This window comes from Nesoenas mayeri (genome assembly GCF_963082525.1).
Source record: "Nesoenas mayeri genome assembly, chromosome: 6".
NCBI classification, from domain to species: domain Eukaryota; kingdom Metazoa; phylum Chordata; class Aves; order Columbiformes; family Columbidae; genus Nesoenas; species Nesoenas mayeri.
The window spans coordinates 18048847-18120384 of NC_137545.1; the positions used below are offsets into that span (position 1 = coordinate 18048847).

Below are 71538 nucleotides of genomic sequence, written 5' to 3' on the forward strand. Positions count from 1 at the left end.
CTAAAAGTAAAGCAGCTTGTCTGTAAATGACCTGTAGAGTGGAGCAAGTTCGAAATTCTTTCTATTCATCCAGATAGATGCATTCTAAGAAAAGCAAAAAGTATGTAGTCTTCTGGAAATTTAATTTGGTTTGTTTCTATTGTAAACATACAGACTGAGATTTCTTTAAATCATGGTGTCATTTTGATCCTTGAAGAGATTTATGAGTAACACAGGTAGATATTAATTGTTAACACATGGACTCCCAAAATACGTTTTGCAGAGGCTTCATGTCACACATGACAGACTGATCACTTATGTTTAACTGACTTCTGAGCTGAGTTGCTACTCGCTTTATCTGAGTTAGGAATTGGTAATTAGTAACTGTATGTAGAACCCCACCCCCAGCATTTAAACTGCTCCTTTACGTCATGTTTCTTGTCCATTTTTGGACAGTTAATCCATTTGATTATTGACCCAGTTAATAGTCAGTAGACTCAGCTGACCACTGACTTTGCTGTGAAAAGTAATACAGACATTCTTACAGTCAGGAGCAACAGGAGGGAGATCTAAGAAGCTGCCAGGAGCACTTCTGATAGTGTCAAAGATAGCTAACCTGTTAACTGACCATGAGAAACTTCTATTTCTTGATGGTGATCAGCAGATGAATAGAAATGAAAGTGATTTAACTCACCTGTCTTTGCCTAGAAATAATTGCAATTAGTTACAGCTACTAGCTCTAAGTTACTGTTCTTCAGCTAGTCTGTCTCTGTTGCTGTTTAATTCACTATCTGGGAAATTTTAATCCTGTACATCCAGGACTGAGATTCTGGTCATCTGTCTCTACATCCACATGTTACAAGGTCTCAGTCTGACATCTAGGGTCCCAATCCCTGTCTTCAACCATGATACTCCTACTGATCCTTAACTTCAGCTTTAGAACATAGTAGCTTGATTTTTAAGTAGACGGTATGTTCTAGCTGGAGGCAGAACAGCCTTTGTAGTACAGCTCCAAGTACTGTGATGGATGCAGCCTAGATCTAGAGTGAATAGCCTGTCTTTATTTAAGAACAGATAAAAAGCAACAGTAAAGCACAACGTACCTCTCTTAAACAGGCAATGAATACGGCATCTTCATGAGCCATATCAAAGCCTCCAAGGTACGTTGAATAGTATACCTAACATTCTGTCTCTCATTCTTTAAAAGTGCATTTCATTTCAGCTGGTGCTGTTTAGAAAACAGTTGCTCTGAAGTGCAGGCAGATCTGAAAACTTTAAACAGGAAGCGTCGCCCCTGCTGCTGCTGCGGCTGCAGATCTCTTGACTTCTACCCAGAGTGAACCCATGCACTCTGCAAAAAGCAAGAACAAACGACTCGCTGCTTAATCCACAGGCAGGAGCCTGCTGTCGGCAGATCAGGTTGCAGTCCTGCCTTTGTAGCTTTACACCACACCCCTTCAATGTGAATTAGTAGGGGAGGATCATATTCAGCATTGATTCAGGAATTCCATCTGTCTTCGAGAACTGTTGCTAGGAGTTTGGTGAGTACTTTGAAACAGACTTTCAGTCTTAAGAGAGATTTTTTTTTTTTTTTCTTGAGCTGGCAGAAAGGAGTATCTGCTGTCATGTTTTCTCCAGAATGTGGTAGATGCAGTAGTCTGATGTTTAGATTCAAAGTCCAGCCATGAGTGCTGCAGAAAGGGAGCCTTTTTTTCTTTGTAAATTTGAAACAGTAAGACAATGAATATACTTCTATGATTACTAATGCAACTAATCTTTGATTGTCAGAAACTCAGACTAAGGTATTTTGAAGTCCACTACAGTTATTTGAAATAAAGCCATCCTAAAGGTATGTTTATTTTGTTCAATAGCTGGAGTTGAAAAAAAAACTCTTGTTTTTTAAAATAATTTCTCCACTGCAGTAGCTCTAAGAGAGGCTTGACTCAGACAGAGTGGTCTGCCAGGCTGTTTCAAATCCTTCTAAGGCATGTAGTGTTTGCAGCAATTAGTATTTTGAGAAGTACAAGAACATTTTAGGATAATTAAATTAAGCTGATGCTTCTATAAGCCAGTTTCACTCACAATGCATATTGAAATTCTCAAGAAACTAAAAAAACTTGAACAATGAGGAGGTTATTGAATGAGGCTTGCAGTGGTGCCAATGTAACAAACACCACCCCTCTTCTTCCCCCCAAAGAACCCAGAATACAGAATATTATTGTTGATTTTTGTAATGTTTTACTTGGGAGAACTGACATAAGCTTCAATTTTAGTAACTGCTTAATGAAAAACAGTGATACTAGCCTGTATTTTAAACAAAACAACAAAACCCAACCAAACAACAACAACAAAAAAACCCAAACAAACAAAAAAAACCAACTGCTAGCTAAAATGTAAATAGTTATGTTTTAGAAAATGGAAATACAATTTACATGAGGAAAAGGTACATAACAATGGGAAAAGTGGAGCAGGGAAAGCTCAATAACAGTTTGGATGGGGAGAGTATGTGAAAGGTCAGTGTGACTCAGTACTCTAGAAATTAGTCATCAAAGTACTTCGTGGAAAACATGTAAAGATATAAACCTTCCTTCCTGACTGTCTCATGGACAGATGCAAAGACAGGAAGTCCAGCTACCAGGATAGATACGAGCAGCAAAGGCATGCTGTAGCAATTGCTAGGCACCTACTTGGGAAAAATTGTCAGCTTTGTAATCTGCTCATTCTTTAATTCCACTAGGAGAGAGTTTGTGATTGTCTATGAAGGCAACGAGTATCTGTATCCACAGTAAATTAATCTGGATTATTGATTAAATTCAATTTAAGAATTGTAATCAAGTTTACTTTGTGTGGAATGCACACAGAACAATAATGAGGAGGTAAAGATGATTTAAACACATTTGGTTCTGGCCTTTTCTCCTGTCAAATATATCCCACATGAAAGGGTTCATTAAAAAGTAGTCATGTGGAGAATTGCTTGATAAATCCATTTAAAAAAAAATTTACAACTTTTATCTTGGAGAATCTCCAAGTGTGCTTTAAATTGTATATCCTTACATTGTGCATTGCATAGTTTGTAATCTGGAGATTTAATGCATTTCAGATGTCCATTGTAGTTATATGACCTTTAAAGTGTATTTAGCCTTTTAGTGCACTATCCACTTTCACTAATATTGCTAATGAAAACTCAATTGTAACTCATCTAGCTAATATTCTAAATGCAGAATAATGGTAAAATAAATCGTTACAATCTTCTTTACTTGGGACAGATAGAACACTTAATGGCATTGGATTGATCCTTAATCTCATCGGAAAGTTAATTTTGGAAGTCTAATGGTAAAAACTTATAAGTTTCTGTTAATTATTTTAGGGTTTAGTGTCAGATGTAAAGGGCAGTGAGGGAGAGTGTACAAAAAGGAGGCGGAGTTTCTGTCAGAGGAAATTTTAAGAGGTTAGGGGAAAAGCGGTCCAAGATACAGTATGTCTAGGAAACAAAGCAAAGGTGTAAAGGAGCAAGCTTCCTATTAGTGTCTCAGAGAACATACCCAGAGCATTTAGTGAGTTTTAAATCTCACCTCTAGCTAGACCAGACCCACAGAGAAACAGAGTTACTGGATTCCAGGTCTGTCTTCAAGGACTGTTTCTGTTTCTCTGGTAAACATTGCCAAGTGAAGTGCATGAACAGGAGCAGATACTGACACTCAGGCTGTCTGTTCTCCAGTAAACAGGCACTGATTTCCTTCATGCTGTTCTTTTGACTCTGTGGACCTTGAATTACTTTTCAGGAAGAGAACACAGGTTGCTTTCACAGTTACCTCAAAGCGATTAGGATTGTTTCTAGAATAGGAATATTAAGTCTCCTCTGGAAAAAAAGAGACGCTGATACCATCTTCCACATTCTGGGAAGCTGCTTTAGCGCCTACATTTACTTTAAAAAGGTGATTCTGGCAATAGCTCTTTTCTGCATTTTAAAATAAAGTGATAGCTGCTTGAAGTGCTTTTGATGATTTTGTTGGTGTGCATGTTGGTGTGCAACATGATTTTGTTGGTGTCCCTTCAGTATGTTCTGAGGATGTCTGCCAGATAAAGTCAGAGATGTTTACAGCAACACAAAAATAAATTGGAAAAAAAAAAAAGAAGAACATCAATGAAGTTTAGGAAGTTTACATGACTCTCATATACCATGATTTTGGGATAAACTGTCTAAAACCTGTCTAATTCCAGTACTTACTATTCTTCTTTGTTAGGGCTACATTCCGAACAGTCATATTTTCTCTATTAATAAGTAGGAGAAGCTGACAGTTCCTAAAGAAACCAAACTAGATACATCTATTGGTGAAGACTGAAGATGGGGTCTTCATATCTAAAGCTTTTCTTCACATTGGAACCAGGGAGAACTGTCTTAAAAATTATCTACTTCTGTGTGTTTCTCTTATGAAACCAGTTTTACTTTACAAAAGGGACAGACTGCCCCTGGGGACAGAATGAAGCAAAAACATATGGGGAATTGTGTAATTCCTTTCCTCTCATCGTTGTTTCATGGCAAGATAGGCTTATTTTTAGTCCTTTCAAATTTCTCTCATAGCTCCTTTGTTCAGTTTCCTTCATTTTATTTCCTGTTGCTATTAATACAGCTGTTCATTTTCCATCTTTAGTATTGTTGCCAACTTCTCCGACATATGCTGTTCATAACTGAGTATACCTCTGAAGTTAACCAGTTAATTAAATTTACTGTCTAGTGAAAAAAATAAGACTAGGCATTTGAACATGTTGATCCAGGTTATGATCTGGGTACAAGAAGGTTCAGCCTTCTTCCAGAAAACAAAAAAAATCCAAAATAACTGATTTTAAAACAATTATATTGAAAATAGCAATTGCAGCAAGTGAATTAGAAATACACGTATAATATGGAGGAAATACTTGGCCTGTACAGTTTTTATGAACTTCACAGAAAGGTCTGCGGGAATATATTAGCTTTTATGTAAACATATTCTATTTTTGCTGAGAAGCAATATATTTCCTCTCTATTTGTACAATATCCGATGTAATGAGGTTTTGGAGAATTATTTATGCTTTCATCAGTCAGAGAAAAGGTAGTGTAGAAAGATGAGACTGAAGTTTTCTGTGCTCCAAGACTCATCTGATGAATACTTTAGGTTAGGGGTGTCAGACTCATTTTCACCAGGGGCCACATCAGCCTCACAGTTGCATTCAAAGGGCCAAATGTAATATTAGGACTGTATAAATGTAGGAGTAGTTATGTTACAAAATTGCCAAATGTACAAAATGTACAAAACTAGTCCTACAAAATGTAGGAGTATTTACATTTATACAGTTTTAAGGGAAGTTTTAATGTGTAAAATAGCATAGGAATGTAAAACTGGAATTCTAGTTAGAAACATGAATAAGGACACTACTTCTATTTATTTGAAAAAATACCTGAAACTGAACAATTGTAGCCCATCTGTGTTTTCTCAGTTTACATAATCTTTCAGAATTTGTAATATGTTTGTTCCTATTCCAAGAGTAGTCATTACATCTCTAATAGAAAGAAGTAATTTCTAAATTTGTTCATAGAAGTAAAAAATAATCTTTGAGGAAAATTTGTATTAAAATATTGATTGATAGCACAGTATTCTCAGTGTTTTTCACTACAATATATACTGAAGCCTTCTAAAGTGAATTGTCAATTTAAAAAAATATCCAAGTAATCAGTGCTACTCAAAGTCTGGTCTGTAATTTCATTAAGAATTATTTTTAAGAACGTATTTATTTTTTTACTACAGATGCTGCAAGTTAGGAAAACACTGAGTATGCAGGAGGGAAAAATTTGTAAGTTGTCAAGAGAGAAAAGAAAATTTTGGCTCTGATTTGGTGTTGAAGATATAACTGCGCATTCTGGCTCTGGCACAGTTCTGAGTAGCTGTAGGAAATTGCTTAATTTCTCTTTTTGCAGATTTCACCTCTCTGAGACATAGTTTATTGTGTTTTCTTAGACACCCTAGCTATGATTTACTTCTAACTTCATAGATAAAGATATATCACTCAGAGAAAAGTTTAATCTGTTAAAAATGGCTTCTGTTAATGTCACCTATCACTTCATAATCACCTCTTTAGCCTTCCTACCACAGTGTTGTATCCCAAGCACCATGCCAGGTCATCTCATCTACTCCGGGAACCCTCCTGCCCCACGTTTTGAGTGTTACAGACATGATACCTTCACAGGCATGTACACAAGAACACTGAAGACAAAACAGTGTCCGAAGGCTGGTCCTCAGATCTTTAATTTCTATTAAGTTAACATCAAGTAAATTAGCCAAAGTTTAGTATTGTACTTGTCAGAGAATATAGGGAATCTATCTCCTGGTAGCTAAAGGAGATATTGAGCCTATTGTCTGATTAGAATTCAGAGATCCTTAGGAACTTTTAGTTAGTTGGATAATACTTTTTTCTAAAATGTTAAAGCAGAGGTTTTCCTGAGGTACTCTCATATATGCATGAATATCCTCATCTTTGGCAACCTGAACATGACAGCTGCCATGGAATAAAACTATTTTCTTTGTGTGAATAACTAGAGTTGCACTGATCTTATATGAAAGATAATAGTTCTGCACTTAAGTGAGGTATTTATTATTAAAGGGATTTACAAGATACAAAATACTTCTTAAAGCATTGAAGCCCCTGTTGCAAAAAGTTCACTGTCTCCTGTGAAATGCAACTTACACAAAAGTCCAGGAATTTGGTAAATATAAATTGATGAAATATTTGTTAAAAATAGAATCCTATGTTTGTGGTAACACATCTAGGGTCTGCAGACAGAGTAAAACTTATTTGGAAGGAATGGACATGCCTGCCAACTATATGTAGTGTAAAACTGATCAGGGCGTGAGAAGTACATTGTGTTACATTTTATATCATTATATATTCTGGGACATGATGTCAATTGTGACTTAAACTAAAAATAATAGTCTTGACTCTAATCTGTACTGGAGCTGGGATAGAAGACTTGGAATCAGCTGAGCACAACTATAAATCTTGTCTTGTTTTTCATTGTGCTTACAATATAATTATACTAATATAACTCACATTATTTCCAAAGCTCCCAGTTTGTATATCTGCTCTTATGTTTATGCACTACCCTGCAAATGACTTTTGCAGAGCACCAGAGTTTCATTGAAGTTTATATTCTCATTTATATGTTTTACAGAAAAGATGAAAGGAAGAAAGAAGGGATGCTCCTTACCTCTAATGTTTATCTTGCTGTTCATCTGTATCACTGGACATGCAACTACTGACTTAGAAGGTGGCGAAGAAGAGGATGTTCTGGGTAAGAGGTTACAAAAATTGCACGTAGAACTATCTCAAACACAAACTACTAAGTTAAAATGAACTATAGATGTAATTCTGTACTTGAGAATTTTTCTGGGGAACTTTTAAAAGTGGAAATAAGCTAACAATGTGCTGGTCTCTGGCAGGGAGATACTCAGAATTTTGCATTAAGCTCTAGCAAAATTGCCATCTATAAAGGCTTCTGTTTCCCATACTTTTTGGAACTTCTAATTCTAATAAAACGCTATGTTAGATATCAGGATTATTCCTTTAAAACTCTGCTTTAGGACCCATGGAAAAGTTTCGTGTTTAGGGAAATGAACATACAGCTGGTAAACTCAGATTCTATCTCACTACGCCAGTGGAAAAGAAACATGATGAGTAACATAGCAGACTGATGTTACTCTGTCCTGTACACAGCTCCCTTGAGTCACAGTTAATTTGCAAAGTTTGGTCTAAAGATGATGCAATTACTGCCCTAGTTGTTTTTCTGGGCCTTGAAGAAACTCTTTACATAGCCCCAAGTGATTTGATATTGCTACATAAATAAAAACTCGTCAGTTAGAAAGAGATTTTTGTTAAGAAAAATAACGTCAGAAGTGTGACTGCTAGAACTGGGTAGGTTCTTGAATTCTTACCTAAGATCACTGTTCACTTTCACTCCATTGGAGTTAAGTAAGTGGATCAAACTTCTATACTGGATATCATTATGAAAGAGATTTATTTTCCTCCCAAACAATTTTCAGAAAGCAGATGAGGGAAAACTACACTTTTGGGCCACACTAAAATATTCTTCTTTTCTTTGAGAAAATTATTTAAAATTGTGATATCTTTCTTAAGCTGCAGAGAAATGCAATGGATACTTCTCCCATTTGGCAGGTCTGATTTTGAAGCCTAACTGGGAATGCAGCTAAGGGGAACCTTTTTTTTTTTATGTGTTGGCACTCTACTCAGTCTGCCCATGTCTAGTCCAATTTCCATCCAAATTATTTCTCTCTGTCAGTCTTGCAACAGTGTTCCTTGAGACAAAAATATTAATTGTGTGCACTCATGGATATACTACAAATGAACTAGTGCTTTAGGACTGGACTGTGTCACAATCAGTCACTACAATTTAAGACATGTACCATTCTGCATTGTGCATATGCTTTGCATGGTTGTGTAGTCAAGACTTTTTCATACAGAATAAATTTGTTTCTCTTTAACCCTGAAGTACATAAATGCCCTTCTTATTTGAGGGCACGGTCACATTTATCTTTGCTCTACCCTGCAAGTCCTAGTTTCATAAAAACCTAGAAGCCTAATCTTGCAGTTCACAAAGGCCAAATTGTCTTGCTTGTTAAAATAACATACTTCATCACCAGAACAAGAAATCTGCTGGCTTATTTTTTTTTCTCTATTTACTTATATTATTTATAAAAGACAATAAAGAAATAATCACAAGGAAATTAAATAATCTTTTTATTGGGCATTATTTTATCACTGATTGTTTTACAACCTGTCATTTAAGATTATACAGCCAGTAACTGATTTAGTATAAGGAACAGTTCTGAACTTCTGGACTTGTATTCCAAAGTTAAAAAAAAAAAAAAATCAAATGTGATGCTTAAAAATTAAACTAGGACTCTGTTTTTGTGACTACTGAAAACTCAGTTGCAGTATTTACTAAAAATATATTTGCAGTATTCTATTTCTATAATTATTATTGTTGCTATTTAAAATTATATTTGTGGTTTCGTGAGAGTGAAATTCTGGTGTCAGTGAATTTAACTGCCATTTCACTGATAGCATTTGTTTTCTGAGTTATGTGGTTATAAAATATTGAAATATTTTACCCTAGAATTCAATAAATTTCAGGTATTAAAGGGTAAAATAAGTTGTGTGCATCCATTATGACATCACAAGTACTTTTGGATCTAAGAAGGTTTTTTGTCTGTTAGTATTTAAATTACAATAATAATTCAGGTTACAAGTCAAGTCCAACAGGATAAAAAAGGATTCTCAATTTGTTCTCTTCTGACATTTTCCCACCAATAAATAAGGGTAATAACAAAAATTAAAGAGAGAAAAATATTATATGTGTTGTTCAGTAATAACTTATGTGATTTGGAGCACTTTAGTTGGTGTTCCAAAGTCTGAAGAACATGACTCACAAGTTGAATGTGCTTTCTATTCATATGTGAAAGTTTATCAAGAATAAATGTGACTGCTTAAAGAAAGGGTAGGAAACACATGAGTAGGAAGAGCACTGAACAGTGTGCTGGTGGGAAGCTGTCAAACTGACAAAGATGGAGAGAGAAGGAACAGCTATTCCTTAGTGACAAGGTGCTTAGTATTGATATCACTTATCAAAGAGAGACATTTACAAGAAAGCCTGGAAAGATGACGGAATTTCTTTATAAAAAGGATAACCACAAAACTTGTATCAGGTTCAGACCTATAACCTAAGTAAACAAAACCAGAAATTATTTTACATGAAAAGTCAGAAATTTTTCTGATCCAATTTTATTTATATAGTTCTGTTGTGAAAAACAGCTGTGCAATAATATTGTTGTCTGCCTTATTTATTGTGTCATAGGTATAATACACACATCGGTTCAGTGTCTAATTAAAAGGATGTATTTTTAAGCCCTGCCGATGTGTTCTTCAGAGTCTGAAAGTCAAGTTAGAGTCTTATTATGCCAAATTGTCAGGGGAAAAGGTATTCTTTTTTTACTTGTATTCATGCAAGAGGATTAGAAACATTATTCACCGCTTCTGGTTTTGTAATATATTGCTTACTAGTAAAGTAGTGACAGTGCTTTGTGTTGATGAGAGCTCTCACAGGGATGTTGCTGCGTGCTACCTGATATGATAGTAGCTGTTCATAGGCTAAACAGCCATGTCTCGAGTTGCAAAAATTGTCATGTGGATGAATATAAATGCAAGAATGGCTGTGCTGTTTAGGAATAGCCTTGGCTGGCATCCTGTTTCTGACAGTTGCTGAAAGTAGGAAGACTGAAGGAAAAAGGAAGGAGGTAGTGACGTAAGATATCTGCACAGAACTCATACTTATTGTGAGCCATTTCATCAGCATTACTTTGCACTTACCACAGACTATAAAGCAGAAAGACTGTAAAGACAGAGCTGCAAAAACTTGGTGCCTTCTATTATGAAAACATATGTAGCTGACATAATGAAGTAATTAAGTTAAAAATTTGAGGGAGGGCAGAGAAGGAGAGGAGGCTTGGCTTTGCTTTAATTTGTTTTTAGTATGTTAAGTAATCACTTTTGTGTGATGGTGAGCATCAGCTGTAACCATTACTTAATGTATTTCTAGCAAAACAAACTCAATTTTCTTGTTCTAGGGTAGTACAGTCCTATAATTCTATAGATTTTATAAGTTTATTTGGACCAGAAGCCTGAATAAGTAATAAATATCCAACAGAGCCAGCTCCAATCTGGAGAATTAAACTAATTTTCTTTTTAAAATTACAAATGCAGCATGCTGTACTTAGGAGGAGCGTCAATGCATTTATAAATACAACATGGAAAATAATTGTTGGAACACCTGTATAGGAACGTTATATTTGCTGGAAAGTAAGTGGAAGTTACAGAGCATTAAAAAAAAAAAAAAATGCATTGTTCTTGTAAAAAAAAAAAAAAAAAAAGGCAAGTAATTATGTGATATATTGAAAGAAAACAAAGCAAACAAACAAAAAACCCCATCACCAAACAACAATAACAAAACCAACACCAAAAAATAATGGATAATTATTCTTCTCTCTTTAGCACCAGTAATGCCTCAGGTAGACAGTTGTGTTCAGCTCTGGGCATCACACTTTAACAGTAATCCAGACTAATAGGAAAAGATCCAATGGAGAGTTGTAAGAGGGTTAGAAAGCAGGACCAACAAAAAGATTGGAAGAACAGAGTTTAGCATAGAGGTAATTAAGATGAGACAAAAGACTTCCAAAAGAAAGACTAAATGGTTTTAAATTTTCTATCTATGCACTGAAGGAAGTACAAAATTATTTAATATGTAACAAGGATTATTTAGGCTGTATATTGTATATTGCAAAAAAAGGCCTGTCTTGCAAGAAGCGTAGTGAAATCCTGGAAATGCCTGGTTCAGGTTGCTAGGAATTTTACTTCATTAAAATTCTTTCCAGTTTTGGCTTCCTGCATTTCCATTGAAAAGCATTCACTGACCTTCCTGGCAGACATATTCCCTAAATGTCACATCCTCTGATCTTCACACAGGACCTAAAATCTAGTAGCAGCAAACTGTTCCAGTGTTTAAGAGCAGAGGAGGAGGCCTTATACTAAGAAATAGTTTTCTCAAGGTATATTCCACATATGAAGCGAGTATAGGCAGATTTGTATCTGTGCAGATTGCTGGCCAAACACTCATGTTTGCCTTCTCATCTGAGAAGGAAAGCTAATTTAATATCATCTGTGTGAGTTAAGTGTTCCCAGGTGTAAGATAATGGGGAAGAATTCTTTCACTGTTACCAGACACAAGAATGATTCAATTCCCATGAATCCCTGTGAGACTCCTTTCTTCAGAATCACTTGGTTCTTGTTCAGAGTTAGAGGGTTTAGCCCTGGGGGTTTTACAGGGTACAGATTTTAGTCGAAGTATGGTAACTTGCTGGCACTCCTAAGAAGATAAATGTCTGATTGCCAAAAAGTGTGACACAGTCATTATATTTGCAGCAGATGTCTATACATCTGTCAAGGTTCGGTGTCACTGTGACTGCAGAAGAATGCCCTTAGGAGGTAAGCAAAACAATGATTTAGTTTGTGGGTTTGAGTGGAAATAGGCTAAGAATTGAGACTATAAAGTTCATAAGAGAAACTCTACTAAAGCCATTTGTTCCTCATCTTTGTGTAGTTTTGCAACTATGGTTGCAGACTATTTCTGTGTGGATAGCCCACAACACTGGTGTGGCATAATGTAGCAAGCAAAATGAGCTGACATAACCCCATGTCTGAAATTCCGGTAGTTAGGAAACCTAGTAAGTTCTCATAACCTCTTCTAGACTGAACTAGGTCACTGACTCAGGTCATGTAGGACATCTCATTTCTTGTGTGCCAAGAAAATAACATGTTCATAAAGCAGCGGCCAGGCCTCACCCCAGCTGCATTTGCGTTGGATCAGTTTCAGTGGAGCTCTGAATGTTTGATTTTACCATTTCAGGGGTTAGTCCAAAAGTTACTGAATACTTTGATGTTTCAAAGGCATTTTTTCCCTATTACTAAGTGGGGGAATTCCAAAGTTTCATTTTGCAATGCAATATCCTCTTAGCTTTTCAAGTTGAGCCTTTTTAATTCCCTTCCAAAGGATTCCCAAAACTGTTAGAGAACCTCAGACCTTTGAGGTCCGACTTGGAATCACTTGTGACTTCTAAATCCTAATTCTTCATAAACAGAGGAAGACCCAGATAAGGAAACTGGCAAGAAACAAAATTCAGAAATGTGTTTGTCAAGCTAAGCAATATAGGAAATTGCCTGAATCTAACATATTTTTAAAATGTTTCCTTTAATTCATCCACATTTCCTATTAGACAGTTTTCAATAATTTTAAATCTATTTTCCTAACTTTAAAATCTGTAAGTCTAATTTCACTAATGAGGAAACAGTCACAGACTATTTTAGGGACTGAATATTTAATGAGGATTTTGAAATTAGTCATCTCAATCTGTATTTTAACACCAAGTTGTCCATTTTTGGCATATCTACTTATGTGCTACAATTTTTGTATTGATGATAATTATGTAATAAAGGTTATTAGTTTTTCAAGAATTTAAATTCTATAAGATTTTATTGCTGAAAAGTGTTTCTTTCCTGTAGGTTTAATAGTTATAAATGGCTCAAATAGAAAAAAAATAGTAAGCTTTCATTGACCTCAGTATTTATGAGGATTTATCTCAGCTGTGCATTTCATTTAAAGATTATATAATATAATAAAGCTAAATTTATATGTTAAAGTTAGATATCCACAATTTCCGTTTTACCATGTCATACATCCTGATTTTTTTGGGTTCCTTTAATCAAAACTGGAAACTTAATTTAGTTATTGGTAGGAAGCCATGCAATGATCACGTAGACTCTTGTCCTCATGTTGGTTTTTTTGGGAGGGGAGTGGTTTTTTGTTTGAGTTTGTTTGGGGTTTTGGTTGGTTTGGTTTGGTTTTTTCTCCTCTCTTTCCTGGGCCACTGCAGAGAGTACTGATAGATACTTTTGCATATATGTGTTAAGAGACATCAGTGTTCTGAATAGCTGAGAATGAATTAAAAAATTCAGGTCTGTTCTTCTGGCTGCTATTGCAAGCATACAAGCTTAGTAAAGCTTTCAGAATCCTCTAGGGTAAAATATTTCCTTGGAAAAGCAAAACAGGAAAAGATATTAAACCATATATTGATAAGGGTACAGTATCACAAACCAGATCATGAGTCAGAATTTCCTTATAGACACTGACAGTGTGAAACTTTGATAATACTCTCCTTTACAATATATTTGACCTTTTTAAAAAACATTCCTTGACCTAATAATGTATGTTGAAAGACATAAAAATGACACGATTTGAAAATATGCAGTTTCTTTTCACCTTAAGTTTCTAATTTTGTACTTCTTAGCTCTTGAAAGCTCTAATGCAAGAACAGTGAGATTAAAGAAAATAAGACAGAATGACGACCTTTCAGTTGTACTGGATGGGTTTATGTACCAGTAAAGTGTAATCTGTTAGGGGAATGCTGCCCTCTGCAGGGCTGTTTTGCTTAGTTCATCCCATGCAGTTCACTATACGTCTTTATGAGCTGTGGTCACTATTAGAAATGTATGGAAGAGAGCACCAAGAACCCTCATTCTGCTTTTTTTTATGCAAGGGTAGTCACTCTGTCTTTGGGAGCTGCTAGGATTTTCTCAATGTATTTGTTGTTCCGAATTATTCACTAGCTTCTGTGACTAACACACTATCTATAGCAATTTAGAGATTTATGATGAGGGGTTAAAGTTTATAATATGAACTGTTTTGGTTGAAAATTGAAACCACACACTTGGTTTGATAGAGTGGAATTTGTGCTCCAATACAGATAATGGTTTCTTTTCACATCTGTGTTTAGCGTGTTCAGAGTTCTATGGCCAGATATTATGTCGTGCCTCTCTAGCAGAAAGTACAAGCAATCTCATTTGAAGTTATGCTGTGCAATAAAGCAAACTAACTTAACAACAGTTATTCTGCTTCTCTTTATTACAGGTGCTGCTTTTCCACCACTGAAACTAGGACATTCAGTCTGTGCTATGAAAGCAGATGAAGGTCCATGCAAAGCAATCCACATGCGCTATTACTTCAATATTCAAAGCCGTGAGTGTGAAATATTTGAATATGGTGGATGCCATGGCAATGAAAACAACTTTCTAACACTGGAAGAATGTGAGAAGACGTGTGTGGTAACAGGCCAGTACCCATTCTCTCATCTTCCTATCAGTTTTTCTTTTACATCTGTTATTTCTTATTCACAAACCATGTGAATTTTGGAAGTAGAGGCCCTCTTCAGTTCCTATTAATACAGTAGTGTGATGCCTTTAATTATGTTCCCAAGTATTAAATGATGTTGTAGTCATCTGAATTATTTTACATTGTGCAAGCAAACACTCAAGATTCAGAAAGGTGTGACTTTTTTTAGTGGACCTCTGGAACAGAGAAACCAATGCAAGAAAGCTCATTTTTCTAGCCAGAGCCCTGTTTGGAATGAGTTCTTAAAGTGAGATTGATTTTGAGGCTGGGCTAAACTGATGGGCAGTACAGATATTCCTGATTGCTTTCAGAGTATCCAGCCCAACTTTGATCCTGGATTTCTCTTCCATTTGAGAAGTGGATACAAGTTGTCCAAAATATTGGATATCCGCTATGATTAAACATAATTAAAACTATAGTAGTAAATAATTATAATTAAATATCTCAGTTATGGCTGTGTGTGATAAAAGATCTGTTTTGTTGAAACTTCATCAATTACTCGTTAGAAAGAGGAAAATGAGATCCAAAATAGGATAGGCAGCAGAATACACGGAAGGTGCCTTGTGAATGCTGTTTTTGCTATTAAAAATGATCCTTATAATTGACTAAGGCATTCAGCCTTGTGAAAGTAACTCTTCCTCACAGGAGTGTATGATTCTTTAAACTGGAAGCTAATGCCAGTGAAGCTAGAAATTTCACAAGTTCGTATTTTTAGAGACTGAAGGAATTCAAGCCTTACAGGCAACTACCTCTGGATACCTAGTGTGGATCTTTCTTTCATGCAAAGTGGATGGAATCTGTCTGGCTGTGTAAAGAGGAAGTGATAAGGAGGAAGGCACTGAGGGGAAACAATAGAAATGGAAGGAAAAATCCAGAATAAAAAACTCTTCAAAGGTGTGTAATGACCCCCACGTAGTATACCAACTATGTTAGGTTTTCCCAAGTGAATTCACATATTGGCTGTTCATTTATTTGGACTTTGAGGTAAGGTAGAAGGATTCATTCTCAATAGAAGGGCAACGAAAATGATTAAGGGAGTGGAGCATCTCCCTTATGAGGAAATGCTGAGGGAGCTGGGTCTCTTTAGCTTGGAGAAGAGGAGAGTGTCATGAGGATGGAGCCAGGCTCTTCTCGGTGACAACCAGTGGTAGGACAAGGGGTAATGGGTTCAAATTGGAACACAAGAGGTGCCACTTACGTTTGAGAAGAAACTTCTTCTCAGTGAGGGTATCAGAACACTGGAACAGGCTGCCCAGAGGGGTTGTGGAGTCTCCTACTCTGGAGACATTCAAAATCCGCCTGGACGCCTTCATGTGTTACCTCATCTGGGTGTTCCTTCTCCAGCAGGGGGATTGGACTAAATGATCTTTCAGGGTCCCTTCCAGTCCCTAACAGTCTGTGATTCTGTGAAGATACTTTTCAGCAATGTGCACCTTGCCCAGCAGCAAAATATGTCATTGTTACTGAGCTCAAGGCAGTGATGCTGGGCAATCCTCCAGTAAAGAATAGTTTATATGTTTTTCTGAGGATGGGCAACACAGTCCGATGAAAATTGGTTTTCTCTCCTGCCTATTAGAGATGTGCCCTGGTAACACTTTACTGCTATGCAGATCTTGGTAGCTGTTACTTTGTTTGCCCTATTTTCGTAATTTATTCTAGCCCTGAGCCTTTCTGTAAAACTGGAAATCTGCTAGCGTGCTATAGGCACTGACCTGGTTTGCAGGATATAGATTTGCACCTTGTAGGATTAGCTTAGGTCGCTTTGAAGCATATCAAGTTAGTATATGTTACCAAAAATACTTCCAGACATTTCAGATGAGAAAACTGATTTCAGAAGCTTGGTTTTGGGTTTTGTGACCCAAACAGTCTACGTATGTAAGACAACCTGATATATAGCATCATGTGTTGTCTGTAATAAATATAAATGTCTCTGTTACCCATCTCCTATCCCTTCCATAATTCACATCTACATAGTATTTAGATTAGGACTTAAATCTGTTATGTGATCTGTTTGACAACTTATCTGTATTTCCTGATAAAAATTACTATGAATTGTGTCACTAAATTTATTCTAGACACCAAAGTATCTGTCTCCCATCCCATTATCAGGGTAATGGCTAGAGCTGGTGTTCACATTATCCTAAGTAATACTTTAATAATGTTTTTTAATTACAATGCTTGTAATCCTCAGAATCTGAAGACATTAACTGATTGTACCAACAAGCCAGGTACTGTAAATAAGCAATTTATTACCTTCCCATTCATTGCAGGTTCTGTATTTCCTTGTACTAGTTTTCAGCTACTTGTAAAGGTAGCTGATGTTTCCTTGCAGATGCATTTAGGTAGTAAAACAATTTGTTTGAACACAAACCAAGGCAACAATAACACATCATTGTCCAGCATAGGCTTTGCGAATTTCTTAAATCTGTAATTCAGTTCTTTGACTCAGACTTTTCTCCCTCTGTATCCAATCCAGGCACAGCAAGGGAAAGAATGAGTATTTACATTTATTATACATTTCTAATATGACGGTTCCAAATATAAGTATATTATATGTTTCTAGCATGACAGTTCTAATGATCTTTAGGATTTACAGAGTAAAGCAGAGTTGCTTTCTTACCTACACAAGTGAGCCAGAGTAGTGTGGGTGAGTGGAATAAGGCCTCAGTAGGACTATATGTTTAAATAATAGAAAAGTTTAACCTGATGTGTTATACACAAGCAGAGAGTTTCACTAGTGAGAAAATATCAGAACAGCCAACAGAAGGAAAACCCATCCTTCCTAACAGACATCCCTGGTCTTGATCCCTCTGATCTTTCCAGTGAGGACATCGCATACATTTTATTTACTCACTAAATATTCAGTCAAAGCATTATTTAGCATTGACACCTACTTGCTGATCTGCTGGCACCAGCAAGCATTTCTGTTATTGTACCTGGCATATGACATACAATCCACTCAGAAGAAAGAAAAAAAAAAAAAAGAATCTTACATTTTAGAATGAAAGCAGATTTCAGTTGTTTTTCTAGTCAATTATGTTTTGCTTTCAAACAATTGTATGCTTATAAAACTATCAGGATAAAAAAACAACACTACAAAATTTCACTAACAACTTGTCAAAGCGAAAAAGATCAGATCACTCCAATCTTTAAGCGAGTGGCAGTTTTTCAGTGCATTTTACTCACTCTGATTGCCGGAGTCATATATGGGTAAATGTAGTGCTAATTATATTAAAATAAGGTGTATCTTCAAATGACACCCCGGCGAGGAAAAATTAGGTGGAAACTGTAATTCCTTAGTTACTGCATGACATAATCAAGCATTTAAAGTGAAAAAAAAAGTGGCGACAAAGAGAGAAGCATTTTCCTGAATGTAAACATATCACCCTACATGCAAACATGCATAAAGTCAATGAAACTCTGTCCTACTTGGATCTGAATTGGGTCTTATGGCAAGTCTTCCTGAACTGGCTGAGAAGGGAAAGGACCTTTACATCAGTGATTCAATTTCTTCTCATTTTACAGTCTCAGATAATACTAGAAGTGCAGATTACTATTTTGAGGCTCGTATACTTGTGTACCTGTATTTGTATTTAGAAATCAGTTAGGATAAAAGCGGTTTACAATATTGTTCTTTCTCCAAACTACGCTATTTGTGTTTTGAATTTGTCATACCTGAGTAAAAAACAATAGATTAAAAAGTAAGGTAGAATTCAGGTAATATTATTTTAAACCTTCATAAGAAACTACTGGATATGAGCAGATGACAGTTCTTGGTAGAAAATTAAACAATGCAGAAATTCATTACAGAGGAATGGAAGATCGGGGCTGTGCTTAACCAGTATACAAAACTAACATAAGAATGACCTTTTGCTCTTTTCTACCTCTGATATTTTGTACATTTCCACAAATTATCCTACCCAAAGTTCTAGCTGTTTATCCTGTTCAGGAACTGATCCTTAGAATATTTAAGGAGAGCAAATAGCCTTGTGCTGGTTATAGTACAGCATATAATCAGTAACAGATTTCATGTATCAAGGGCTAAGTGACATTTCTGATATCTCTGTACAACCAGTATATGCCAGTTTTAGTGGTTGTTAGGAAAGAAAGTAGGGATGTAGTGCTTGAGACTTAAAAGGCAGGAATTACTGTTGCTTCCAGCTTGGGCTGAAGGTTGCCTCCCATCAAATTGGATGTCAAAGACTTAAACCTTAAACTTAGCATTTGCTAATCATCACCCCTGTAAAGGTTTATGGTTAAAGAAGATGATGTCTTTACTTAACCCACCCTGGGCAGATTTTTGAGTATGACTTATTCTGAATGGTTATCCAGAAGGTGTTTGTCTATCAGAATTGAATTATGATGTTTTTGTGAGCATTCAAGACAAATTTAAAGAGTTAAAAATTATCCAAATCGTGGCATTAATAGTTTGCATAGTAATTTTCTGTTTATCTGACAGATGGACTTTCTAGACTTAAATTCTGCCTTTGTCATATGGTTTTGGGGAGCCATAAGTTTTTATCAGGGATTTAACCTTTTTTTTTTTTTTTTTTTTTTCCCCCTAGGAACAATCAGCTTGAAAGTTTCTTTCCATATTTATTAAATTTTCAGCACAGAAATTAATGAAACTTGTAGCTGAACTCCAAACTTAATACACACATAAAAGTTTAAAAAATGAATGTTAGCAGTGTCAGTCAAAGAGAACAACCTTCCTTAACAGGCGTTTTCTTCATTTCTACACTGTTCTGTTTAGAAAAGTGTGATTAATCTGTTTCCAGTTGTGCCTTCACAAAGTTTAATGAATACAAACTTTCAAGATAAAAAATTGAAAGTTATTTTTCTTGACTAGCATTCAGTGTCAGAAAGACCTGGGATCTGTGATGTGAGGATGAAGGTAGCTATTATTTTTCTGACACTAGTCTGGCTTTTGGTACTGGTTTGGGGTTTCAGCTGGACCCACAGCATTTTGCCATGCTTGGAGCAGTGTTGTTTGCAGGACTACATCTTCCAGTATCCCATCCAAAATATGCAACTTCCTGGTAATTTGGAGTGTTTGTCTTAAATTCCAGTTTAAAGGCTAAGAAAGAAGTCTAAACTGAAAAAGGCAGGATTGATAGACACAGAATTTGAAATGAAAAGTGTCCAAAAGTCATGATCAGGTGCTATGAGTAAGTTCTACAAAACTATTTCTTCAATCTGATGTTGCTGTTTTGACTAATACTGTTATTTTGATTCTGACATATATGCTGGATCAAAATCTGGAACATATCTTCTGGACCACATCCTATACTGTCATATTTGGCATAATTCCATAGAATAAAACTGAAAGTTATTTAAAATGAGAACTGGCTTATTGTATACATCTTGGTACTCAGCCCAAGTACAGTATTTGGTGTATGCATAATAGTGATCCAAGAATCTGCAAGTGTTGAATCTGCTATGAGGAAGTGGAGCAATAAAGCCTCATTATTTCGGTATTCCCCAAGTGAATAACAGTGGATAAAATTATTTGGTGGCACACATACTATGCTCTTAACTGTCAGCCGTGAAACAAAGTAAACTAGTAAGTTAACCCATTTTTGCCAATATAACTCGGTTTAAAAAATTAAAAAAAAAATAAAAAAATCTGTAGGTTCTGTTTGTTAAATCTGGCTCTGTCTGTGTAGTCTTATAGTATATGGTTATATTAATTTTATTTAATGTTTTCAGTATTTATTACTGCAGGAAGATTACTGTTTAGTAACTGCAGAAATGAGATTGAAAAGACAGTATAAGTGATAGGAAGATGCTTAAAAATAAAGAAAAATTGTAAGATATGCTCAGGCAGTTGTCACTGTGAAGACTGTGAAGGTCAAGATCACTAAAAATAAGCTAAAGGAAAGTTATGTGATATTAATACAAATTCAAAAGAAATAACGTGAATAGGCAAAGTATCTGATTTTCCAATATTAAGCACAAATGCAAGAATGAGCCGACATGAGCAAATTGCCAGGCTCCTTAAATGAGAACTTTTTACAATTTCTAAATGAATATGCCCTCTAGGACAGAAATGAGCATTTCCCAGAAGTGAGTAAAGTCAGTGCAAAAGAGTTCAGAGAGCCAAACTACAGGTTGGCCACTCCAAGATTCTTTAAGACAGGGCTCAGATTCAAGATGCCTAATTCTGACTCAAGTCTTCTAGAAATCAGCTTGATCTTTTGTTTCTTGTGCCCAATACTTACTACTTCAGGGAAGAAAAAATAGTTTTAAGAGGAGTTTGCCTGTATGTTCCATTGTTTACTGGAAATGAGTAGAATCACAAATGTTTTCACTAGCACAAAAATCCAAATTTTCAAAGCCATGAATATGTATCTTAGGCTACTTAAGCTTCTAGCATGGGAAAATACTTACTGATAAAAGGTTCTGGACATGACAGCAATTCTAATGTCAGATTTACAGTTTGTTTTCAAAGAAGAAATTAACTCAGCTGTAGATTTGGCTTTTTGAGTGAAACCAGAAGGCAAAAAACCACTGTTGACATGATAGTAAGATTAAAATATTCTAGGTCTGTATAAACTCACAATAAATTCTTCCTGTTCTGTGCCAGAAGAGTAGAGGTCATATGTCAAAGTATGGTTGCTGATTTTGACCTGAAGGGGGCCAGTTGAGTGAAACTAGTGAAATGGCCTTATATGAGTGTCCATGGTTTAGGTCATGGGTTTAAATGCTGAAGGAACAGCCTCCTACTAATAGGAAGCACTGAAAAGATGTTCAAACAAATGATATGTCACTCTGAAGTGCATGTTATGTCTTTAAATAAGAGTTTTTAAGGATGCTGGCTGCATTGTCTCAGAGATGGAAGGAAAATGTACTGTGACAATAGATTTACTTGGAAAATATGCACAGGCCGTGTTTCCAGAAGAAAAATAAAAGACTGGTAGGATTATGGCACACAAGGGCAGTATAGCTAACACTACGAGCTTATTAGTCATCAGCAGCACCTCTTAAAATAGGAGCCATGGAAGGTATGTCACTATAAAAGGATTATTACAAAGACTTTCTCTGGCATATGGGTGGAGAATAAATTGCTAATAGTCTTTTCAATTTTGGACTGTGAAGAGATTGTTATAAAGAGCAGTGATTCAGGGAGACCTTATTAAAATTACAAATTACAGGAAGGTAAGAATACAGATGGCTCAAATATCTTCTGTTACCACTTCCATAACAGGGAAGGGCACAGCAGTAACTCCACTTTCCAGCAGGAATTATTTTCAGTCTGAGGTCTTGATACTAGGTGCCTCCAAGCTGGGACGGGTCACAGCATTCCTGTATCCCCCAGCCTCACCAACTGGGCAGAGCAGCTGTGTCTCCCACATCAAGTCACAGAGAGGGGCTGCAGTGATGTCCTTTAGGTGTGTTACTGAGAGGCCTTCTGGGAAACATGGCATGAGAGACTAATGCGTGGGATTGAAATGCAGGTTAGAATCAGTACTTCCTTTTGAATTTCCTTTTATTTCATGTTGCAAAGAAGGCTACATGGGTTACACTGAGGTATTATGAGCAGGTCTCTGGAAGGTGTGTATCTGCTGAAGCAGGAAGAGCCATCAGCAATAGAAACTAACTGTAACATACTTCTGCTACTGAACCACTACTCTTGGCATGCACTATAGGAAATAAGTATCTTCTTAAGGGGGGCTGTCGTAGCTAAGATGACTAGGGTCAGGCAAATGTATCACTTTACTATAGTATGTTTGATTGCCTGACAGAGCAACAGGCAAATTAAAATCGTATTTGCTTTCCAGCAGACAACATCAAGCAAAGCATTAGCTGTACCGCTCTATCCCTTCTCTCAGGTACAAGAGGTCAGTAGGCAAAGGGGAGTTTTAGAGAAACTAGCATTTTGTAATTCCATTACAAAAAGCACAATACAAAACAAGAATTAAGAAGAAATTCAATTAAGATGACTTAGAAGCCCAGAAGATATTACTTCATGTGCCTTTTGAAAAGTATCTGTAATAGAAAATGTATAAGCTATCCTTGACCACTTTCTCTCAGCTGCCGAAAAATTTTCAGCCTTTATTACACATTGGCTGAGCCTGTCTCCCCTTGGACTCCTTTGTAGTTTTATGATTAGGCAGTCTCCTAGAAGAGGAAGGAGGTTTGTTCTCAACTGCTGAAAAAGAATGTGAAGTTGAATTCTCATATCCAGCTTCTTGAGGAAGTATGATAAAAGCCAGGTTCCTCCATTAAAAATGACAATAGCAATTTCATCACTACTCATCAGGTATTGAAAGAACAGTGCAAACAAGCTTGACTCTACTACCCTAAAGATAGTTGGAGATACTTGACCAAATGGTCTTTAACAGCATAATGAACGCTTAACTCACACAACATATGTCATAGCAAAGAGAGTGAAATAGCATGAGAGATGTCTTTATTGCTAACTAGATCAGCTCCAAAGCTAGTATCAGTAACAGCTGGGATAAGTCTGCTAATTACTCCTCTTTTGAGGAGTAAGATTACACAGTAAAGGATTCTGATTCCAGTAACATGGAAAGGAATTTCTCTGTTCAATTCAATATTGGCATAATTTAAAATTTCAGTACTTTCCATATCCTCATGTTTCCGGTATAGCAGGTCTTCTCATACAAAGGCAATGATACTTTAGTCCTCCAGAACAAGCTTTTGTGCTACTTCTCTAATAAAGAGAAAAAAAGAGAAAATATAGTGTATTCTTCTTCGTCTGTGCTCATAGTCACTATTAAGTACCCTGGTATCCCAGGTGAGACTTAACATCTACTTTTGCTAAATACGTTTTATTTGTATTGCAGGGTTGCCTCGGAAGATGATGTTAGCAAATATTAAGAAAGGTAATTATGTTTACTTAGTAATCTAAGACGCTTATGCAATAGTAAGGGATTTAGCTTCTTTTAATAAATTCTTTATGTATTGTTCCAAGCTATCTCATAATAAAAAAGTAGTGTCAAAGTGAAATCTTATTCCTAGTCTTCTTCTGTATTCATCAAAGACTTTGAGGACAGTTGTCATCACTGAGAGTAGTACCTGCAATCTCTTCTCCCCAAAACAAGCACATCATGGCACTTCTTTCTTTTTCTTCAATAAAGAAAAAAGAAGGACTCTGCAGAGGTTCAAGCATTGTATAATTAGCCATGATGTGGAACTTTTATTGTGTGTTTTGAGAATAATCTAAATGGTTCCTCCACTTTTAGCAAAAACAGGAAAAAATCACTCCAAACCAGAACTTTTCAAGTATTGCCTGTGTATGATCCAACAGAGATCACTCATTAAGTAAAAAAGGCAAGTTTCACACTCCTGAAGGGGCAGACCGTTCACAGAAATGTAGATGCCTGATACTTGGACTTCCTAACTAACAAATGCTTAAGCTCTAAGAATCAATCACTTGTCTGAAACACTGTTGGTCTGGTGAAGTAACCTATGTCCCTGACAAGGATATTTAAGTTTGACACTTACAACAGACCTTGTGAAGACTCATTCCACCTCACTCTCTCCACATTAGAGACTTACTTGGATTAGGCCCAGTGCTCATAGCTGGAGTTCCCCAAGCAGAGACTTAAATAAATTTTTTCACAAGTCAGCTCCTCTTTGTCTGCTTACCCTCCTTCCCTTATCACTCCTTCCACGTGCTTCCCCTTGAACTGGTGTGCATTTCACTCCTCACAAAAATACCACTATCTGCACATACTTTTTGAAATAGACTAATTATATAATTTACAGAAGGGTATCTGGGATTTTTTCATGCTGAGATGATGGTTTTCTTGTTTCCCACTGTCTTTTCCATTCTTAATGCACATTAAAAAATGTGATTCTGTGCTATGGAAGTTACTAAAGTTGATTTTCTGCAGTTGCTGCAGACTTCTGGCACTACTTCCTTTAAGGCCTGACCCTAGTTCCCTGCTTTTAATGACAAAACAGAGCATATCCTGTTAAATTCAGCTCATGGCTATAATCAGAATTATTACATTTACTATTCTTTCCAGTAATGTAGTCTTGAATATTGAGTCTCTAGAGAAGGACATGGCATTTAGAAATATAATACTAGTTTGGTTAGGACTGTACTGGCTTCGTGACTTCTCTCTTCAGAAGCAGCTATAAAAGTTAGCTGTGAGCTCAACTTATTTGGACTTAATTTCTTTTTTCTGCAAGAACCATTTTAATATAAGGATGTTCTAAGTGAAGAGCAGCTCTTTTTAAGAATCAGTCATAATCCTGTAGTCTGCTGTGTATACCCTTATTATTATCTGCCTTCCTTTGTCAGTTAATATCTATAGAACTATTTTTTCTGTTATTTCACAGTATTATGGAATGTTTGATGAAAGAATGATTTCTGTAGATCCCGTTGTCTGTGAGCTCCTAATAGATGGTATATGAAATAGATACCACTGTGGTAGATTTTTGCCTGCTGCCTATCTATATAACTGTCTCATCTCTGTTCTCAGCTGATTGTATGCCTTGCCTGTACCTCTCATTATTTTTTGTCTATGTGAACATAGTTTTGTAAGTCTGTGAAAATCAAGAAGTGCTGCATTTGAATAGTAAGAAATATCTGAACTGTAAAATACATCCATTTACTGACAGAGAATGCAATTTGTAGTGAAAAATCAGAATTAACCTATCGAGGAGTGCTTAAAATAGCTGATTTTGTTACTTTATGCAAGAACATCTTAATGGTTTAATTTTATCTGTGATCTCTGAAAATTTCATTTTGCTGTTCATGAAGCTTTGTAACAATTGAAATACAAGATATTGGCAATTGTTTAATTGAAAAACACTAATTATGAGCTATTATGATGTTTTATATAAATATATGGTGTGCATCAATTAAATTCAATTATATTCTTGTCCTAGCTGTTTTTTACGATATATATTTGACGAAAATAGATGTAATAGGAATAACTTCTTTACAGCTCCATAATCTACTCAAAAAATGTCAGGGACTTGAAAGTAATTGTTCTATAGTGATTTTAATTAAAACGGCAGCCCTCTGCACACTGTTTTAGTCTCAATATTCTGTTTCACAGGTAAGGAAGGCCTTTATATGTCATATTTAATATGATTGTCATACACAATGACTAAATAAACTTTGCTCTGAAAATCAGCTCAAGCAAGAATAGTATTTCAAAGTATCTACTAGCAAAATTTTGAGAATATGTCTTCATATAGTTCACTATTTTTTCCATTATTTTCTTTTAAGAATTGAATTTCAAGAAAAAAAAAATGGTGAGAACTTGACATTTGGAGTTTATTTTATGGCTATGTGTTTTTCTTCTCTGCCAGAAGGCATGATGTCATGCCTTTATATTCAGGCAAATTATGCAGTATTAATTTCTTTTTCTTGGTTGATATTGTAGTTACTTATTGCAAACTAGGAACTGGGGCTGAAAATGATAGAACAGCTGCTCTGTCGCCCAGTTTCCTGTATCTTTTTATAGCAGTAGACTGTCTCAGACAAAATGTGTTGTTAGATTTTTTTTTTCCCCCACTCTTTTTTTAAAAACTCTTTCCTTTTTCCTTCTATTTTAACATTGCTTTCTCTATAATTCCCATTAACATTGACTAAAATGACTACATAAATGACAAGAATGTGTACTTAGATTCAAATGATCCAGCTGGGATTCAAGTCTTGTTTTAATTCAGAGTAAAAACTAATTTTCGTCTTAGAGCTTCAACGTAGGAGGACACATAAAGGAATCATTTTTCAAGATAAAATTTACTGGCTGCTTGAAAACAGAAAAAAAAGCAATAAAAACGTCCAAATAATGCTCTAGCATAATACTCCAATGTTATATAGAGAACAAAAGGGGTACAATAAAGCAGCAGTTATTTGACAGTTGGTCTTCTGTCCAAAGTTACAGGTTTATTTTATAAACTACCTCCAGTTCTATTCTTGTCTTGGAATGTGTGTTGATTTTTCTTCTTCCCCCACCTTGCTCATCATTTACCGTTGTTTCTAGAAAAGCCCAACTTCTGCTTTCATGAGAAAGACCCTGGAATCTGCCGAGGCTATTTTTCCAGGTATTTCTATAACAAAGAGACAAATATGTGTGAAGTATTCAAGTATGGTGGGTGCCTAGGAAACCAGAACAATTTCAAGAATTTGGAAGAATGCCAGACTACCTGTCAAGGCAACTGTAAGTTGTTGTCCTCGTTATTCTTAGTGTTATTCTTGTATAAACAGTGTTGTGCTTTGAAGGTCTCTTGCATGGGGAAAGAAGGCAACTTAGGGTACCCTGAGATGGCAATAATTTATAACTGAAATTAACATTAATTATATATATATTTTTAAATAAAAATACAAAAATGAAAAATATGATCTAAAAAAAGTTGTAGGTATCATTAATTTTAATGAACATTACAGGACTCTTCTGTTTCTCATGACAGTTAATTGCCTGCATATATGTTAATTCTATAACTCCCCGCAAAATATATATTAAACCTGTCTGTGTAAGAAAGAATGCAATATTAATTTTCAGAAATCTGCATACTATTTAATATATCTAAGTTGAAACAAGTAGTGTGAGATCTATAATTTGAAACGGAATGTTAGAAGCAATATGGACAGATGAAGTAATTAAAGTAACATAAATTTCAACTGAAGAGGGGATTTGATCCACAATGAGTAAAGCTGCCTGGCTGTACCTTGACATTAAAGCATCACTTTTCTCCATTAAACCTGCCACTAGGGAAAAAAATTATAAACACACTTTCTAGGACAGAAATTTGTAGTAATTTGGTTTGAAATATACTGTAAAAATATTGGTACCTACATTGAGGAAGGCAGAGACTTTACAGTAGTAGAGATTATAATGAGAGGGAATGCAGAACTGGACCTATTCCGGTTACAGCCACAAAAGTCTTTCTGTAATCTAGAATCTGCCAGCTGCTTGGATTTATGATATCATAAAAAGTCGATACATATTTTTTTAACGCAAGCACCTGAATATACTCTTTTCAAGCCAGGTTTTGTAATGAAAAGAGGTGCCAATATAGGAAATTGTGCATTGCTGGCTTCCCACCAAAGAATCATGGGAAACCTGTCCCTCACTTCTGACTAATTTGGCTGTGTAGCTTAGGCTATGAAACAGCCATTTAGACTGACCACACATAATTTATCCACGTGCTTGTCCTACTAGTCCCTATGAATTGTTTTATATGAGAATATAGTAATAGTAACCTTCAGAACTCCCCTTCACAAAGTGCTTCATTTTATTCATAGGATGAATACATTTTCCCACACAGAGCCTCCAGACCCTTTTGTCTTGCTTCTCTGTAGTCATCCCTTTTTCAAGACTGTTTCATAATCTGCCATTTTGGCAAGGAGAAATTGAGCTTATTCACATTTAGAATAGGAAAGACCCAGCATGGTTCTTTTATAAATATGAGTTTTAAGTTATACATGCAGAACCATGTGATTTTCCTTGCTTTTTCTGAAGCATTTATTCCTGAGCTCTGATTCTGCTTTTACTGTCTAGACTAAAAGTTCTACAATTTTTTTTTTTCTGACTTTAATCTGAAATAACCCCTCTGTGTAAATTTGTATGAATAGTCAAGAAGAAAAAGAGGATTATGGGCCATTGCCAAGGACTAAATAGATCAAAGATTTACCTTCTTGATCTAGGATCATTGATATGAATTGCCTTTTGTATTTTTTCCTCATTATTTTCCTTTCTTTTTTCTTTTGGCAAATCTGTTGCCAATTGTTCCAGCTGAAGAGCATTCTAACACTGTGAACAGTAGTTCCCCAGCAGAAGAGCCTCACCAGCTTTCTGGAATTTCCAGTAAGAATTTGCTTTTGCTCTTTATAGTTATTCTTTTTTAATGGAGACACTTGGCTTGTCCACTCATTTTCCTTGTTTATTTGAAGATACGTAGGTTAGTTGAAACACATAAGCATGGTGAAATCAGTAACATTAAAACTAGCTTCATAGCCATTTTGTTGTCAATAATACATATTTTGGAAAAAGCATACAATTGCAAAGGTTGAAATGTCTGCCATTACTACAAAAATAACCTTACCAAGCCATGTTTGATTTAAATCTTACATCAGTAAAAATAAGAATAAAAAGGAATCCATCCCAGAGTTGCCTCAGCACATCAGTTTCCTTTGCCTTTGGGACTTAAAGAAATGCTGTCTTTTAGTGATATTAATAGTGGTATAGAGCAAGGAAAATGGGTACCAATCATACCTTATTTTCAGAGCTCTGTTGTGTCTAGACAACCTGTCACTTATGTTTTCATCACCCTTATTTTTTTTTTTTTTTCCTTCTAGTAAATTTGTTGCCAACTGCTCCAAATGAGAAGTCCAACACTCTGAACAGTAGTTCCCCAAAGGAGGAGCGCAACCAGTTCCCCATCTTTTTTGGTAAGGGTTCATTTCTGCAGTTCTTAGCTCTTGATCTTTCATATGTGCTCTAGATTGCTTTTCCATTTCCACCCATTTTCCAACATATCTGAGACTAAAGAATGAGTTTCCATCAAATGTGTCAAATGTTTTGCTAAGCAGAGAAAGTCAAAGCAAAGAAATATATTGCTACTTACAGATCTCCCACAAGTATCAGAAAGTGGAAGTCTGACCACATTTTGCCCTCTTCTGAAAGTAAATGTAAAGACTAAGAGCAAAAGAAGTAATACAGAGTTAGTTTAGTCAAAATTAACATGTTTATGAGGATCTAATTGGCAGCTGATTTAAAGCTCCTTTTACCTGTTAAGAAAGGGCCATATTTGGAGTTTGGAATGTAGCACAATATATTTATAATATATTTTTATTTTCACTAAGACCATATTAAACCGAGTTCTTGGTTTGAGTATAATCAAAGCATGTGTGAATTAATTTTGTGTCTGCTTCAAGGTATTCTTCCGCTATGAATTATAATGTAGATGAGAATCTGGACCTTTACTGTAGAGAGCTAGGTTTTAAGAGTTTCTGCAGCTGGATGCTGCCCACTATAGATTGTTGGTATTTGCTGACACTGTAAAGGGTGATTGAATTTGAGGCATATCATTTTTATGATCCACAGTTATGCAAGAGGACACAAGAAACAGTTGGAAAAAGCCTGAGCATTCTTATCAAGTATATCTGTTGGGTTTTTTTGCATTTATACTTACTGATACTTTTGGGGACTGAGTGATGGCTTACAGATTCATTAAGATTTTTCTGGTTTATGTGAACTGTAAGATAATGGGCATGTAGGATAACGTTCCTGTGCTCTTTGCTGAGAAGGGTATGTCTAACAAAGCTTGGATGTGTATTGTGTTCTATTTCTTGCCTACACTGTGATCCAAATGTACTGTTGGGTTTAGGTAAGTTTCTGTGATAGTTGGATTTGTTTGTTTACCACATAAAAAGTATCAATACACTGGTATTAAAATGACTGGACATAAAACAGTAAAGCTTTTAGCAAGTTATTCCACTAAAAAATATTAGATGTAAGAGTGTATAAGTTCCCTGCAGGCTTTTACTATAATGCAAATCCTCAAATTGCTAAAGCAACTTATCTATGCAAGCAAAGGGATGTGATTCACTGTTTTCTGAGAGGAAACTGAAGGGTTCTTGGTTTTGTCAGCAATAGTGAATTTTCTGGTAGAGCAGATTTTGGGAGGGAGTGGTGAGGGTAAGAGAAAGACAAGACTTGAAGGTTGGTGGAAGAAAGGTTTGGGGACCAAGGATGGGTGGATTCAGTGTAGCTGGATGGGTTGGGTAAGAAGCGTGACCTTGGAAGCACCAGTGTGTTTCAGTGGAAAGTCTGCTGGGATGGGCTGAAAACCTGTGCTTTTGTGCAATCCCACTACAAGAGGAGGAAAGGGCAGGGCCAAAACTGATCGCTGATTTCTCCACTGAGATGTGGAGAATATAGCTTCCATTCTGCTGTTGCTAGAGGTGTAAACTGAAGGTGCATGATCGAGCCGTCTCATACAAACACATGCTGTGACTCTCTGTAGCCCTCAGCAAGGGACAAGAATCTGGCTGTGCACATACAAGCTCAGGATGGACTGTTCAAGATGGAGTGGCTGATGCCAAACTTCTCAGTCAGAAGTACTTGGTCTGGCACTGTAACATCTATTTTGCATGTATATTGGCCTGTCTGTCGTCGTCTTTTCAAATATATTACTACCATTAAAAAAAAATTGCAAGGAGTTGTCTGCTGTAGAATACCTTACCTCACAATTGAAATGCTATTTCATCTTGATTTCAAGAAAAAAATAGATATTATTGGTGATATGTATAAATCTATAATGATACTAGGTTGTTTTCCAACAAAGTTCTTGATCTTGAGAAAATTAAACTCTTCTATGGCCAAACAAAACTTTGTTTTTTCTGCACATAAACACAAAACTTCTAACGCCATCTCTCAGCAATGAACTTTCTGAAGAGAGTGAAGATTTATCTGGTCTTATAATATTTTGCTGCAAGATCTACAATAACTTATTCTGAGAAAGTGAAGCCAAGAATATCAGACCTTTAATTTTTAGTTATATGAAGTGATCTGTGGCAGGAAATTATGAGTGCTATATTCTGTGATTTGTGAGATCTACATGGGATGCAGGATCAGGATTTCAGCTTGGCAAATATGGAATGACACACAGAGGCAGTTCCTGTTATAACTTCCTAAAGTCAGGGCCATGTCTTTTGCTGATATAAATTGACACACTTCTATTTGCTATAATGGATTGGCACCAATTTATACCTCTAGAGTACTGTCAAGTACAGATGACTCATTATTGTTGTAATAGCTTGTCTACTTGAAGAGTCTTTTATTTTCTCTTTGCTGCAACCAGAAATGAGATACTGAAGTGTACGTATATCAAAAACCTGGCAATAAATCTGAAGCTTCATGAATGTCACACACCTGTGTCTAGCAAAAAAGAATGCAGTAAGCATTGTTTCCAATCCAGCTCACCAAAACAATTCCAAACTTCTTTTGTACTGTGATCAATTAACAGTTAATTGTCACATAAACCAAGCTGTGCCTGAGGGATAATGATTATTGTTGCAATGCAGGGTTGGTATTATTTTTGAAAAATATGAGTCTATAACTGAATATGCATGTTTCAGAGATCCTGAAGTATGATCATGTAATCCGTTCACACCACAGAGGTGGATATCTTGGATCCAAGAAGCGGCTGTATTATAAGTATTGAATCTTAAACCTTACCTATTTAAATATTGTTTAGGTAGCAGTGAAGGGTAAGGTACAATAGTCTTTTTAGCGGTAAGAACAATTGGTTTTTATCTACTGTTTATTTCATATAATTAGTTTAATTTCATTACAATTTCCTTTTTATTTCACTAAACTCTTTTATTGAAAAAAATGGCTGCTATATGGCAAAATTGAGAGGTTTTCTTCATGGGCTGATTACTTCTGTGAGTGTAAATAACATGCAGATATTTTGAAGATGAATAGGAATAGTGTTTGGTATCTAAGGCATTTGTCTAGCAATGATCTAGACAAAGAACAACATAATTTTTAGTAAGAGTACCAGAGGGATTCTGACTAGCATTTGGATGCCACTCAGCCAGTTGCGTTATATGTACATAGGTAGTCCTTATTCACCAGTAACCACATCACTGGTTCCATGGCTCCCCTAAAGCTTACAGCTATTGCGAGAACTCCTTCATGAGGCCATTCTGGAGTCTCTCTGGAAAGTTCTATGTACCAGATGAGTAATTTACATTAGAAAATATATATTTAAATTCTGTTGTATAATTAGCAAACCTATGCTGTTTGACCCTTTCAGCATTGGCAAGCCTTTCATTTTTGTTCTTTTCAGGTTCAGAAATTATCAGGTTAAAATAGGTAAGCATTTATCTTTAATGTTGCTGAACACATGCTTTGAAAGCTAACAACATCTCTGGCTAGAGAGGGATGAAATTAGTTCTAGGCACACGAGTTGTCTTTTAGAGTGGTACCAAAAGCATTGCATTAGTCAATTTAACTACTATCTTCATTATAAATAAAACAGATTTAATATAAATTGTATCCCATTGTGGGCTCTTAAACTGTGTCCAGAGTGAACCTTACTCTTACAATAATGTCACAGTTATAAAATAGAAATTAAGTAGTGTTCATTTTATAACCTGAAACTAACTTAACCTTTCTTGAAAAACCAACTCATGACTCAATTTTTGCATTTCAGGATTCTTTTTCAATTGTATAATGTTGCTAACATAGCTTCAAATATAATATTAATTTTATTTTGCTGTCTTAGGTTTCCATAAATCACCATTCTATGTCTTCCCCAGCAATTTTTCCAACTTTTCAGCATGCCAGTTTGGCTATTGTACTTGGTCAATGAACCTTTTTCAGCAGATGTAGTATGTATAAGACCACTAAGATGTACCATGTTCTTTTTGGATATTTTCTTGTCAGCCTCTTGAATTACCTAAGTTAATTCATGACTTCTTGCTTTCAGCAACTTATCTGTTTCCCACTTCTGTGACAACAGGATGTCTTCATCTCTATTGTAACTCAAATTCTTCCCTAAAATATTTTTTTTTTTTTTTTTTTTCCCCCTCTGAACCACTTGTGCCTGGCTTTTATAACTTCAAGAAAGCCAGCTGACTAGCTTCACATTTCCATTTATGCATTTAGATCTTGGCATCTCAGCTATCTCAGTTCTGATACTTCTTGAAGGACAATGGCCCTCCTTTGGGTCCCTCAAAACTGATGATATAATGGCTCCCATTCACTTTCTTGCATACTGTGCAGCAATTGTGTCAGTTCTAATTTTGTGTATGAGTCACTCCAGGGTGAGAAATGACAGAGTTTCTCCAGGCTTGGGAATTCTGGCAAGGATTTGCTTCTTGAACTTGTTCCAGTGCCCAGGTGCTTCGGATACCTCAGGTTCATCTTCGTGTTTCAGTTCTCATACTCTCACTTGCAGTGACACTGAAGAAACAAACCATCAGCCTTCTTCCTGGAATGGTAAAAACCTAACAACAGCACTAAAGCACCAGCATCTCAGTTGCTTTGTGCACTTATTCTTCACATCCAATCCTTTGTTATTCTGTGAGCTACAATCTGTTTCTTGATAATTGCTCAGTGTTTTCCAGTAGACCAACTAATGTCGAGCTTTCTGTATTCATATGAAAAACAAATATTAAGGTATTGAATCTTACATTGGAAATACTCGGTACTTCTACCTTCTCTTTGATTTCAGAATGTCTAGCAGTAATTAGGAAAATTCACTTAATTAGTTATAATAAATCTTTACCATATTTTTAATGCTGTCCAAGTTTAATTTCACTTCACTTTCTACAAATACTTCACTTGGAACTTCTCTTGTTGAATACTATCCCCTGTCACAGAAATGCCAATTTTATTACTAAATACATAGGGAACAAACCTTGCTTTCAGGTAAGCTTTTGCTGGCTTTTGATATTCATAGAGAGAATAACATTTGCTGTGGGTTTTTTTGTAATCATAAAAAGATGTTTATGTAAAGTATCCTGGACTTTCATGAGGGCAGAACTCTACTTGCCAGTAAATCTCACATAAATTTCAAAGTTCTGTGAACTTCAAGTATCATGTAATATCAACATAACAGAAAACTGTTAAACTGCAGTTTTGTCTCTAACCTTGTTTTTCTTGGTATTTCTAGAACCACCCCCTATTCCTTCGTTGTGCATGACCCCTATGGACAGAGGACTTTGTAGAGCCAAAGAGTTAAGATTTTTCTACAACTACTCAACTGGAAGATGTCACCCATTTAGCTACAGTGGTTGTGGTGGGAATGAAAATAATTTCACCTCCAGAAAGTCATGTTTAAGGATCTGCAAGAAAGGTATGGGAAGTGATACTGTCACAGACTGTCATAAGAGGTAAATATTATGTAAGCTGAAACACTATTGCAACTTTTCTAGTCAGTGTTGGTCTCATAAAATGTAATAGTTGAAAGTCTTAGAAAAATGAAAATGGAAATCAGAAGAGAGGCAGAATTAGATAAAGATGGACAGTAAAATACAGTGTACAGGAACTGCAGTAAGACAACTCGGCATTGGTCAGGCATATGAAGACTTCAGGTAAGACAATGTTCTTTTTTCCTTTTTCAAGAATATTTCTTGAAAACAAGGCTTGTCTCTTATTTCTGATAATCTTGGATAAGTTAATCATACAGCATCTAATCTTTCTTCCTTTTATCTTTAGGATTCAATAAAAAAAAAGGTGAAAGAAGATTAATAAAAATCAAGAAGACAAGAAAGAAACAGCCAGTAAAGGCTTTGGGTGATGAAATCATGCCTGAAAGAATACAACTTTGATTTTATGGAAATGTGAAGTAAACTACTATTCACCTGTGAATGAAAGCCTTCAGTGTACACCCTTTAAATATATTTACTGTACTGATTATTTTGATTACATATTAAGCTACTTGTATTTTTATTATGTATTCCTCATTCATATTAATAAACATTACCTTTTACTTTAATAATGCTCTTAAATTGTAGTTTGATTGTATATAACTGTCAGAATTGAAACAGGACAGAACAGACTGTGTGGGTGTATAAATCATAATGATTAAAAAGTAGATAAGATTCAAATTTACTTTATTACCCTATTCTTTTTTGAAATCTATTTTTGTACTAAAGAAAGCATAATACTTGTCAAAGAGTAGTCACTTGTCAAGCATGATTGTTTCAATCATAGATAAGATAGGTCTATTGCTATAAAGAGGAAATAGACACTGTGTTTATTTTAATCAGATTTTGGGTTATGCAAGCTAGATTTAACTCCATCAAAGGGCATATAATTATACTATTGCAAAATAAATATGAGATTAGAATTAACCCACCGAAAACCGTAGAGTGTTAAAGTTGTAAATGTGTGAAGCAATGTGACAGATATTTGCTGAGATTTAAAAATACATTTGCTGGGATAACTGATTTGTATTCTTGTTACTGAGCTAGATTCATGGCTAGCAAGTTAATAGTTTCCAGAAATACATATTAAAGGACAAATTCCTTTCATAGAAATAGATACAGTTGCTTTACAGATAACACTGTGCTTATGCTCCAATTGACTTTGAAGGGATTTTTGTCAGGTTGGTTTTGTGTTTTGTTGTTGGTGTTTTTTTGTGGGTTTCATTTCATTTTGTCTGGGTTTTTTTTGTTGTTGTGAGTTTATTGTTGGCTGGGGGGTGTGGGGTAGTGGTTTGTTTGTTGTGTTTTTTTTTTTTTTTTTGGAGGGGGGAGTATGTTTGGTTTTGTTGCTTTTTGTTTGGTTTTTTTATAAGGTTGGTATGAAACAGTGGTACAGTTCCTGCCTTCCTCCAAGGGACCTCTCTGATCTTGGGTAAATCTTTTATAATTAGAGTTGTTTTTTTGTTTTTTTTTTTTTTTAAGGAAAGAAAAAAAAAAAAAGTTGGTTTCTATTCAGTTTTTTGGAAGCACTTGACTGCCTATGAAACAAAAGATAGCTAGATATTTTTGAAACTCTTTCCTATCTTTGATGCTGTTTGGTTTTGTTTTCGTTTTTTTTAGTGTATCACGTTTTCTCTTTATGCTTAAAACTACCGGGGATATAGCTGAAATAGATGTCAGGGGCTCAGACACTACAGCAAGGAGCAAGGACAGCAATGCCAGAATAATAAATGATCTGTTGGACTAAGCTGCCTTTGCCTGTGCATTATGGATCACATGTGTGATTTCAGAAAAAATAGGTCTTATTTGCCTGTTGAACTTTGGACTAACCCTGCAAAGTGTCTAGTCTTTACTGCTGAAAATGGAAACATTTATGCATTCTAAATATCTGAGTGAGAGTGTAAGTAAAAGTCACAGATTATTTTTATACAGAAATCCTATCCAAATATCTTTTCTGGTGCCTGCGTCCTTTTGTGACTCTTTTAATCTAGGATCTATTAAGTCTAATTTGGAAAATGCTCATAAAACTGAAATGTACACCAGAAAATACTTATGTAGTCTTGTCATATAAAATGTATGAGCACTACAGACTTACAATAACTATATAAATCAGACAAGTGCAGTTCCAAAAGGAAAACTATAAACTCAATAGACTGCTGAAAACTAGTAATGTCAGTTCTCTACACAGAATTAATTTGGTGTGTTGTTATCTGCCAGTTTCACTTGCAGTTTGATTATCTTGCCATTCTAGTTCATAATTTTTATTGACCTTGCTCTGCAGGTATCATCTGCACTGCACTACACGCACTAGGAGTTGAGGCTATAGATGTGAGTTGCACTCCACAGGAGCAGAGCAGTAGGTTTAATACTTGGACCAGCTGTAATATGTAATTGCAGACAAGTGGAGAGCCCATGGTTTAAACTGCTCCCAGGCCTTTCTACTAGTAGCATAGCAACCACCTCAGTGCAGTGGTGAACGTGGCCTGCAAAAGCAGGAGCTGCTTTAGGCCTGCAGGGAATGGGAGAGGCAGGACTTACCAGTGGACTGAAGGCTCCACTAATGCCACAGTTCCCCTGCTGACTCTGGCTTGTGTCCAGTTAGCTTGGAGTGCAGGTGAGTGCTCAAATGTCTGCACCTTTCCTTGTATAAATTTGATTATGAAGGCAATGAAAATACCTAATCTTCCATTTTTAGTTACAAGAATTTCCCATAAGCTGCCAGTATTAGAACTTAGGTAATTGCTATATCGTGTGAAGTACCTTTGAGTAGAGATGGAGCTGAAGCATGTGCAGCTTGGCTTCTCCAGCAGCTCAGTGACTCAGTAAGGACATTCTCAGTCTATGGTTTCAGATTAAAGCAGAAAAGAAAGTGTCAAGTGCTGGGTAACGTTTGCAACAGCTACCTTCTGTCACTGATGTCTGACAGATAGGCTGTTCTGTGCTATACACCGTCTTAAAATCCTTTTCCAAAGAAACACTGTATTCCCTGGCATGTTTCTGAGGTATTTAACCATGATCACATTAAACTAAAACATCTTCTGGAGCTTTCGTTTAAAAGAGAAACTCACTCTTTAGCAGCAGGAGTACAACATTCGGATAACTCTAGTGTTTATATGAATCTGCATGGCAGTGTTTCTTTAAGGAGAGATTTTTCTGAGCATCGAACCCAAATAAAGGTGATGGGGACAGAGCTGTTCCTAAGGCGGTGATGGAAGAGCTAAACTTGGCGCTGGCTTCAATTGTGATGTCACTCTCATCAGAGCCTTGCAAGGCTTGGGAGGAAGGTGAAGGGGTTTGCCCGTGGTGTTTCTTAAAGAAGTTCCAGCAAGAACACAAACATGGATTTGTGAACTCTGTAAGTTTTATGAGATCATAGACTATAATGATGAACCTCCTAAAACAGAGTATCCTGCTTGAGACAATAGATACAAAAGATAGGAAAGAACAGATGTTTGTTCACAGATTGCCTTGTGATCCCTGTGTCGTTTCATGGCAGTTTCTCTCGTTCAGGCTCCCTTTTGGTCCAACGACTTGTCTTTGGCTGCCTGGATTCAACACCTACAAAATCAGCCCTGGAAGTCTAGAAAAAATCATCCTTTCTGTGCCTGCAGAAACCTGGCTTTCTGGCTGCTCCCCATTCGTCTAAGTCTCCCGGTTGCTGAGCTCTCTGCAAACTAAGGGTCTCCTCACTGAGTGTACTCCTTTACTCCCCAGGACTGTGCAGTCCTCTCCCAGAACTGCTGTGGCTAGGACAGGGCTAGCAGGTATTCCCCCATACTCTCCCACCTTCTACTTACACTGTCCTAGGGAAATTTCTTATGCATTCATTTTGTAGTAACGGTGATTAAACAAGTGATCCATTGAGGGATCTCTTATGTTATTGTTGAGACAGAAAAAGACTTTATACAGCATCTCAACAATACCTTATTTCAATTGACTTAAGAAAATATTACAAAGCGATTCATCTTTTAGGCTTGTGACTTAGTGCAATGAGAATGAAGATTGGAATGGTGTAGACCATATAAAAACTGATCTAATTACAATCAGAGATTTGATCTGAGAGTTCATGCTCTTCTGGGTGTGTGTACTAGGTTTGGCCAACATACCAATTATCCTGCTGTCTTCCTATCTTGTTTTTGTATAGCTCTACAGTGCATTAAATTTGTTTTTCCCATAAAAAGTCCAAACTGATCTAATCTCCATCAATACTGCAAGAAGTTTCTTTTGTGCCCTTCTTCATTAACTTATTTTCATTCCTCTATTGTCAATATCTGAATAACAACCAAATGCAAGAATAAGAGAAAAGATCTGTGCATTTCTCAAAGATGATTAAAAGGTGAATGTAGAAGGAGGGGACAATTGAGCTACAACACAGGGAAAAGAAAGGGAATCAGATGGCTGAATGATGAAAGAGGTCAGAAAATGAAGCTGTGTTAAGGTGTTGCAGTGACTGTACATCTCAAATTAACTAGAGTCTATCCAGAATCTGCCCTGGTTGCTTTGGAGGAAATATGCAGGGCACTGTGAAACGTCTTCCACTCTATATGATGGGAGCCAAAAAGCCAAAACAATTTTATGGAGATTTGATGCGTTTCCACATATCATCTGACCTGCAATAGCTTGGTTATGTGCCCTTAGTCCATACAGATGATGAAGCAAAATGTCTTTGGGAAGTAATTTGAAGTCTTTATTCATTTGTTTTTCCTCACTTCTTTACTGGTATGCCCTCCTTTTTCTCCTTTTTACTTTCTATCCTTAGCATCTCTTTTCTTTCAATGTCATTTGAGCCAGCATTTCCTCCTGTATCTGCAATTCATCTACTGTTTCAAAACTGATAGATTTACATTTTGAATCTTCATCTTTAGAGATTCTACCTTTCAAGCACAGTGAAGTGGACATAAGGGTTATGTTTGATACCTGATTGCTTTCGGTGGTATCTTATCTTGAGAAAGAACGGAATTCAAGTAAAGTGGAATATACTTCGATGGTTATTAAGTGTTGCTGCGCAGGCACCGCGCACCAGGTGGCAGCGCCGCGCTGCGGGGCCCGCAGCGCCCCGGGAGCGCCGCCAGGGGGCGCCGCCGGCCCGAGGGCGCAGGTGCGGAGCCGGGGCAGGTGCGGGGCTGGACCAGAGGCAGGTGCGGGGCCGGGGCAGGAGCGCTGCGGCTGGGAGGCGCCGCTGGAATTAACGTCACAGGAGCGAGGCCTCTGCAACAAAAGGAATGTGGCTGCTAGTTCCTTTGCTGCCCTGGACGTGGCCGAGTGCAGGCACAGCCGTGCTGTACTGCCTGTCCGGAGGGGAAGTTTGGGAGAAAACAGCATACCTCGACAGTCCCTTCATCGCTGGGGGAGACACATTTGTCACAACCATAATGCTAGAGAGAGGGATTCTCATAGCTGATGCGGGATCTCATTATTTGTAAGACCAGATTTACCCTTTAACTTTTCAGATCACAACAAAATTTGTGATAAGAGGCAGAATTTATTTTTTGTTTGCATGGTTTTAAGCTTTCCTTGGTTAAAGTACAGTCAGTTGTGTTCACTTAGATGCCTTTCGAACTGGTCACATCCACGCTGTTGATAACCAAGGCAGTCTTTATTGGTGTAATTTACGCACCTTTCAGCCAAAAGAGGTAGGTGAAGTAGTGTGAGGGCCTTCTGCGTCTTTGAAGTGCAAATTACACTAGCTGAGATGTCTCAAATACCTGTAGAGTAGGAATAAAAAAGTTCCAATGAAAGCTAAATAAGTAGAACATTAGACTTTTAAACTAAAATCAAACAAACAACATCCCTAATTTTGACATGCCAAATCAAGCATGGCCTATGTAACAAATCTCTCCGGCTAATTCAGCTGCCTGTCTTGAATATGTGTGCCTGGCTGGAATACATGGATTGTTTTCTAGGTGACAGTATGTAACATACTATGTTGTAGTCTATAGCCTTGACCTAATTAGTCTAAAATAATGCAGCCAGGCTCACTTCTGATGAAATTCCACCACCTAAAGTGGTACTGTTTATTTCAGAGAGGTTAATTTCCATCACTGTTCAGAATCAGAGCTAATCCCTGGCTTAGATCTGTTTACATTGCCTAGAGCTTTAGAGTGCCATTTCTTAGTTCTTCACTGATTATAAAACTCAAACATTCTCCTGTTGATGTAAGATCCTAGAAACACCAACACTCACATGCACCAAATAAGTATTAAACTCGTATGCCTGGTCTTTTAGTGAACCTAGAGTGTGATTTCACAATTCATATTGTCCAGTGGCCACATGGATTTAAAGTATTCCTGCCCCTCTTTTCCTTCCTCCAATTTTTCTCAACTTGGGGGATTTGGGGTCTTGTTTTGCATTGTTGTTTATTTTGTTTGTTTTTCTTAGTTCAGGGTTTCTTGCTGGTTTAATTTTTGAGGATAATATTTTCGATGGCCAGATGAATCCCCTCCTCTGGTTCACACCATGTTCCACAAATGTTTCTGCTGGCAAAAACAGTGGATGAGCAACAGGTATTGAGAAGCAAACAGAATACTTGACTTGTTTCATGAGCAAAGTAAGTGGTTATAATTTTGATGAGCACTTATACAACCAGGACCTCTGGGAGGTCTTCCATGAGGAGTACTGGTCTTAATATTGTTTGAGCTTAATGCTTCACGAACTCACCATTTCTTCGGCATTCTATTGTCTATTGATTCGGAGAGCACAGATACTCTCTACAGCACATGTATCAATTATACAAAGAACAAGTGATAAACGGTGTCAAATAAACACTTTTAGGTCCTGATACAAGATTATTTGAAGCTAGTAGAAGGATTGCCATTAATTTTGCGTTGTCTTCAATTATGGCAGTTTTCAAACTGGGCAGCTCATACTTCTGCTTCCAGATAACTGGCATTCAAAAACATGCAGCCTAGTGATCTGTGCAGCAGTAATAATATTCCTGCTGTTTTTTCTCTACTCTTGATATTTCAAAGACTTACTCACTTAAATACAGAGGTTTTGGGGGGTATAAAACAAAGTGGCACTGCAAATTATGGACTTACTTGAATTTGAAAATTTCATTCTGGCCTTTAATGCAGTTTTGCATTTGAGGAATAAAAGTATTTCTGGGTAGAGCTTTTCAGCAGTTACAGTATGGGACATAATGCAGCCCCTGCAGTTTCTGGCAGAGGTGGGTCCAGTCAATCAAGGAGGAATGCAGCTATTGTGTATTATTTTTCTCTGAATAAAGGTCCAAACTGTTTTATTTCTCTGGGTCTAGTTCAAGGAGGAGGTCGAATCTCACTGGCTCAGCATCTGAAAAGCCAGGTACGGTGGTCTCCTCCTTTCCACAGAGCCGGTATTTTCCGACTCGTTGCAGAGCGCTAGCTTCCATCGGGGCGGCGGAGCTGCAGCCCAACCCGGGCAAGGTGTGGGCAGAGCGTTTCCCGAAGGGAGCGAAGCTGTCAGAGAGCAGGCTGCAGCCAGCGGAGTTCGGCCAGCTCCGCACTTCTCTCTGCCGATGCCATGGGAGCCTGGCTTCCCCGGGACAGGCCATTTGAGACAGAAAAGTCACTTCGGGCAGGCTGCAGGCGGGGTCGGGTGATGTCACAGGAAGCTCTGATGTTTGGCTGCTGCCGTCGCTCCTCACTCACGCTCCAACACGCTCCCGGCGCTGCCCGCAGCCGCGCTTCTCTGCGGAGCGCAGCGCAGCAGGGGCAGCTCTGCCCTGGCAGCCGGCGGGCTCCGTACCTGGATTACACCCGGCGGGAGGATCAGGCTCTCCCAGGTCTCTTGTTCCGCTGGGCAGGGAGGGAACGAACCATCTCCTTTCTCCCTCCCTGAAAAGGGGAATCGCACTGATTTATCCCAAACCATTCTCGTAAGAACTCAGCGTGGTGAGTACTGATCAAAACGGTTTCATTGTTTTCATTAAAAACATGTGTTTTGTGCCGTCTCAATGCATTTATATTTACGCGTGTGTGCATGCTTTTACATTAACCTCAGTGTGTGGATATGTAATCTGCAGGGAGAATGGGGCAGGAGGAAAAGCTTCGTTTATTTTTAGTGAGCGAAATGTTGAGCTGATTTTATAACTGGTGTTGTAATATATCCTTGAGGAAGTAATCAACGATAAATAAGTAGGAAGGGAGATAAAAATACCCTAATCAGCACTTAAAGGATTCTGTCTAAAACCTCTAATATTAGCTAACCAAATTTCTGCCTTTGCATCTGGAGAGAATTAGAGGCTGATTGGTTTGAGAAGGCTCCTTAAGACTAATTCAATACAACTGGAGTTTTTTCAAGAGAGGCTGAATTAGGTGAGAAAGTGGTATAGATTTTCTTACTGAATATTCCTTTAATCTTACTGATGTTATTGTACTGGAAAGAGGTCATGCTTGAGTTATTTCTTAATTAGGCTTTGTGTTGTAATTACACAACTAAAAAGATAAAGCTTCTGTTTTGTTTTGACTTTGTTTGCTTGAGAAAAAGTTAGCTCGAGCTTGAAGCTTGGACGCGTGCCGGGGTGTTACTGTTTGAGATTTTTCCCACAAACACCAAACTGATTTATTGGAAGGTAGTTGTCCATGATTTCATTTCTTTGAGAAACTATTGAGCAGGGGAAAGTGTGTAATTCTGTGCCCTCCAGTATCTGCTGAGAGACAGAGATGAGTCTTGCCACTTTTTCAGCTTTCCAAAACAGAAGCGATATCCTCTGTATCTACAAATACAGTTGCTTTACTGAGATGGCTACATCTAGTCATTTGTTTGTGTGTATAAGCAGTGGATCTGTAGAATCACGAAAAGAACTCTTGTTTCTGAATGATAGTTAAGAAATAGTATAGGCTATAGATCACACTTGGATTTGATTTCCAGTGATTGATTTAGTCATCCGTACGTTTTATAGGGCCTGAGATTGAAATAATAATAAAAATATCTGAGGTTTTTAGCTCTTTATCTTAATAAATTTATGCTAGATACCTTGGGGCTAGATTTTGCTGCTCTTACAGTGCCAGTGCAGACTCTTTTCACTCATATTGTGCATACTGAGGATCTTGTAATTCATTTGTGGTAATAATGCATGTAACGGTTTAAACCCGTTCAGTAGGGTGATGTGCTAAAAGCCTGATTGTTGTGCTCTGAATCTGAGGTCCTTTCAATGGATTGACAGGAGACACGCTAGATCTGGATAAATATGAATAATATCAAATCTGAATCCTTGTGTTTTCTTTGAAAGTACGCATGCTGCAATACTGGCTGGAATTATAAAATAAAAATCATGTATTTTCACAGTATTTGCTTTTGTAGTCTACCTAAACTCACATTGACTTCATTGCATATATGATCAATCCCCAAAATCTTAATTCAACTGAAAATGTTAGGCACAAAAGTCACTTGGTGTTGCTAAATCAAACAAAACCCTCGAGATAAAATGTGTTCAGGTTGTTTTCATGATCAGGGCAGTAGGAACAACTGTTTTCAGAAGTATTTCAGCTAAATGATTTAGATTCTGATTTTATGCTCTTCTCAAGTTACTAGTTTTGGTTGTGGTAAGACTGCCCACACAGGAAGTGTCAGGATTATATGTGATTGCAGGTTTGATGTCAGAACCTACATTATTGCAGATTAAGCAAAGTCAGTGGTAGGATAGAAATGTAGAACAGTGTGACTGCACTTTGTAGTGATCAAAACTAAGTTCCTGAATACACAACATGCATTGCAAGTTCAAGAATTGAATTATATATGTCCTGTCAACTTCAAGTGTTACTTTACTTTGAATTCTCGATCAGCTGGATTCTTGGTCTGCATCAAGAAATGTAGTGTTTGTCTTTTTGAATATGCCTTTCCTGATAAAACACAACTGTTGAAATCCTGGCCCACTGAGAGCCAGTGGGAATTTTTCCACTCGCTGTCAAAGGGCAAGATATTCCTAAATGTGGGTATTTTTCTGTTGGAAGGAATTATACATACATCACCCATCCAGTCACTTGTGTTCTGCAGTCTGTTGGCAGCTGTTTTTTGATAATTTCTGTAATTTTTGAATGCTCAAGCTGAAAACCACAGATCTGCATGTCTCGTTCTTGGTGACTAATGTCTTACCTGGCTAAATAAAGGGGCCTTCTCCAGGAATGCAGTATTGTTCTGTTGGCTGACAGACTAGGTTACAATTAAGAACAAAACTGAGGGAAGAAAGCACACTCATACATTTTGTCACCAATATAATTACTGATTTAGCTCTATATTCTGTGCATTCAAGTTAATCACCTGCTTCCAATAGCATTCCTAGCATGTGCGAGAGCTGGGTAATCATACAGATAAAGGATTCTAGTCAGTCCATGGTCATTTGGAAGAAGCTATTGCTATCAATGTGTTTTAAATAATAACATATACCCAGTGATATTTAAAAAGTAGCATATATCTAGTTACTTCTATAGTGAATACTGAATATAACATAAGCTGTTTATGAAAGCAGAAGGAATTTCTCTAAAGAGAAGTCCAAGCGTACAGTTAGGAAGACAAAATATAATTTCTCTTTAAGAAGTTGTTCCATCTGTTCCCAATGTGCTTACAGTGTTCTTGATCCACTAGCAAAATTCTTTATGTGCTTCTGATTAGCCATCATTCCTATAGATTGTATACACAGTATTGGCATTATCTCAGTGCTATGGTCACCTCTGTTCTAAAAGCATGCATAGCTATGTCATTGAGTTTCACAAGTAGTAGTTTCCTCAGTTAAGCTTTACATTTATTGAAAACAGTATCTTAGTTGCTCATGTAACTGTTCTGTTACTGGGAAATATTTTGAGTCTTTGGTGTAGAAAATTGTCAGAGCTCTGGAATTAGCTATATCCTTGATACCACTGTATCAAAGAAGGAATGGAATATTACCAAAACAGATGTGAGTTGACAAATAATTTTTAAGCAGTAAAATAAATCTGGAAGTGTGTTTGTGTTCATGTGTATTAAACATAAAATAATATATAGTGCATTATTTCTATGTACATACGCACAATATATGCGGGTCTATATCATGCTGCCTTTTATTACTCCTAATGTACCAGCTAAAGAGAGAACATGTATGTTTTTAAGGAGACTTTCAAAGTAAATTAGTCCTAAACCTCATCCTTTGTTTAGAGAACCATGAGTCATGAATGTTAATATTTTAAATTGAATACATTTGAATGTTGTTTCCTTTTAATATGGAAAAGAAAAAGGAGAAAGCTGTCCATGGGTGTTCACAACCTAATTTTTTAATTTTTTTTTTTTTTTTTGTACTCACATTGGCAATTCTGATGTTTTCAGGGTAATAAGTTTGCACAAAGAACAGTAGAAATTAGCCTGTTACTTACCTGTTATCTTAATGGAGAATTCCAGAGCTGGTGCAGTACAACATAAGATTTTCTTATGAAATTTATTTCCATTAGAGCATTTGTATTTAGTGCTACTTTTTCTTTTGTCCTGTTTTAGAATCTGGGCAAAACTGGAAGACTAAACTTTGAATTTTCAAAGTTTTGTTTTCACAGTTCTCTCTCATGCACGTCTGCCTTAGTCTTCCAAGTTTGTTTATACTGTTTACATTTTCCCAGGAAAGTCATTCTTTTTCTGTCCTAGTTCTGTGCAAACACTTTCAATCATTGCTGCAGTATATGCTGTCCAAAAGAACAGAAGTGATTTATTTGGAGTTGCTTTCCTTGGTAAGATGCATTTGAAATGCACTTAACTGAATGTAATGCATTAAAAAAAAGACTTCCCATGAGAGAAGCAATATACTTCAAGAAAAAAACAAAAGCAATCAAACAAAACAAAACAAAAACATAACCAAAAAAGCCCCAAACATATTCTCAGCTGGTGTAAATTTGCATGTGTTTCTGAAGATGTTACCTTTTAATATAGCATAGAGGTCAGCCAAGACTTTTGTGACAGCTTTGGCTACTATGAAGCTGTAGCTCACCATTAAGATACTGATTGAATTTTAGAAAATAAAACAATGTTGTATTTCTGGAGTTATGCCTGGATCATGCAGGCCTTATTTAAAAAATATCCCAAACAAAATTAGTGACAGAGTTCAGTTTAATGAAGCTCATACCAGTCTGACTTCCCAAATAGTACCAAGGACAAGGAGCAAAACACAGTGATTTGTAATATAGAGATTTTTTTTTTTTCTTTATATATATATGTTCGAAGTAGATACCTCACGTGCTGTAGTATACCATCAACTGTGTTTAGGCTGAGTATCTTTATTTCCTAAAAAACGTATAATCTTTTGCACATATTTTTTGGTAATTCTGAGTTTGAAAACTGCACCACCTTGATGCTTATATGGGCATAAAGTGTCACTCTTTGTATTACCATTTAGATTTTCCTCTCATTTTTTTTCTCCCCCATTACAGTGGTAAAATCTTGGAAATGCATTTTAATACATTTAGTATTATTTTAATGTTGGCAATGCTGGTAGAATGTAACTGAAGTAAAGCAAATGATGTACTGAGAACATATTTGTTATACCCAAACTCATTTGATTTAGGCTTTAAAAATATTTTTAATTTTAATATTATTAAAAATGAATTTAGTTTGTCTGCAATGTTGTGCTTTAAATCTTAGCTAAAAATTTAAAAACCTATTTTGGAAATGAATAAGAGCTTTAGACATCCTACTTTTTTCCTGCATGGTTGCACCTGTATAATTATTTACTGCCCTAAATGAAGCAAAAAATAGGATACTGTGCAACCTTTTATTACTAGAAGGGCATGTTTTTGCAATGATTGCCCTGAAAAGTTCTGTAAGATGGGGATATCTGCCCTTTTGTTTCTGTTAGTGAAATCCAGCAGGTGTCACTCTGGGGATTAAATAAGGAATATTTTACAAACAGAAATAAATTTGTTTGGGAGATGAGATGTAGAATTTAGAAGTATTTATTCTAGTACATTTTTCCAGGACATTTTTTGACTATGCATGTCTTTTAAATTTTCAAGTTTCTTTTTTTAGTTATGTGATTTAGTGGTTGTATTGATCTTTCTGTGTATCCCTTTGAACATGAAAAATGACACAGTAGTTAGCACTGGACTGTACAGTTTTACTCGCAGGTGTCAGTTCAGAAACATTAAGAGCTAGGAATTGGTTGAATATTGCCTTTTTGATATTAAAAAATGCTTTTGTCATTTTCTCTGGGAATCAAAATTATTCTGTTTGTCAATGGAAATTCTATTTGCACAAGTAATGTGTTTTCAGTTATGATGAATCCAAGGAGGTGCTCTGCAGCAGGCTACTGCAAGTGAATGTATTTATTAACAATCTACAGACTGTTTTCTGTTTGAATTAGCAAAAAATGACATGATAGGTAGCTAGTTATTCAAAGTTTCACAGTAAGAATATTTGGAGAAGACAAACTTTTTCACATTGCACCAAGTTGCTAATACCAGAAAGTCAATGCTTTATTTTTGAGGGGAAAAAAGAAAATAGTCTTGTTTATTGCAGAGAGTATTTCTTTAGGGAATGGTATAACAATGAGTTTGCTGCATTCTGGTGGATTTTTACATGAATGTATAATTCAATGTTCTGTGGATTCCATATTGGGTGGAATAGGAGCATCATTGGTAGAAACTTGTCGGTTTCTTGGGAGAATTCTTATTTCCTGTACTGTGGTAATGCTACCTTGTACTGAAACAACTACCTCAGCCAATCCACAAATACAAGTCTCTTTTCAAACAGAAATAAGTTGGTTTTTATAAATACATGCATACACGCATGTATTTTTATGTATGAATTAATGTGTTTGTATTTTTTTTGCAAGTGTATAGATGTATTTTACAAGTATATTTAAAAAAAAAAAAATCACCTCCTTATAGAACTTGCAACCTCAGGCCACTTTAAACAATCCAGTTTCCTTTCTCTCACTTCTTTCTCCTGTTTAAGCCCCCATCCTGTTCCGTTTTTTTATTCTATTCAACTTCCCTTCCTGTGATGACTCTGAATGAGTCACTTTGCCAGGCATCAAGAATGTGGCTTGACAGTATTTCCAAAAGCTTATCCTACACTGGCTCTTGCAGATGAAATTAACCTCTCCCTTATCCTTCCTCTCAAAGAGAAATGTCTGTCTTCACACGTCTAGTTTCTTGGAAGGGGGAGGTGGGGCTGAGAACCCTTTCCATAAATGACTATATTTTGAAATTCATAGTCATCTTCCTTGAAGACGAGCAACAGATGTGTGTATTGTAACAGGCTATCAAGATTGGTAACCTTTTTAAAATTGATGTAGTTTTCGATCAGGGAAAAGTTAGTTTAAACAAGTTCAAGAAAGCCCAAATTAAGGCTCTTTCCTGAGTGCTATTCAAGTGCTCTCTGCATGGCAACCATTCTGGATTCTTAATTTTTTATTGAATGTGGTGTTTGTTGCATCATAATACATTGAAGGCCACCAGGATTGTGCTTTTTTTCTATATAGCTAGCAGCAATCAGAAAAGGCACATGATTAACACTAAGTGGGCACTTAAACACTGAATTAAATTGTAGCCTTTCTTGTGGTTATGTGCATGTGGTTTGGGGTTTATTATTTATTTTCTTTTATTTTTCTCTCTTTGGAACAAATGGGTAAAGAGGGATTTAAAAAAATGTTTCTATTCTATTAATCGTACATGAGCCTTTGTGCTGAAAACAAACAGGGAAAATTATAGTCCTAGAGAAGAGTAATTTGGGACACAATATGCAAATGAGAGTAAGAACTCCCATCAAGTTAAACTCTGGTGTTGGAGTGTTACTCCATCAGCTTTCACTAAGGGATGTCTAAAAGGTTATATCCCTTCTATCATTTTCTGGGTGTTATGTTGTAAGTGTAATTAACATTGACACAAATTGCACACCAGTGAGCAAAGGAGAAATAGAAAATTTGTTCATTTCTGTTTGTTATCACAGTATAGGTTTTATATAAAACAAACATAATGATTGTAATTGGAAGATCAAACAATTCTGTCTGGAGTGCAATCATTTGGTATTCATTTAAATTCATGTTTAGTTTCTCATACTGGAAATGCTTTATTTCTGACTAAGGAGGTGGTTTGAGCAGTCTTCAAATCTTGATAATGTCATTCTTAAGACTGATTATGGAAGTCACAGCACAGCCTTTCAAGAGCCTTATGTCCCCCCAGCCCGCATGCTGGGTGCGCTATCTCAGCATTTGCAGAATTTATAGGAAACTAGGTAGAAAAAACATAATTCAGGTGTTTTTAACCTTTTAGCATGAGCCACTTGGGTAGCTGTTGGGCCTAGTTTTGTTTGTTTGTTTGTTTTGTTTTTTCATGCTCCCCAAATTATTTCAGAAGTGATTGTACAAATTTATTTTCTTCTCTAGAAAAGACTCCTCTTTTTTTTTAGAAAAAAACTCCTCCAAGTTTAGAAAAAACTATGTGTGCAATTCACGGGTAGAATTCAGCCAATGTAGTTTAACTGGACCCTTTTTATTTAGAGCTACAGAGATAAAATAGCCTGCAGACATGCTAGGCTTTTCCTAGAGTCACATTACAGCCTAGTGAAGGACATGGCAGTAATTCAGGGTTTGTTGGAAGGCTGGCAAAATACTTGAAGCATCTCTGTGGGGGCACTGGGCCACCAGAGCTCATCAGTGTGTACAGCCATCCGTAAAACTGAGTGTATACACTTAGCGAGAAGTCAACACCGAAAGAGCCCAGATTCAAAGCAGATTTTAGGGACCAATTGCAGTAAGCTTTCAAAGTCAGATTAGGCAAGGGGAGAAAAGATACTGTTGAAATACATTTTGTCCAGTGAAGACAGACTGGCATGAGAGACAGTAATCTGTGATAATGCAGATTCCTCAGGGAATGCACATTTGCCAAACCAAAGCATTCAAAATCAGAATTATACCATGCAGAAATTGAGACTTCTTAAGACAGAGGTTTGTTTTATTTTATTTTTACAATTTCTTTAGTCCTTCTGTTTCCTAGATTTCCAAGTTCTTATATTTTTGAACATTTACAGCTTTTAAACAGGACAGTTGTCCAACTCCTCCTTCTTTGAGCACTAAGTAACAGTAAAACAAACTCTGGTAGCAAGGAAGCAAGATAAAATGATGGAAGGAATGACAAATACACGACGAAAAATATCTGAACCTCAAAATGTAGTTCTCATAGGAAAGTAAACTCTGAACAAATCAGCAAGTGGAATGATGTTGCCTTTAGCCTGACCTTCTAATTGGAGAGACAAAGCTGACTCTGGTATCCTGTGGTCAGTCAAAAGCTGTTCCTTACATACACATCCACTTGGATAAACTAAAAGGTTCCTTTTTAGATGGTGATAAATATGTATTTGGGGTTACGTATATGACACGAATTCACAATAGATTTGCTAAATTAATTGTCCATTCAGTATTTTAGTTTGGCAACAAAAGCAGATGCTGGGTTTCAGTACATGATCTAGTGAAGATGCCAATAAGTGTGTGATAAGTTAGCTCATCATTTGTCATACAGAGCGCAGGTGAAATGTCCAGTTGTCACATGTGGAAGATGCTTATTACCATGCCTCTTCTTCATCTGTGCATGGGAAGGAGTCTTCCTATTTATGCTACCTTGCTAACTTTAAATGTACTGATTATAATGCTCCATGATGTTTTAGAATTTAAACCTATTATTTTCCTTTTCCATTCCCATTCTTCTCATCATTTGTTGCCCTTTATAGGTAAAAGATTCTCCTGTCTTAGTGTTTACAAATCCTTCAGGCATTTATAGGTAAATATTTTTATTTGTCTTATTCAAGTTGTGCAAAGGCGTGGTGCTGTTTTGTAAGGCTCCACATCCAGTTAGCAGCCCACTCAAAACTTCTCTCAGTGTGCTGGGTCTTTTTCACACCTCCCTGATGTGCCATGATTTGTGCACGTGCAATCCCACATTACACAGGTTCCTTTACTGCCATGCATCCGCTATTAAAAAAAATTGCTGAATGAGGGTAATAGAAAAGAACAATGGGCTATTACAGGATGTTCAAGACAGGGTCATTACAGTATATTTTCTTGTGCAATCTTGTTATGAACAAGCTTCACATTTACCAGCTTGCTTCATTTGTCAGCACCCTATTATTAGTGTCGTAAGGCTATGAACTGCCTGTTTTCTAACAAAGTTCAATTTGATGAAATACAGATTTTATCTAGTTGCTCTGTGGAAAGCTGCTTTTCAATATCTATATATTGTAAGTATTCACTATTTATTTATTTATTGTAATTGGTAATGAGAAAAAGAGCCAGGAATTTTTTCACTATCAAACTGCAAATTAGCTCTAGTGTGCTTTAGCAAAATGAAATCACAGAACCTTATGATGGGCTGTTGAATTTGGAAGTCTAGATAGAGCATTAAAAAAAAAATTACTTTTGAGTTTTGAAAAAAACACCAGCTTATTCACAGTACTGCTTTTGACATACAGGGTATTTTTTCCATAATTCCCAACACTTGGAATCCAAAGGGTCAGTTTGATGTAAAAGGTGAAGAAATAGGACCTAGTGGACCTTTGAAGCAACTGTGGATTGTTTCTGTGATGTGTGATTAAATTAACAATTCTGTAGCTGAGGGACACCCACTAATGGGCACAGTTGCAAACATCCAAGAAGATTTCTACCTAATGAGAAATAAGGAGTTCAAGCAAGAGGATTCAATCAAATTTGGGAGGACAAGAATTTGGGATTGGGATCCAGGGATTAGTAGAGTAGACTAGAAACAAATCCACAGGGATTTGGGCTGCAGATGAAAACTGCAAATGTTTTCAGCATTGTATGAAAATGTCTCAATCTTTAATCAAGACACATCATTTTCTTAGATGTGAAAATGGTCTTGTTTGTGTTCTTGGAATAAACAGAGTCTAATTTGGAATACTGGGCTATATTTGTGTAACAGAGTCTAAGGAATGGAAAACTGAGGGTACTATAGGTCAGCTTTGAGGTTAGCAGAACTGTGAGGGGGAAGTCTGGCAGCAGAATATCCCACAACGTGTCTCAGTGCTGCCTTCTTTTGCATGCAATGACAAGGGGGGTGTGGGGATCGGACACTACAGGAATATACATGTAGGTCTGGTTCTTGCAAAATAAGAAACATTAACTGACATGAAGTGTCAGTGGATGAGATTTGAATTAATGCTACTCATCAAAAGCTTTTCCAATTTGTACAGCTTTTGTCCAGCTTGACAAATGGCTCATGGGAAGTGTTAGAGACCAACTGTTTTTACTCAGCTCTCTGTCTCCATTTGGCTTTTGAGTCTTCAATCCTACCAAATCCTTGAAGTCACAAGGAATATACACAGTTCCCACATACTTAGTGAAACTATATGGATGATAAGCAGAGTACAAAACATGGCCAAGGGTTTGCAAAAGGGGAGCGTGCACTGATGAATGTAAAAATAAAGCAACTAATTAATGCAAATCAACAATATTTCTGTCACATTAACTACAGCACAATAGATAATGTGTTCCTCCTAAAATACCACACAATCTTATGTGCATATATGTAAGCAGGTTTTTTTAATGGGAAAGGCTCCAAGAAATCCATACGGATTTCCAGAATCCCATTTGTAAGTTTTTAAAGGGAACACTTAAATGTTTAGAGCATTGAACATGTGGAAAGGATTAGATGCAATGATTTTTTTTAGATCAGCCAGTTTTTCTTAGAGCATCACCATTTGAAAGAGCACTAGGCTTCTTGGATGTATGTCATGCCAGGAAAGGGATCACAAATGTCATTAAAAATTATTTCTGTTGGGTTTCCAATGGGGTAACCTGCAACTGATTGCTGAAAATCTTTCTCTTGATTATCTCAAGAGAGAAATTATAAGCCTACTCTGGGAGAAAATAAGTTAGTTCCAATCCCATAGAGGAGGATCAACTCAGGTTGTCACAGACAGACAGTTGTTTCCTGACATTGGCCACTCGGTTAACAACTTCCAGTGTTTGAAGATGTTACGGGTCGTATGGATTCTGTGTGTTTGTGGCCCTTTGGGATTAACAGGAAGGTCACCAAGTTATCGAGCAACTGCTGTCTGTTTGAAGAGATTCAGCTGCCTTTCCTGTCCTGCTGTTAGAGAACCTCAGCTTTCAAAGAGAAAACAATGCTGCTGCTTTGAATATGTCAGTATCTAGACCTTGTTTGCTAGCTAAAAACAGAGAAAAAAAAAAAAAAGATACTTAAATGTAATTATTTTCATTCTCATTTCCTTTGTGTTCCATCTTATCCTTTTGACTCTCTTTCATCCAGCATAATTTCTGCAGAGCAACCAAATGTATCTTCACTCCATTTCTTTTTCTGTGCTCTGGGAGTCTTGGACTGCTGCCTTTCCAAAGGTGTCTGTATCCCCAAATCTTCGGGAGAAGAACTCCCACGTCTCTTCAACTCTGGAAGAACTTACTGTGTTTTCCACATATAATCTGAAAGTATATGTTGTAATAAAGCACAGGCTAATCCTTGCTTACCGGCCTATACAGATAATACAAAGGGTGACTGAAACAGAAACCTGTAGACCTTTTGACTGACTTTATCCTGATTGTATGAGAGCATAGTTATTAGAAGACCTGTTTCAAAGTCACAGTTGTTTCAAAGAAGTACAAGATATACATGTGGAAATTCTAGTTATGTGATAATTTGCAGGAGGGTAACTACCTCTATTTTTGTAGCCAGCATTAAGGGATAACTAACACAAAATCAGAGTTGTCGTTTTTCTTTTTTTTTTTCTTCTAAAATGTAGCAAGCGTGTTATTGTTACTGGTAGAAGATCCATCTTCAGAATCTTTCACTTAATTGACTTTTTCCTTGTGTTGTATAAGGAAGGTAACCTTTGTAACATCCTGTTTTATTTACCAGCCCTATCTGTAAGCTGCAGGAATCCTGTGTGTGAAGCCACAACGCAGTGCTCAAGAAAGACAGAAATCCTTGATCTTTATTAGAAAACCATTTGGTAACAGACTGAATAAAGCTATGTCTCCTGTCAGGTGTTTGTTTTAAATAGCACCAACTAATACTTTTTGCAAAACTAGAAAATGATAAAGTGATTCAAAAGAAATCAGAGTCCTCTTGTGTCTTCCTCAAAATTCAGGGGTACCATTTTGCACCTTGGTGAGGATCTGGGAAAGACAGTTTTATTACTGATCACTCTCTCTTTAAAGTTCACACGCCTCTGCAGTTCCTACTCTTTTGCTGGAGTTGGAAGCAAAGTGCCAAAATAATGCAAGAGCAGCCTTTTTCCACATTATTTCTGGCAGGCTTATAACTTGGGAGTATCTAAAATATCACCAGAAAGCCTGTTCTCATGAGATTCCTGTCCACATTTCCAGACCAACAAATCTGCAACGTTATCCAAAAACGTGTAGATACTTATACTATCATACAATTACAGCAGAGCTTGTGGTTGAGTTTTTTGGTGGTGTGGGGTTTTTGTTTGGTTTGAGGTTGGTTTTTGTTGTTGCAGTTCTTGTCACTTTTTATATAAAGATTTTTACATTATTTTAGCTTTTTCTATTCACTCATCTTCTCAACTGTGTAGGAACTTCTTTTATCTCTTTCCTGTGTTAATGACCTTTTATTCAGATTGGTCATTCTTCATTGTAGTCTTAGAAATGTGTCATTTTTTATGGACAACAATCTGTTAAAGTGGAGGGTGATGAGAATTTTGCAGCATATACTATAGAATCTGTTCATACTAATTTTCTAATTATTGCTGTATCATTACTTGAGGTTAACCCAAGTTAGTGTGTGTGGGGGGCTATTATTCAACAAGATGTTATTTCAGTGCTTAGTTGCAGGTAGATTGAGTATACATGCTATTACTATACCAGATTCTCGTTACTATCAAATCTTTGCTAGATGTAAATGTTTCATAGTTTCAGACACGGTCACCTACTTTGTTCAGATATTACTCTAGAGGTACAATACATGCAAAAATAATTCTGGCAAAGCTCTGTATTTAAGCAGTGGCCACTATGTGCAAGCAGCTTGTTTGCTAGACAGTATAGGTGATGCAGTTGTCAGTGCTTATTGCTGTGTTCAGTTCATCAGTACTTAATTCCATTGCTTGTACAAGAGTGCTCGGAGACCATGTTATCATTCTAGCAGAGTCCTGCCAAGCAGCTGGTGCTGTTTCTTGGTTTTGTTTTTGTTTTTTTTTTTCTCAGGGAAGCAGGGTTGAGCTCACTGGAAATGTTTCTCATCTTTCACTGATTTAAATTGGCGAACATAGTAATTCAAAGAAAAACACATTTGACAAACACAACCTATATGGACAAATATATATTACGCAGTGGTGACACCTATTTATTTTTCATTGATTCTAGAATATGTAAACTAGTAATATATGTGTGATTTACATTTGATTTGTGACATTAGTGTTCATATTCTCCTAAAATACAGTTTGATCTCATAAGCTCAAATTAATTTGCCTTTTAGGAGGAAAAACTCCTTATGTGATGAATACAAGGAGAAAAACCATAGATCAGCACAACCTGTGATTACAGAATGCATTAGGGCACTCTTTTAGAATTTACCATTATTTACTTACAGGTATTTTCCTGGGAAAAAATGTACTTATCTAGCACCTATGTACTGTTACAGCTGCTCTGGGGAAATATTTGCATATAGAAATAATGTTTATAAAATTCCTCTATTAGGTGAGAGACTTATGAAAATATATTCACTGTGAATAAGGAGGGAAAAATCCAGCTCCTGGTAGACTGGTTAGTGTTTTTTGGTTTTTTCACTGGGCAGATGTGTGCTAGCATTCACCAAACATTTTTGAGTTTAGTTTCAAGATTGTACTTATTAGATAAATTATTGTGCATACTGTTAATAGTATGGAGGAACTTGCTTGTACTTTGAAGAACATTAAGTACACAGAAGTATACGGAAGTATACAGAAGGCTACGTGGCTTATGCAGGCTAAACTGCCTGCCTTAAATAAGCATCAGCTTATTTGATGAACTGAATTTGTTCGTCAATTCCCCATCCTTGGGCTTCAGCCCCATCACCTCACACCCCTCCTAGTACAGAAATTTTCTGTACACTTAGTGTGCAGACCTACTGCAGTAAAAACATCATAATGGAAACCACGTGGCTCCAAATTAAGTCGGATCAGAGGGGACTCACTACTAATGGTCTGTTCTAAATTCTGGATGGTTTAGGTATGTGCTTTTGTGTGCTCATAGTGTTGATTTTATTTCACCTTTTTTTTTTTAATTTGCTTATTGGCTCCTGGCTGTTGCACCTGAGTAAATAGCTTAGTTGTTACAAATTTTAAGTGGTTATCGGATAGTTTTTATAACAGAAGGATCAGAAATTTTCTGGCTTAAGCAATTTCAAGGAGCTGATGCCAAGTCTCCAGTAAACTAAAGAAAAAATGTGCATGTTTGTTTACACATACTGGGACTGAGCTCTCTTTTTTCCACCATCACCTTTCTCCAATCCTGATTATTTTTTTTTCTTAAGTTTTTAAAAGTTTGACTCCACAACAAATTGCTCATAAAAACAATTAATGATGTTGTGGTAACAGATGGGTTTGATTTCTTAGCAGTGACAAGTTGTTTTGAGGGATCATAATATCACAGGGATATTACATTTTTGTAATGCAGTACACACTTTTCATTTATTTTAGAATACCTAGTGCTGTTTCACTGATATAATTAAACTGGAACCTTTACACTCAAAATGGAGGATTTCCTGTCTTGAATCAGTTCTAGGCCAGTGAGCTTTAGTATCCTTCTTTTGACTTCTGCCTGTACTCTGTGCACGGTGCTTCCTGAAATGAAAAAGGCATATGCATCACCTTAGGAAACTGAATTTATTTTTGCATTGTTTTGCATACAGAAAAAAAAAAATATTCTTGATGGTCTTGAAACTTATTACTCTGAAACTCACCTATCTTTATCTAAGTACAAATTAGTAACAACAGAGAGTATAATACTATCCAGACTTTTTAAAAAAACCTCTGACTGAAAGCAGTTGAAAGATCTTTAGTGCTTATGCAAGCTATATGCTGGGCTAAATAAAGTAACACAGAATTTTTATAATTATCAGCCAGTAATTGTGTTGACTTCCTTCTCCTGCTAGGATTAGCACAGAAAGGAAGGCATGTTTTTGTTTTGTTTAAAGCCTTGATCAACAACAGCTCCCTAGCTTTCTTTTTCACTTTTCTAAAGTTTACTTGCTTATAAATAGTATTTGTCATAGTGACAAAATCATGTTTGCCAGCTAGGCAGTGCGCTTGTGAAGACTGCAACTTCAGTACTCCAAGAATGGTAATGAAACGTGTACAAAAACCATTTGAGCATCTAAGCGTTGTTGAGGACAGGATTGTTTCTCACCAGCTACTCTGTGCTCCTTCCAACATCAGCATGAGAAGAGGTTTAATCATGTGAGCGTGAAGCATTCTGCATTTTAATGATTTCTGACAACCTAAACATGGTAGTTACATTGCAATGACTGTTTTCTGTCATGATGGCATAAGGCCCAACGGAGCATGGAGAAAAACAGAACTTATATACTCACAGTTCCTGTCATGAAGATGCTTTTCAGAGAGGAGTCATGATAACACCCAGGCTGCTTCTGGGCTGAGAGAGCTGACAAGGTACAGAAGCACTTAAGGGGAGTAACGCTGAAGAAATGACATTAGGCAGTAGATTCCCAACGTCTAGTTAAGCTGCAAGGAGAGAAGTAGCATAGGAAGAATGATGAATGTGTGAAGACTTACATTTGTAATTGTCTCAACAACTCTGTCTCTGCACTTAAATCAAAGACCTCAATCAAAATTAACCGTTGTATATACCAAAAAATGACAGGATTTACAAACAGATTTTCACAGTTCTAAACAACTCTTAGCTTTTTAACAGTTGCATGGGAAATAAATTGTGTTAAAATCATTAAGACTTGCCTTTAGAAATTTTAGATGCTCATAAGTTAAGCGGTTCTGCTTCTATGGGTTTTTGTACAAACAAGAAACAATGTGCAAATAACACAGGAAGTTATCGAAGCATTGCATTCCCTGGACGTAAATGCAGCTAATGCTGCAAAAGCACATCTCTGAAGAAAACAATTCTGAAATCCCTTGCTTAGATAACAGGTTTCTGTAGTAATTTCTTACTTATCCCTATGGGACATGGTAGATACAGCTAGAACGAGGAATGCTAACAAACCTTAGGATGTAGCAGCAAGTACGTCATTACAACTTTTGCCAAGAAACTGATACAGTCCCACAGTGATCAGCTCCACCTATATCACAGTCCTGTAGGAGGGAAAGGATGTGGCTTGGAGAAATGCATTTGAGCTGTTTTAGAGTAGAAAAGAGTAGAGATACACAGGTTTTCAACAAAAGTCTATTATAAACCAGGTGGATTTTTAAATTTGGCTGTGGATTCTTTTATTCTTGTGTGTGGTTTGTTTTTGTTTTTTTTTTCCTTGAAACTTCAAACAGGTTATCATAAAGAAAATTCCATGTTGTACTGATCAGATGTGAAATGCAAATGATATGAAAGTGAGGTATGGAATAGACTTTTCAGAGTCTAATTTTTTGTTCCCAAGAAATACATTAGACTTAAACAATATAGCTGACTAAGAAATAAAAAGTATTTCAAAATCATAGTTTGATTTTGATAGTGTAGGAACCTATAACTTAGAGTGTAGCATCTTTTATAAATAAAACACTTTTAGTAGTTAAAATACAGTTATGTGAAGCCTCCATAAGCACACAGTGCGGTAATGAGTGATGTTCGCACAGTTTTGGCTGTTGGAAGCTGTATTGTTAGGCTGCTGGCTGGGACTCAGGATATCCCTTACTGCTTTCAAAAAATCTCTTGGGCCCTTAATTTCCAGCTGAACAATCACCAAAGGTCCATGAACGAGACCTTGAGCAGAACTTAGACCTAACACAGCAATGTGGATGCCTTTTTTTTTTTTTGCTTTTTATTTTTTTTTTAATGCTAGATCTGTTTGGTCCTTTCAACTTTTACTTATGTGGTGAAAATATTTTATGTGAGAGAACTTACAAATTGTTCAAGGGACTATGTAGATTTGCAGCCTGGTCTGATTTCAGCAAAGTATGGCACTTCTCGTTGAATATCTATTTCTTCATCAAATATTGTCTCCACAAAGATGTGTTTCTTTTGAGCTCTTTGAGAAGTAGAGAAAGGTGCTGATGTACTGCTTTTATAAGATTACACCTTCAGAGCTGCCATTTTCAGGACTGTTTGGCAAAGCCCAGTAGTGTCAATTACGATCACAGAAGCAAGTGGCTAAGGGCAACAGATAATGATACCTAAGTGAAAATAATCTGTGTTGTGAAAGGATACCACCCTTTCCTCCACCTTCTCTCAGTGCTCCAAGATCATTTTAATCTTTCGGTCACTTAAACTCTGGGAGGAGCTGTTTCCTGCAAAAATGACTCTCCGTTTCTGCATTTGTCCACGTTTCTGGTATACATTGATTAAAAAAAAAAAAAAAAAAGCCTGTGTAAACAGGACAAATTAAACACAGCCTACAGTTCTCATCTGCCCTAGTGACTGTAATAGATTGCAGTTGCTGGAAAACAGCACAAGTTGCATTTGCAATGTTCCTCCAGCTGTCTTCTGGATTCTGACAACCATGCTGTGATGATTTTTCAGCTCTTTGTTGGGATCTCACCCAAAATTTCCTCAGTGCTCTTCTGGTCCTCTTTGGGGTTTATCTGGAAATTTTACTTACGAATATGCCCTTTCTTTGCAGTCTTTGGAGGTGGCCTAGTCTTTAAGTATGACCCTCTTTTCACATGACATTTGTTTTTGAGTTGTTTGATTTTGCTCTTGACATTTCATAACTTAGTGACTTTAGTGAAACTGCTGGGAAACCCAAAACATAAACCTGCTATGTATTTTTTTATTATAATTATTCTTCATCAGTTTTTTGTTTTGATATGTTTTCTTTTTTTCTTCCTTCTCCTTCAGCTGAGCCCTTTCTAGGGAAGCCGTTAATAAGGGAGGGATTTGGACTGGCACATGTGGTTACCCAGGACACAGGCATCTGCTACTGCCTGGAAAGCCAACAGGCCTGCAGCCACCTCCACGAAGGATGCCCTAGAGGCATGGGGACCAGGTTTGACAAATGTCTCTGTTAGCCTCAGGGCATCCCAGAGGGCACTAGGAGCCTGCATGTGGGCAAGTGAACTTAGCCTTTGGTCTTCATCTCTCTCATTACCTGTCCATGTGAGGAGTAGTGATGGCAAGATGCAGGATGTATGTGGTTCCATCTGCGTGTTTGCAGATTGCGACCATGGTATAGATTGAGTTAACACTAAGGACTGATTGTACTACTAGCAGTTTGTAGAAAAATCTAAATGAGAGACAGGAGTTTCATTTCTAATGCTTTAGAACTTTCTGTAATATTCATATGTGTTGTTCACCTTTTGCTGTTGTAACAAAGATCAATTAAAAATGAGAGGATTATCATGATTCGCTAGGTGGGTCCAATTCCACTGCGCCAGCACGTGTTGTGAATGTCCCCAGAGTATTTTTTGGACAGTAAAATTGTTAATGGTGCTGGTACTTAAAAAGCTATTATTAGCTTCTGAAGTTAACACCCTTTCAGTTCTATTGTTTTGTTTTGAGTGCAGAGATTTGAGAAATCTGCAGTGTGTTGTGACCATGATGAATAAATTTCCCCAACTAAGAGCCCTAGTTGTTCAAAATCACTGTTAGTTTAAGTACTTCAGAATATAAAGACTTGAATCTTCTGTCTGCAGCTTTTAAAAACTGTTATTTAGTAATGGTAACTATCAGATACTAGTTTTTTAATCTCCTGTGGTGTAACATGGATGTCTAGCTCTTACATGTATTATGCATACCACTTTTCACATTTTTCATCTAGAATGTACGTTCTTTTTCAAGTAATAATAATTTTCTTATGATTCCTGTCTTTTCCTAACATCCTTATCCTCTAGCACATGTTTAATAGGTCAGACTGCTTATTCATCATTCTGATGAATAGTGCCATTCTGGCACTACAATTGCATAATTTATAATAACAATAATGAGACAATTAGTTTAGCTGATGTCACTGGGTGTTCCCTTTAAAAATCAATTTAAATATCAAGAAGTATATAAAACTTAATGTATATTATCTGGAGAGCTGTAGAGCTATGATTCTGTTGTGATCATGTGTCTAGGAATAGATTTCTAATTCCTCTTAGGGCTCTACGGGAGAAATAAAGGAATCATGGAAATCAGTGTGACCACTTGGTAGATTAATAAAGGTGACTTAAATACCTGATTTTAGCAATGCCTGTATATTGCAGGTGACCTTTATTTCATGGAATGTGGCACTAGTGTTTCATTACACTTTACTACAAAGTAGGTAGTCTTGAATATCAGTTGATAATTGCAAGTAGTACGCAATGTGAAGGGGTATTTGGTTATTGGGGTGCATTGTGTAAGCCATGATTATGATGACTGCAAAGCTGTCATCCATAATGCTGTTGTATGCATTTCAGTTTCCATGGTGAGTGCTTGGAATGGGTAGCAGGAGATTAGAAAGGGGTGGAGCTGGGCACAAGAGGTCACTTTAGGTAATGATTTCACCTTCCACTGTATGGGAGGATTCCACTTCGTGTTTCTTAGGTGTAAAGAGACTATTAATGTAAGACTTGCTGGAGTAACTCTTAACACTGGGAATTTCTTGGGGGAGATGTTCTTTAAAACTCAGCATCTGAAGTGTCCTTAGTGATACCACAGACAATAATTTCCAAACCATATTTTTATAACAATTTTTGGTCAGAGACCATCTTACAGACATGTGGGTACAGTTACAGATGAAAGGCTAGTGTGGAAAATAAATGACTGATAATTTATTAGCAGAAATATTTGGTTAAATTTTCCTGACTTTTCATTTGTTTGGGTTTTCTCTTACTTAGCTCAAGGACTACTTCTCTCTTTTTGCAGTCTCTTTGACAGCCCCTACAGAAATGGATGGTAAATCCATTACTTAATGCTGAGTAGATATTTAAACCTCAGATATGACAAAACATGCAGTGTGGTGATGGACAAGTTACTTAAATTATGAGTATGTTTTTAGACAGAAAAAGACTACATTGAGGGATTTTTTTTTTTCAATTTGTTTTTGTTTTTAGAACTGAGCCCATTTTCTTCATGGCGTAATCATTCTACATTTGGTAGCACTATAGAATTTCAGTAGCTGATTTGGCTCCCACATTTGGATTAGTCTGAATTTCCCATCAGTTTGGTAGTCTGATGTTCAACAGATGTTTAGTGTCATCCACTTTGTGATGTCTGACCCTCAGAGATGACCAGCCAAGTGGGGTTCAGAGTTCAGATCTCTGGGTGATGGCCACTTCAGATTTAAAGTTCTCTCTTCCTTAGAAACACTCATCAAAGGTTTATTTCTCTTCTCCCATAACTTTGTAAAGTGGTGGAATGAGGCAGCCCAAGGATCAGTAATGACTTCAAAGTTAGAAGTTGTTTGATAGCAACAACATAGGAATTAATCTGCTTAATCTGGTGGTTGCAACTGATCGTATCTCAACATCTCACTGAATTCGTAGCTAGGAGATGGTGTCTTTTAGATCAGGACAAACCAAATATAGCTAAAGTCGTCAGTGTGACTTGACCAGCGTCTGTATCTAATCTATTTTATGCTTTGCTTAGAAAAAGCAAAAAGTATTTTACTTACTAGTTTATAAAATGCTTATGTGATATCCAGAATAATTAATGCCATCATTAACATGCCACTAGTTTTGGAATGATGTGTAACAACTGTTTAGCAGTGCACAGTCAGTAAAGATTTGGGATGTTGCAAAAGAAAGTGAAGAACAAAGATAATTCTGCAGGGGTTTTGGTTGCACTATCCTCATCATTGAACAGCTATAAAATACAGTAGTGTAGTAGTTGTTTTCTAAGACTTTTCTTAGAAAGGGAAATATATTTACTGGATGGAGGGAAGAACCAACCGGCTTTTATTCCTGCAAATTTTTATTTCTTTTGAGAAATCAGGAGATGTTAAGGCAGTGAGAAGTTAAGTCATGAAATGTCAGTTATTCGTTGTGTGGTGTAGACCTGTAGCAATAACCAAGCATTTTGATTTTTATAAAATTACTTCCAGGGTCAGTAAGACTTGTACCTCTTATGGAATTCATTTCCTACCACAACTTGCATGCAGTTAAGAATTAGTACAGAAATTTTGTATCTGCTCTTGGCCCAGTTATGGCCCTCCCTAATAAAGCACTTAATAGTTCATTTGGGGCGGGGGGGGAAAATACTGTTCTCACAGCTTCAAAAGAGAACAGAGTTCTGTTGCCACCATATGTGCTGATTAATTCAGAATATCACATTCATTACCTGCTGTGTTTCAGCAAATATCCTGTTCTATCAACAGCAGGAGGAAGCCAATGCAGGAGAAATCTGGATTTCACCAAAGGAAGCTTGGCATAAGCTACCTCGATAGAAATAAATGCAGGAGTTTTGTTTGTTTGTTTCTGAATGGTTCCCTCGCATGGAATCAGTTGGGTGATGTTGTTTCCGTTGGCTCCAGCAATGTCAAGGCCATTGATGATGAAAGTTTTGTACTGTTTTTCCCCATTGCTTGGAAAATTGTCTCTCCCCTCCTTCCCCTCTCCCTCCCGCAACCAGATCCCTGCCAAGCGAGCAGCTGTGAACAAAATTTCTCAGCAAGATGAATTTGAAGTTTTGCATGCTCTGTGGAACAGGACACACAAATACAGCTTTGAGAGGGTAACAGTTGAGGGGGGTGCAAGTCCAGATTCTCTGAATAAAATGGGTGTGCATGAAATGGATGTGCCTTTTAAGGTATCTTACTAAGTTAAAAAGTACAGGAAAAAATGAAAAAATGCATACAAAGGTTATTTTTTCATGGTGACTTTTGGTACCTCAGCCTGAGGTAGGTAATGCCTGCAAGTTTGATGTCCAAGTTTTGCTGTTGAAGTCCATTAGCAAAACTAGTGAATATGAGCACTGCAGTTGCAGACCAATGGCAGGAACTGGTCTGTAGAATTACAAGCTCAATTGAATGTGTTTTAATTTTGGTAAACGTTATCTGTATCAAAGCTTCCCATCAAATTCCATGCATTTTGTTTCCTCCAGGAAAATAAATGCAGGATGTGAGTGTGAAGAAAATATGGACACCTATGTTAAACCCACCTAATACTTTCCATGCTTGCAGTGGAAATTTTCAGTTGCTTGCAAATTTGACAAACTTTAACTGAGATTTTCCATTACATGTCTCTGCCTTTATATTATTATTATTATTACTACATTTGGAGGGGAGATAATGTACTTAAATATGTAAATGACCTATAAAAAACATTCATACATAATTTACAACCAGAATAGCTGTGCTTGGTTCCCATTCCTCTGCTGTAGCTGCAGTACTTGTTATGTTTTATTACATTTGGTATGTAATATTTCATTGTCCAAGTGAGACTTGAGTTTATCAAGGAAGAGATTTTCACGTCCAGTTTATGTAATATTTTTAATATTCATGGTTAATATTTATTTTGATTTTCATTCAGGTAAGCCAGGGTGGAATACGGCAGAAGGATATGGAAAAGTCTGTTTGTAATTAAAGGAACACTAATTGGACTTTAGGGACTTGTGTAAGATACACTAGTCTTTCCCACGGCCACACCCTGAGCATATGATCTTTAACTGAATTCATGGAAATATTCACACTGCTTCCTACAGATTGCAGCTGGCACTGTCTATAAAATCTCTGCTTCACAAAGAGCAGAGGATTTTATGTGATAATGTGCAATTTCATTCTGCTGCAGTGTTACTATACTGTGATACGAAACAGATGGAATGCATTGAAAAAAGACTGTACTATGCAATGCAATTATGCAATAACATAGAAATCCTAGTAGTGGTCATCCTTGCGGTTCTCATTCAGAGGAGGTGAAGTAGTGCAGTGCTTGACCATCAAATATGTGTGTGGCTTACAGATTGCATGCCAGCTAAATTGTTATGTGACACACCAACTGCTTTTGCTATTTCAAACTCTTAACATCTTTCCCAGCAGCATAATCTCTGCAAGGAGAATTTTTCAATGGCACAGAATCACTTTTCTATTAACAGCATGAAAATGTAATAGGACATCAACTGAAATATAAGGCCAGTTAGACCTCAGCCTGTCCAGTTCACCACTCTTTTCAGCAGTTGTTAATCTCTGGTATTTCAAAGAAAGAATTAAGACTTCGCAAGAGACCATTGATGGACAAACAGTCATTAGTACCCTTTGGGGGACTGTATGTAACGAGAAAAGTTTGAGGCTCTTGCGTTTATACTGTTGCCAGTTCTGTGTTCTCCATGTACGTTTTCTAATCAGAATGAGGAATGCAGGGGGCAAATACTATAAGAGAGGTTAGTGTAATCACTTGGTAGCTGTTTGCTTCCTGTTCAAAGCATCTCACTTGTTATTTTGTTAAGCTACTTAGTTAATTGCTGTGATCCTGTAATTAATTTTTAAACTGACAGGAACTCTAGCAAAACAAGTGTTTCTTCACTCCTGGATGCTTCAGTCTGTGTCACAGTTGTGCTTATCTCAATATTCCTTTGGGTATGGAAGGGTGTGGATGCAGCCGAAGGGAATTCCCATTTAAAAGACTCTGAAATACTGATGGATGATATTTTCCTCCATTTGACAACACTAATGGTAACTCAGATTGGTGGGAAATGTTGTTAATGTAAGATATCGTTGGCTGTAGCAATATCTTGGTATATGTCTTCACTTGAAGAAAATGTAGGTAGAGGATAGAAAAACCTTTTATCACTCTGCCTACAGGATGGCTACCTTAAGATGATTTCTGCAGCTAGTCTGTGAGGAGAAGGAGAGTTAGGTATGAAAAGCAAAGCTCTGGTTATAAATGTAAAGACAAAACTTTTGACATTGTTATGTTCTTAATCTGTCCATTGTGTATGTGCATCCATTATTTTCTGTAATTAGAAGTCATTCACAAGCCTTTGCTGTTCTTCACTGTGCTGAGTATAGGCCTTTGGAAGTCAAGACCCGTGTCTCTGTGGGTCTCAAGAAGATGTTCTTATACTGGTATGCAGCCTGGGTATCATTATTCAACGATATAGGCTTTAAATATTTACATAGAAAGTAATTTCTTTCCATACTGTTGAGATTAGCTACTTCTGCTTTTAACTTTCTTGAGTCTCACAAACTTCTTTATGGCCAGCACACTCTGTGTGAACCCTATTTAAAACATTTGCTGCTATGCCATTTTAGGAATATAACAGATGAAAAAAACATGAGAAAGACAGGAAGTATCTGTAGTTAATTAAAAAGCAAAGGAGACAAGCTTCAGACCACTAGAATTCAAAAGGTTGGTTTTGGCTGCTGCTTGTTCTTGGCTTTTGCTACAGGGTGGATTAGTAGTTTTGATAATTTAGCGCAGTATAACTTGTAATGTCTAATATTCAAAGGGTGAAATTTTCCAGATCTTAGTCTTTTGACTTCCGACATGAAATTCTGAATTCAAAAGGAAATGTTCTGAACTGTGGTGACTTAGGTTGACCTAGTAAAGTCTTTGAGGTAGCTAGTGGTTTATTTTGTTTTGAATAAGTATAACCAGTTGAATTTTTCTAAAGCTGCCTTAAATTTACCTGAACTTTCTTGGAATAGTAAATGCATTCGAAATATCCCATGAGAAAAGACATTTATATTTGAGATGAACTTCCATCTGAAATTTTTGCTGGTGAAAAGAAAGCTGCTTTGGGGATATTTTAGTTCTTTGTATTATGTTTAAAATAAAAAAAAAAAAAAGAAAAGAAAGAAATCCAACTCAAAATCAGAAGACTGTAGTGCTCTGACATTTCCATGGAGAGTTTGTCTATATTTGCTTCGTCAGTTCTGTTCAAGTCATTGACCAATGGTGAACCCAAAGTCAGGACAGCGGTTCCGATGCAGCGGCTGCAGCAGCAGTGTGTTTACGCTGGCATCAGCAGTTCCCTTTCCTGGCCACCTGCTCCCTCTCCATCCTGCTCTGAGTTGGTGGTATGGCATGATCCACCTAGAAATTAATCATTTCCTAAAAAATAATATATTCTAAATGTGGATGTAGAAGAAAATGATGCAAAACCTGTGAGACTCATAGAATAACTTTAACTGCTGAATAGGGTCAGAGCCAGTGAGAAAAAGCCCGAGTGATAAGCTCTGGAAAAAGCAAAAGTCCAGATGCATTTGGTTAACCCATTCTCCCATTCCAATTGCCTTGTTCTGACTTTGAGAAAAGTGGAAATACTGTTCTTGTAAAATTAGTGTGTGTCAATGAAAAAATAACAAAAAACGTTTAAATCTCGGCCAGTTGAGAAAATTACTTCATGCTGTAAACATTTTCACAAAGAAACCTTTGGATTTCTTTTGGGTCGTTGCTTGGTAAACAGCATTGAACAGTGTGATTCAAATAAAAACACTGACTGAAAGGGGTACACAGAGCAGTAGTTTATTCTCTGCAGCCTTGAAGCAGCAGTGTCTGCAAAAAAAAAAACTTAAGGCATCTGAGCAAGGGTTTTTAAACAAGTATTAAGGTCTATCTGATGAATTCATAAATTCATACTGCCATTGTTTTAATTCAGAACAGTAACAATTTTGCTTGGAGGTGGAGAAATCTGTGGAGGAATATACCATATTTTCACATATATCATAGAATATATCAAGTTGGAAGGGACCCATAATGATCATCGAGTCCAAATCCCTGCTCCTCTACAAACTGTCTAAAACTAATGTATATAATACATGACTAAGAGCATGATTTCTATGTAATTGTATTTAGATAACTATACTCTTTTTTTTTGGCAGGTTTCACTGTTGTTATTAGTATCAGCAGGTGCATGCAGAGGAAAGCAAGATGGAAAACATTTTTGTTTTCTCTAAATTGGGGCATGTGTTTAGGGTCCTCGATTCTCTCTCCTAGAGCCATAGCAAAAAAATCAATGTCTGCTCTCAGTTAAGGGCTGCCCCCATGTCCTTCAGTGTTTCCTGAAGGCCTCTCCTAAAATCTTTAAGACATTCACTGTTTTTATATGCATCTGGAATGAAGCAGTAGAATTTGGACTCAGGCAGGAAGATTCAATAGCTCCAGTAGCATACCTGCAATGCTTTGCTACACTGTGTAATTGAGTTTGAGGTTGCATCAGTAACACATCCTATGAATTCTGAGGTTTGGTCTGTGGAGTTTTGCTGTGTATGTCTGTGGAAATATTGCTCCATTTTCAGTTAAGGTAATGAGGCATTAAAATATACCTAATAAGAATGTGGGAGCTCTCAAACTTTTTCATAGCATGAAATCTATGTAGAAGAAAGAATGTCATGAGCAACCCCCTTGTATTTAAAAACATGTTAATTAGAACATCCCTGCCACAGCATAGAAGTTGCTTTGGAGGAAGAGAAATTTAAGGAAAGTTTACTGAATATGTTTTAAACTACATTTTAAAATTACTGTAGCAGGAAGTTAATATGGTAGAAAAAAGAGAAATGCGAGCACTAAATCATCTTCATCAGCTATTGGAATTTAATAATTCATTATTACATTGTAATCTTCATTTCCATTAATAATCTTTTCTAGGGTGTTTGATAGTGTCTACTCCAGCATTTTCACAGGTAACTTTGTTCAGCAGAGCAGCATTCCTTCTGAGGTTCTTTGTGTGTGAATGAATTCTACAGAATTTGCCATGGCTTAGAGAACATTCAACTGAACTTGGCAAGTTATACCTGATAACTTACGTAGCTATGGATTTTATGTAGCTGATGGATTTTAGACATTAAGGTGTAGTTTGGTTTAGGGCTGTGGGGTGAAAAGGGTGAAGTTTGTAAAGTAACCATAACAAGTGCTTACAGAGTGATAGACAAATAGCACTCACTTAAAAATCTGAAGGCATTAGTAAGTATAAACTGCTGGAAATCACAATTGTGTCTTTGAGAATAAGCCGTGTCCCTCTGTTGGTAAAGATTTGCTTTGCCAGAATCAGTTGCATTCAATTAACAAGTAGTTCCTCAAGAGGGAAGTATTTTGGGTGTTAATATCACTGTGAAATACTATCACTTAAAAAATGTAAGTAATGGGGAAAATGTTATCCTGAGTTTTTTGAATTTTGATAAAATATGTAAAGAAATGTGTTACTGGAGAACTGATTTCTACAGTAAAGTTTGGTTCTTTGCTGCCAGCTCTTGCTTTCTCATTTCAGGTTAGAAATAAAAAAGTTATACTGTATTGGGCTATGAGACTCTGACAGAGTTTTCTGTTTAAAAAAAAAAAAAAAAATCCATACTTTTGGCAGAAAATTATATAACCCAGAAAACACTGTGAAATAGTTTTGGAAGTGTAGGGTATTGTCTCTTATCTAAATAATTTTACTTTGCTTTGATATTTTTAACATTTGTATGATGCATTTATTTGGCACAGTAAGATATCCTTCCAAATTGTAACTATGGCCCTAATTGAGTCCCTGCCTGTCTTCCATGTGCAATTGCAGCGTTTGCTACTGCGAGCTTCACGTGTTCTTGAGTCAATAGAAAGTTCATCATATTTGAGAAGGAGGGGTAGTAAACGGTGACAAGCCTTCATATAAGAAAAGCACTAAAAGCACAGAGGCCAAGAGAGGACCTGTCTGGGGAGGGGGGGGAAATAAAGGAGGAACTACTCTACCTTTTTTTATCAGTGGAAATCCTGCTTTAAAGAGCCAGAATTGGCGTGATGGACAAAGACAAAAAAACATCTTAGCTCTGCAGTCTACTATGTGAAGGGAAGTAATGTTGCCCAGGAGCAGAGGTTGCAGAGTATTCCAGGGGAAGAACATTGTGGAGGTTTTCTCCTCAAAATCCTCATTCAGAAGGTTTAGTTGTGGTGGTTTTTTGTTGACTGGTTTGGTTTTTAACGGGACCTCTGCAGCCCATGTTTCTTTTCATGATAATTTACAATGTTATCCAAACCTGTGAACTAAACTGAAGAAGAAAAGTGTTACAAAACAGTGAGAGTTCCCTCCTCCCCAGCGAAAAATAACACCACTGTCACTCTATGAGAGGTCTTTATGATTTTAGGTATTATTAGAACTGGCCAAGAGTGTTGTGAATTACTGTTAGTAATTTCTGTTGCATACAGGAGACAAAACTTAGCTGAACAGTAGCCAAAAGCTATTAATGGGAAAAAGTACACAGGGGTAATTTAATCTGTGTAATCTTATCTAAAGATGGTTCTGCAATCTCTGCAAGGCCTCTGGCAAGCACCTAGAGAGATGCAAAACCCAAACCAACAAAATATGCATGCTAATAGGGAGAACAAAAAATATTAAGCATCTTTGTGAACTAGACCTAATTTTGTACTTGCAATAAGACTGAGACCTGGAGATATTCATAGCGTGTGGCCCAAGAAATAAATAGCCGAACTTACCACCTAATGCATGATGAAGTTATTATAAAAGAGTAGAACAGTAAAACTGAGATATGCAGCTCTGTTTCAGCATGTTTCAGTGTGGCATTTTTTAACATCTCCATGCATGTGAGCAATGCTGTGGGTTCAGAGAATGAAATGTCTAAAGAAACTTGACTTGTTTATAAACTTTGGGTTTATTTCCTATAGTACTTTTCATGGTGGTTATATGGATATTGCAAATCTTTTCCTAATTACTGGTTCACTTGTGGAGGTCTCCATGTGCCCTATAAGCCTCTTTGTCCTGCAGTGCAAGGAGGGATCTCACTTGATCCCTTTGTAAGCCACTACATTTCTCAGATGAGCTCTTTGTAGTGTTCTGCCTTCATGCTGCTGCTCGCTACTAGTGGTACACGTGATGATCTATCATAGTACTCCTAGTGAGTTCAAAATAGTATGAGGAGCATTTTTAAATTTTTGTTCTGTTTTTCCCAAC

At 36.7% G+C, this 71538-nt stretch overlaps 1 protein-coding gene across 2 annotated transcripts; it reads left to right on the forward strand.

Moving 5' to 3' along the window:
- Positions 1-1393: 1393 nt before the first annotated feature.
- TFPI (tissue factor pathway inhibitor) lies at positions 1394-35177 on the forward strand. 2 transcript variants are annotated; one of them, XM_080346882.1, is made up of 10 exons: positions 1394-1520; positions 7184-7303; positions 14546-14746; positions 23617-23655; positions 26779-26955; positions 28531-28602; positions 29094-29186; positions 33598-33747; positions 34424-34606; positions 34969-35177. In XM_080346882.1, the coding sequence occupies exons 2-10, from the start codon at positions 7189-7191 to the stop codon at positions 35079-35081; spliced, it is 1143 nt and encodes a 380-aa protein (XP_080203008.1). In that variant the 5' UTR covers positions 1394-1520; positions 7184-7188; the 3' UTR covers positions 35082-35177. The 2 variants fall into 2 exon arrangements, with proteins under 2 accessions (XP_080203008.1, XP_080203009.1); XM_080346883.1 differs by lacking the exon at positions 33598-33747.
- The last annotated feature ends 36361 nt before the right edge of the window (positions 35178-71538 follow it).

What these genes read in the sequence shown, in the direction of transcription:
- TFPI (XM_080346882.1), top strand. Translation starts at nt 7,189, where the DNA reads ATGAAAGGAAGAAAGAAGGGATGCTCCTTACCTCTAATGTTTATCTTG. An exon ending in CGAAGAAGAGGATGTTCTGG is followed by an intron (nt 7,304 to 14,545) that starts GTAAGAGGTTAC and finishes TCTTTATTACAG; the next exon opens with GTGCTGCTTTTCCACCACTG. An exon ending in GAAGACGTGTGTGGTAACAG is followed by an intron (nt 14,747 to 23,616) that starts GCCAGTACCCAT and finishes TTTGTATTGCAG; the next exon opens with GGTTGCCTCGGAAGATGATG.